Consider the following 72089-nt stretch of genomic DNA (forward strand, 5'->3'; position numbering starts at 1 on the left):
TCAAATTTAACTTAAGACAACATAGGAGAATGTATAGGTACTAGTGTATGATTTCAGGAGAACACTCATGATACAGATAAGCCAGAGTTTCAACAATTCCTATAGCAATATTGAGCCTTGCTATCCAATATAAGGATTGAAAATAAAATCCTTAGAATTATTTGTACCATTTTTCTTGAGCATAATCGATTCAAGATTTCCATTAGGCATATACTTGTACACAAGAAACTTCTCATATTTCATTTCCAAGTGTTTCCCTAGCAGAGGAACAAATCCTGTATGTGATGCCTTGTTGAAGACTTCAAGCTCCTAAACATAGAGATCCCTCTTCACTCTACTAAATTCAATTCTATTCACCACCACTTGTGCCACACCACTCTTCATGAGCACCCCATTGTAAAATTATCCCAAGGGACCAAGCATGATCAGAGAAGCAGGGTCCAATTTGTTGGTTGCTTCAAGCAATTGGGCATATGAATTTTTTTCTCCAAGCCTGCTCATGTTGGGAAATAATCCTCCAATATGTAATGTATTTTCTCTTGAGTCATTTGTCTTTGAATTTCTTGTTTCATATCTTTGAATTCAGATGACTGTTATTCCCAGTAAAATAAAAAGGAGTAACCCTCCCACCGAACCACCAATAATGGTTGAAAAATTCTTTACCCCTTTCTTCTCATCAATTTTTCTTACTATATTATTATTATGATGAGAGGGACTCCATAGAATATTAGTCTCTCTGTAGAATATTACATATGATCTTTCCATGTGTTGTTCTTGAAAAAAGCGAAAACAATTCCTTGAGATTTCCACTTTGGGCATCAACATTCTCAAAACATAACCATTCAAGAAATTTCTTGTAACATCGAAGAGTAGCCAAGACTTCATATTATTATTTATTTTAATTAATATATAATTATTTTCTTTTGTCTCTATAGTGACATAATTCTTTATTATTCTCTTTGGTCTCTTTAGCGAAATAATACTTTTCTTTTTTCGTAACACTAAAATGCAATTTGTCACCAGGGCATTTCCATTTCCCATTCCATGTTTTTTTTTTTCTTAGAGATAAAATGCAATCCAGTTTAGCACCAGGTAATTTCAATTTCCCATTCCACAGGTTCCTCATATGCCCTCAATGCGTGTGCAACCAAGGAATTTCCATAGCTTCCTCGAGTGCCATCAATGGATGCACAGTTGGGGGATTTTCCATTCCATATTTCCCTCGAGTGCCATAAATGGGTGTATGTCTAAGGTATTTCCCATCCATAGTTTCTATGTTCCCATGAAACATGTGTGGTGTAAGGTTTTATCATTCAAAGGTTTTTTTCTATGAGCCAAATATTGATGGTGCCCTATAATGCCCTAGGCAGATCTATTTCTATGTTCGTGCTCTGCTCCCATAGTCTGAAACCGAGGCAACAACTAATGGCTTGCATGAGCATTGAGAGGAGAACAAATTTTTTGCACACACCTTGTAATATATATGCTAGACATTGGGAAACTAGATCATAGTCAATGTTTCAAAGAGAAAACATTGGCACTTCCATTACCACACAATTAGAAATTAAGGTTGGCAAGGATCAAATACACATGTTGAAACAATGACCATTGCAAAGTTTGAATTCATGGATGAAATCCTTTCTTAATTTATGAGCCGATCTTGGGAAATAACTTTGTATTTCCTCTTAGAGGTATTTCTACACTCTGATTGCCCATGATGGCAATGATGAGGGCTTGATGCAACGACTCGAAGAAAAATAATTTACCAATGAACTATAATAGAAATAAAAGTTGGTTACTCTACTTGTAGTATGTTTGAAGTAAATCAAATCAAGCATTTAAGTCGTTTTCTTTTATCTCTTAACTAGGAATAACATGCCTTTGTATGAAAATTATTGCTGCAACTTTTATTCTGGCAGTAGAAATAAGTAAAAGAACCTAGGTGGAAGGGTGCCTCGGATTGAGTGTACCATTCCTAGAGATATGTAACTTTAACCTCATATGTAGGTTTTAGGGTGCAACATGAAAATTCTCAAGGATTGATGAAGGGATGAATATGCTACCATCTAAAGTTGATTTTATGATAATTGATGTACAGTAACTACTGAGTGCACCATTTCTAAAGATATGGAACTTTAGCCTCATACGTAGGTTTTAGGGTGTGGTAACTACTAACGATTGGCATATCATGCGAGATATTTTATGTCTCTCTTACCGAGGCAAATACATCTATGGTTGAATTACTTGATGTTATATATATCTCTTGTTTTCTATTTTGGAAACAAATATGACTTTGATTTGAAAATACTACAACAAAAACCTTATAGCTTTATGGTACTTCTCTCAATTTTAAAGGTGGCTTTCTCCTTGTTTAACTAATTACTTTAACATAGAAAAATATGGAAAATATAAAGAAAAACTGATATTTTGAGGAGAAATCTCATGGGAAAGATATCCCCAGTCATTGGCAATCCGAAAAGTCTAGAATCAATGTATGTGAATCCATAGGTCTAATGTATATTTGTTTTTAATATTCTTGGGTTGTCAATTAAGTTGATTATTACAATACCATTTATATGGAGCAAGAATTTATAATCTTATAGTGTTCTTAGTTGATTTATTATGTTGTTTCTGTAGTGACCTCAAAAGAAATGGTCTTTATGGCCAAATTCTTGATGAGATTGGCTATTGCTCTGCTTTTAAAATCTTGGATATTTTATTTCCCATCTTGCGACAACATGTTGGGTTTGTCTGATTTCTTAATGCAGTGGATCGACTCTTCTAGAAAGGCCCCATTTCAAATGTTTATACGTCCAAACAAAAATAATAGTCAACTGTTAGTTGGTTTAAGTAGGTTCGATCATATCCCAACACTCAAGATCTGGTTGAAGGTTACTATATTGTTGTTTTTATAGATAAATGGGTAAAAATCAAGTATTATACTAAAAACAAGAATGTATTTTGATTAGATATAATATGACCAACCAATCTACTATGTTCCTCTGAACATCTCTTTAGTGAAATCAAATAGTTATTAATCTAATGGTTTCATAGAATGCCTTGAGTTGATTTCATCTTAAATGTCATTGAAGAGATGTCTTTTATAATGATTTATATGAAGACATTCCTTTTCGATATTGAAGTTGAAACAACTTGAACAACTGTAAGTATTGTAGCATCCTGTGGTTGTTAGCTCCTATAGAGGGTTTTGTTCAGTTTGTGATCATTTATGTATTTTGACCAGTATTAGAAAAGAATGGAAGTTTCCTTAACACATAGACCAAATTTACAGGATTGTGAAGAATAATAAGTTAATGGTACCTATTGCTTTGACGTTGTCTCATTTTCTAAACTTGAAGACTATGTAAGTTGGGAGGGCTAGTTTGGGTTCTACTACCTTTTGAGTTCTGTACTTGTTGAAAAAGTTTATAGGATGTGGAAAGTCTAGAGTGCCAATTATTAAATTATATGCTTTTACCTTTTTCTAGGGACTTGGAACATAATCAATTAAGAAGGGAGATTCCCAGGCTTATCTATTGGAATGACTATTTGCAATATTTGTAAGGTTATGGATCCTTTATGATTGTATGTCTATGTTTCCTTGTTATGAAAAAGGTGTCATTATTTTCCTGTTAAAGTTTCAAAGGAAAATTTCAAGTTAACCAATATTGTTCTTGCCTATTTTTGCAAACCAAAATTTGGAACTTCTATATGAAATTATCATATTTTTATAATTTCCTGGGGGTTGCACAACATCTTCTTAGTTGGAACACTCTCCCCTGACATGTGTCACTTGACAGGGTTGTGGTACTTGTAAATAACTGCACTTGTATCTTCTAGAGGATATGTATATTTTCTAGAGCATTGATATTTAAATTGATGCATCTTAACATAACAATTGCAGTACATTAAGGGATTTTACACACAAGATTATTGGCGAGAACTCAAACATTTTTTACCTTTAAACATTTTTATCTATATCACGCAGTGATGTGCAAAGAAAAAACTTGGCGGGAACTATTCCTGATAATATTGGAAACTGTATAAGCTTGAGATTTTGTATGTTTTTCTTATTTTCCCAACTGAGTTATAAATGGCCAAATGGGTTGACAACTATATTTTGATGCATGGATTTTGTGATGCACATTTAAGACTTATTGTACTGGTTTTGTTATAAGGGAATTGTCATACCATCAACTCATAGTAGGGATCCCCTTCAACATTAGATTTCTACAAGTGGCTACTCTGTAAGTATAAAATTTCCTAGAGCTAAGTTGCATTCTTTTATAACAACATTGATCCATCTTCTATTCATCGTATATTATGTTAGTGAAAGAGAGTATCATAAAATTTGTGTTAAATAAAGAGGGATATGACATAATGCAGGTTGGATAAGTATTTAGTTAGTTGCATGGTATGTACCATCCAAGGAATGAAATTAAATTTCTTGCTTTTGTTTTCATAGCCTAATTTTGAAGTAGTTTCCACAAGTCACTACAAGGAAAAAAATGGAAAGAGGGATTCCAGAAGTGGTTGGTCTCATGCAGGCTTTGGTTGTTATGTACATAAAGTGTTTGTTGGATCTCAACTTCTACACAATTTTCTTCCAATTTTATTAAAAGTGTAACCTCTTCCCATAAAATCCATGCAATCTTAGCTCAATTAAAACCCATATTGTATTGCGACTTTGTCAGTACATTTCTTATGTAGAATCAATTAATATTCCTTATTTCATTGATCAATTTTTTGTAATCCTTATTAAATATTTGAATATACAATTTTGGTTTATACTTTAGTGCACTAATGCATTAGTATCTTTGTTATAGGGATTTAAGTGATAATCATCCTACTGGAACAATTCCTCCTATCCTAGGCAATTTGAATTATATTTGGAAGTTGTAAGTTTCATGCATACTTAAATTCTTTAATTATATCCTCTGGTTCCCTGCATTTTGACTATTACTTTCATTCATTTTGAATTTACTTTGTTACTCTTTCCTTTGTAATTCTCAAATATTTGCACAGTAATAATCTCATAGGATCTATTTCACCAGAATTGGGGAACATGACAAAGATGAGCTACTGGTAAGAGCTTTAAATCACATCTATCAACATGTATACGATGAAAAAAATATAAATTGGATTTGAATGATAAGAAAATCCCCATTGGTAGTGACCAGTACATGGATATGCAAGCAGGTAAATGAAAATCATCTTACAAGGCAGATTCCACTTGAGTTGGGGAAGTCGGAAAAATTGTTCAAATGATAATTTTATGTTTGCATGGTAGAAGTAAATTCAAATCTAATTAGACAATACACATTAATCATTGAATTTTGTGGATTTTTTCTATAAATGTTTAACACTACTAGGTTGTATTTTGTAGTGATGGGAACCCTGTTAAAAATCATCTTGAAGGTGTTATTTTAGCGAAACTTAGTTCATGCATTGCTCTTAATTATTTGTAAGTTATATAATCTTCAAGTTTACTAGAGAAATTATGGGATATAATCTTGCTATTTGTCTAACAATATTGTGTCTATGTCTTTTCTTGACTTTTGTTGTGTAGCAATGTACATGGAAATCATTTGAATGGAACTGTTCCTTTGGAATTTCGTAAACTTGACAACCTCACATATTTGTAAGTGTTTGCAAGCCATAGCCAATGTGATCAATTTATATAACATAATTAAGCATTGAATTTAATAAAAGTACATTAAAAGTGATTAATAATATTTTTGTGGGCCTTACAAAGAAATGTCCTCCAACAACATCAAGGGAGAAATTTCATGGAGCTAGGACATATTATAAATCTAGATAGACTGTGCATTTTTTTTATTTGAGTCTCTTGATTAAGCTTCCTAGTCTCCCCAATAAAATTTCATCTAAAAACATAGTTGATGTAAAGGAAAAAGGGTAAAATATCCTTTTTGATTGATCTCTAATATGATGTGAATGTTTAGGGACCCCTCCTAAAATGATATTTCTTGAACTATTCTGGGATCTTTTGGGGATTTGCAACATATTTTAAAATTTTAAGCTTCACATGTATTTTTTTTTTCTTTTTATAAAAAAAACCAATTTTCTATGGGTAGATGTTATATTAATCCTTGTGATATCTATTAGATTGTGAATTCAAGGAATTTGATTAGAAATAAATTGAGTGCTTTTCTCCCAGCATAATCTGGAACCCTGAGAGGCATCAGGGATATTGAAGTCCTTTGTTTTTAATTTGTGTAGCTTGCAAACGTGTTATATAGTTGTGTTTCATCCACATCGCTAAGTATTGTACCCATTACCACTTTAATTACACAGTAACATGGTGTGATATGTATTCAATGTAGGTACCTTTCTACTAAGTGATTATCAGAGCTCATTACTTAAGAACTTGAGTAACTACAGAATTTGGTCTCACTATAAGTTCATTGGAATGTATTATATAATACAATTTATTTAATAGGTTCACAGTTATTTAGAAAAGAACTTTGGAGTTAGATAATATACATGATATTGAATAACAACAATTTATCAAGGGAGAACAGAAATACAAATGGCGCGCGCTCGTGAAGGGTTGGGCTAGGGTTTCTTCGGATCCTGCGGCTCTGTCACAGTCCCTGATCAGGCTTCTGTTCATTCCTTCACCGTAAGAGTCTACACTTGTCGCTCTCGGATATCGATCTGGTGACAGGATGGCTGAGAATGTGGAGCTGGAGATGGTTGACTACTCGGAAGAGCCTTACCCGGATTGAATCATATTCGATAACCCTCGCTTCTCATCTAGCCCTCCGTCGTTCACACCTCCCCGGGCTGCCGGACTAGATTCATCTTTGCGGCCTCCTATGGGTTCATTTCCTCGGCACAATATAGTTCCGCCTAATTCTGGGACGAACCCTATAGATCCCCCAATTTTTGAAGCCCCTCCTCTCTCTCCGGTCGCTCATCACTTTCCCCCGACTCACTCTCCCCCTGTGGCCATTCCACCGACCTCGGTTACATCGAATACTTCATCCGCTGGTCCCCGATCTTCTGGAGGTTTCGAGACTTCTGCCGACAATGTAAAACCCTCCCCGTTGGAAGGCGTTACCAATCCCCTGGTGGACAATCCAACGGCCCCTTGCACCAGCAAGAAGAAATCAAGGTGCATCAAGGCTACCTCAAAGGATATTTCGATTAGGCTTGGAGAAGCGTCGACGATTAGCGATCTTGCTATCATGGCATCCACAGTGCTGGTAGGGCACGTCAGAGGCAGGGCATATTCGGCAAAAAAGTTATCTCATTGGGTGAAAGAGATATGGGGGGATTTACTTCTTGATCTTCCAGATGTCCATGTCCTGCCCAGAGGATGGTTCTCCTTACATTTCTCAAAGGAAAGCTATACGAACCTAGTTTTGGCCAGATACTGGCACATTGAAATGGCTCCAGTTCTCCTTAAAAGGTGGAGCCCCCTATTCGACCCTGAACACGAACAAATCGGAGCCGGACCGATATGGGTGCGTTTGCCGGGACTTCCATTGCAGTTCTGGGGTGAAGAAGTTTTCATAAGAATAGGTAATGCACTAGGCACCTATTTGGATCATGACCGCACTTTCGTGGAATCTAGGAGCAGGACCCTCGCGCGCATATTGGTTCACTTAGACACCCGTGAAGGGCTCGAGGAAAAGATTACTCTACAGTGGGGGCGATACATCAGAGAACAGCTCCTAGATTATGAAGGGGTACCGTTCCGCTGCAGACGGTGCCACAAGGTCGGTCACCTCTACAAGGAATGTCCTCTCATCAGAAAATCTGAAGACTCCCCGAAGATCTCGCCGCCATCTCCCAGGGCTGCCTCTCCGGCTTCCCCCCGACCCAATGCTGCGGGCCAGCCTCCTGCGGCTTCCTCACCTGCGGGCGATCCGGGAGTAAGGCTTTCACCGACGATGACCAGGGCTCCCACAGCAGCAGAAGTCGGATCTGTCTCGGTTTCTCCTCTACACCCTTCTATCTCTAATATTGATCATGTCATTACTGTATCTGGTCCCATGTATCAGACTTCCATGGCTCATTGTGTTATGACATCTCCTCCCCTCTTGTGCTCCACTGGCCCTTCCTTACGTCCGCCCTCCTCTCCCTCTGCGTCTCCCCGGTCTCCCTCTGAGTCCTCCCCTCCTCATCCATACTTTTTACGCTCCAGGTCTCATGCTAAAGAATTATCTGTTCCCCAGGCAGGCCTGGGTATTTCTATGCCAGAGGCCGGTACCCTGCCTACCAGAGGCAGGAAATCTCATCTTTCTAAGGCTATTAAGAAAGCAGGGGCGGAGGTTGTCTCTGGCCGCCAATCCACCATTGATGGGGTCCTTAGAGCAGGACATGCCCCGCGAGGTGTTCCTCCATGAAGTGTTTATCCTATAACTGCAGAGGATTGGCTAGTTCCTCCAAGAAACTAGCCATGAAGCGTCTCATCGAGACCGATCCTATTGACATCATTATGCTCCAAGAAACTCTCTGCTCGGCTGATCATATCATCTGCTCTATGCATTCTATTACCCCTGGATGGACCTATATTGCCCTCGACGCTGTTGGGCGCTCTGGTGGTCTGGCCATTGGAGTTAACCCACGCACCATTAAGGTGGAGGCCTCTTGGGGGGGGCTGGCTACCTGGGGATGGATATTTTCACCGCCGATCTGGGAATGAACTTAAGGATTGTGAATGTTTACGCCCCTTGTAATCAGAGAGAGAAATTCTGGCAGAGGCTCCTCCATCTCAACCTTTTGGATGATGAGAAGACTATAATTGGTGGGGATCTCAATTTTTCTTTGGGATTTAGGGAGTCATGGGGATCGGCGGCTCAAATAGATTCAATCTCTGATTATATGACAAGCCTATTAGAACAGACAAATTTTGTGGATGTCCCCATGCAAAAACTTCTTCCTACCTGGAGAAATAGGAGAGTGGGTGATGCTGCACTAGCCCGCAGACTTGACAGATTTATTATGAAGGATACACTTCTTCAGAGGCTGCATCATTATAAGCAATGGGTGGGCACGGGAGGCATTTCGGATCACTCACCTATCTATCTGGAAATTAGGGGGCCCTTCAAGAAGCCAAAAGCCCCATTCAAATTCAATCATACTTGGCTGAAGGACCCAGCATATGTCAAGATGATATCTGAATATTGGGTTAATCATCCCATTAATGGAACAGAATCATTTGCAAAAGGGTTCTGCAGGAATCTCGCCGAGATTAAGCACCTCTCGATTAATTGGGCAAAGGATAAGCAAGCTCGAGACACCTCTCATCTTATCAACATTGAATCAGAGCTGAGCGCTTTAACGGATGAACGGGGACTGGGATTTATCTCTGCAGCGGACAAGAGTCGTTTGATAGAATTGGAAAACCAAAAGGCCAACATTCTTAAAGAGCGCGAAGAATCTATGCGATTGAGAAGTAGGGCTATTTGGATACAAGCAGGAGATGACAATTCAAAGTTCTTCCACAGCTATGCCAAAGGCAGAAAGGTATCCAATACCATTTGGAAGCTCCCTACTCCAGAAGGAGATATGGCGGACTCCTTCAACAAGCTTGCTCACCTGGGCATCTCCCACTTCCGTGAGCTCTACAGATGCCCACCTGAAGCCAATCTACCAGATATCATCAATGTGGCGAGTCATTTTCCGAGATTTGTTGAGGAGGAGGATGTGGAGCTTCTTAATGCTCCGGTTACTACCGGGGAGCTGGAAGGTATACTAAAATGGTTCAAAAAAGATAAGAGCCCTGGTCCGGACGGATGGACCATAGAATTTTATTTATCCTTGTATGATATTCTGGGGCAGGATCTTCTGAATGCCATGGAAGAGAGCAAAACTTCTGGATCTATCTACCACGCTATCAACTCGACCTTTATAGCCCTCATTCCGAAATCTGACTCCCCGTCTTCCTTTGATGATTACAGGCCTATCTCATTGTGCAACTGCCTTTACAAGATCATTTCCAAGACCATTGCCAGCCGACTCAAACCAATCCTTTCCAGACATATCGCCCCCCAACAATTTGCCTTCCTCGATTCCAGACAGATTCATGAAGCCATTCACTCCATCTGGTCTAAGCATCTCAAGAGTATCCTGCTCAAGATTGACCTTTCCAAAGCTTTTGATCGCACCAATTGGTTGTACATCAAAATGATTCTCATCCATCTGGGATTTCCCCACTCTTACATCTCTTGGATTATGGCCTGCATTACTTCCCCAACATTCAGCATTCTTATAAATGGCTCGGCCTCCCCCTTTTTTCACTCTGAAAGGGGACTACGACAAGGATGCCCTCTGTCCCCCCTACTCTTTCTGCTTATCATGGAAGGTCTCAGTCGTCTCATTGACTCTGCAAAAAGGACAGGTGACATCTGGGGCCTCAGGATCTCAGAAATTTGCTCACTCACTCACCTGCTCTTCGTGGACGATGTACTCATTCTGATGGATGGCAGCATTCGCGATTCCAGATCCTTTTCAAAGATCCTTCTGCCACAGGTATGCTCGCAAATCAATCCAAATCCACTATCACTTGCTCGCATACCTCTGTTCAAGAATCTTTTTTTTCCCAGCAGGCTTTTCCCTACAACATTCACCCCTTGGATAGGGGCCTCAAATATTTGGGCTATTGGCTAAAACCTACTTGTCAAAGAATCGTCGATTGGGTTTGGCTGGTATCAAAGTTGGAGAAGAGACTAAATGTATGGAGTTTCAGATATCTATCAAGGGCCGGCAGGCTAGTGCTCATAAAATCGGTCTTAGAAGCCACTCCAGTCTTCTGGATGGCTCTTGCTTGGATACCGCAGAATATTCTAGGGCGATTAAAACAGCTCTGTAACAGATACCTCTGGAATGGTAACCAGGACAAAAGGTTATTCGCCTGGATCAGCTGGCAGAAGATTACCCTACCAAAGAAATGAGGAGGTTGGGGGCTCAAGGACCTTCCCGCCTTCGCTCAAGCACTTTCTGCTAAAATGGGTTGGACCCTTATGACAAGTCAGAATCTATGGGCTCATGTATCATACCATAAATATATATGGCCCCAGAGGTTATTGGATTGGATCAGATTACCATCCTAGCAATCGAAGGGATGCTCGTCGATTTGGAAGGCACTTATACATTCTCTCCCACTCATCCGTGACAACTTGGTCTGGAGAATAAATGATGGAATGTTAGGCAGGATAGGGCTTGACCTGTGGATTGGCAGTGGAGGGAGACACATTCTCAGCAGAGAACTTATCAGACTCCTAAATGTCCGAGAAATCAAGGTATTTGCTGACATTGCTGATCAACAACGCTCAGATATATTTTCACAGGCTTGGAAGTCGGCCCTACAACTCGATCTTCCTCCACAATGGCATATGGAATGGGATAATTTCATCTCAGCATTAACTGAATCTCATATAAGGATTAAACAGGGGACAGACGAATTAGTATGGTGTATGGATGATAATGGTATCTACGCACCAAAGCAGGGTTACAGCACTCTCATAATGCACAAAAAACTTGATTCGCTCTGCATCTGGTGGAAAGATATATGGCAGTTAAAAGCTCCCCCTCACACAAAGCTCTCCTTTGGTGCGTTCTTAAAGACATCGTTCCCACAGGTGAACATCTCTCCCATCGAGCGATATACGAGCCTTCTTGGTGTATCCTGTGCAAGGCGGCAGAAGAAACAACTGCGCACCTCTTCCTTCATTGCCCGGTTTCACAAGCTCTTTGGCAAAACATCTCAGCTCCTATCGGCTTCACTGGAACTTGGAACGGGGTTGATATTCAAAGCTCTTGGGTCGACTGGAAACAAAGGCATCCAGGCTCAAAATTATTGAACCTCCCCTTAATTGTTGCTTGGCATTTATGGAAAGTTCGAAACCGATATATATTTGAGAACCTGTTGGTGTGCTGGCCGCGTACTAAAGCCAGCATTATCTCCTCCTTAGCGGAACTTCCTGATCCCACTCCCACCAGGGTGAGGAGTATCCTGCCTCCTCCTACTATTGATTTAACTACCCCCTGGGCCTTCTTCGACGGGGCAGCAAACCAAAATGGATGTGGGGGAGGTTTCGTGCTTCATATAAACGAAGATCATAGATTCAAAGTACAGATGGGGCTTGGTGTGGGCTCAAACAACTTTGCGGAAATAATGGCTCTTCCCAATTTATTACACTTTTCCCTGGAACAACAGTGTCAAAATCTGAATATATATGGGGATTTGAAGACTATTGTAAATTGGTTCAACCTTACTACAATTTGTCACATACATACTCTCAGCAATATAATGTATGAAATACAAACTTTCAAGGCAGCATTTAATCACATCTCTTGCCTTCACATATAGAGGGAACATAACAACTGCGCTGATCAATTATCCAAGGAGGCTTTGGAACTTCCCAGAGGAGAATGGATAATATTGGAACAGCAAGGGTCTGAGGAGTACTGTTTCTTCCACAGGCCATATATAGACCAAAGAATCCAATAGGGACAACAGTCCCGAATATCAGAGAAATAAATGCATAAAATCTGGAATTTTTTGACTATCTACGAAAAATATATACATAGAGAAATTTGACCCTGCGTGGTCTTGTACAGGCGATCAAGCCAGACAGTAAAATAGGCTATCATCATTATATTTGGTATACAATGACAGATAACCCTGCGTGGTGGATCTTGGTATGAAGAGATTTAGCATATGCTACCGCATTTACAATATGTAATTTTCTCCTCTTAATGAAAATTACGGATTTTTCCAGTGGAAAAAAAAAAACAATTTATCAAGGGAGGTGTCGTACTAGTTGACCATTTTTTCAGTTGTAGTACACTATAATAATTCATCTAAATCCCATCACTTATTCTAAGTTCGTTGTGGTGTTAATTCACAAAGGAACTAATATTCATATTTCTAGTACGTGTACTAATTTATACTGCAAATGATTTCAATAGTTTCACATAAATCTCTCCTACAACAATTTGTCTAGTAATATTCCTGTCATAAAGAACTTTACAAGATTTACCTCAGAAATATGTAGATATAATGTAAACATTTTTTTCTAGATTAAATTTGGTATTATTTCTGGTTATTAGTGGATTTGCGCATTTCATCTGATGGGATTGATTATTGCAATATGTTTTTAGGAAATGCAGGTCTCTGTGGAAATTAGGTTGGATTTCTTTGTGGGATATACTCCAGATAATCAAAAGGTGAAACATTAACTAAATTTTAGATTCCATAGATTAGTTTTGTTTAGTGATAAAATTTTCTGTGAAATTATATTTTTAAGAGTATTAAGTTTATTTTGAAACTGACAGCTTGAGTCTCAACACCATCTACAATTTTCATATTGTTGGGTTCCACTTTATTAGGATGTCTAATCATTATAGCTCTCTACCATTCAAAACAGCCTAAACGATTTACCAAAGGGTCAACAAATAAAATGGGTCAAGGTATTATTTCTCTGGATTATATCATGGACTTAAGAATTATATCAACATCAATATGTGTCCCTTATTTAAAAAATGCTTTGATGTCCTGACCAAGTTCTCTAAGGTTAGTAATATTGCACATGGACATGGCCCTCCACATGTATGATGACATAATGCAAATCACAAAAAAATTGAATGAGAAATATATAATTGGTTATTGTGCTACAAGCACAGTTTATAAATGTGTTCTCAAGAATTGGAAGCCAATTTCTATTAAAACACTATACACGCACTATCCAGAAAGTTTGCACCAATTTGAAACTAAGTTTGAGACTGTTCGAAGCATCAAGCATCAAAACCTTGTGAGTTTGCATGATTATTCTCTTTCTCCACATGGAAATTTGTTGTTCTATGACTACATGGTGAATGGAAGTCTATGGAACATATTACATGGTGAGTGAAATGGATGGCAAAACCTATCTAGAAATTTACATGTATAATAGTCATATAGGCTTTAACAGAAGATTCTAACTAGCCTTTCATATATAGTGAATGTTTTCTAATGACCTACTTGGAAAATCCATGTAATGCATCTTATATGTAGGATATTCAAAGAATATTAAGATAGACTGGAACAAAAGTCTAATGATTGATTTGGGAGATGCACAATGTCTAGCATATCTCCATCATGGCTGTAACCCATGTATTATCTACAAAGATGTAAAAACTTCCAATTTGAACCTCATTTTTCAATATTTGGTGTTGCTAAGTGTATCCGTTCTACAAAAACCCACACCTCTAACTATGATATGGGTACTATTAGTTATATTGACCCTAAATATGCAAGGGCGTCTAGGCTTAATGAGAAATATGATGTGTAAACCTACGGCATTGTTTATTTAGAGCTACTCATAAAGATGAAAGTTGTGGATAAGGAATCTAATTTCCTTCAGTTGGTAAGATGATAATGACTAAATTTGCTTCAGTTGGGATTGCCTTTTTGTCAATTGTGAAGCTTGTTTGTCTTGAGATGTTGCATGGATGAAGAAAATAAATAAATAACATTGGTTTCTTTGACATGGAATTTGAATGCAGATTCTATCAAAAGCAAAAAACAATACAATAATAGTTAATTGTAGATGAATAAGTAGCAACAACCTGCATAAATCTTGGGGTTGTAAGAATGATCTTCCATCTTGCACTGCTTTGCACAATGAGACAACATTTTTAACCATCCTAACATGCATGAGGTTACCATAGTTTTGTAGTCATTAGTACGAACTTCTAAACAAGCGCCAAGTATCTGAGTAAACCAACCATCCCCCATCAATAACTACAAGCGATATTTGGATGAGTATGTGGAAGGAAATCACAAAGATGTTATAAGAAGCATGATAAACTTTTTTGATGGAAATTTGTTTATGATATTTGGAAAGGTTATTTCACATAACACTATTTTACTATTATGAATGCTTGGAAAAGCCTCAAATGGAGCTCACAATAAAAAATGCATCCAATTGTCCATTTTTCCATTTTGCTGCCAGTGGAAAATAAGTTAGCTTCTTACATCCAAAGATCATATTTTGCAATTTGTTTTATGGAATAGAGTCTTCTAGAAAAGTCAGAGATTGGTAGCTAGAGAAAACAAGAGTGTCCAGTGTTATGAGCAAATTATTTGTGCATGGTTTTGCAAAGAGGCCAATTATAATCCGTGTAACAATTTTGTTGCTCAAGTGGTTTGCTAATTGAAGTTGAGAAACTTATATATGAGATCCAATAGGATATTGCGTAGTACCCAAACATGAACCTAAATATTGTTTCTTTAAGTTGGGAAAGAAGATACAAATCATGTTACAAGACAATATTGAGCAATTTTTTTCATCCCTCTTCCCTCATATACACATGCCTGATATGGTTTAGAATGAAGTCCTCTTTCCTTCGTAGCATGAGAACAATATATACGCTTAAAACTGTTAATGGTGGATATTTGTGTACGTGAAGAATATTTTATGTTTCTTTATTAAATATTAGTCCTTGAATGTTGCTTTTCTTGCAAGAAGTTAGTATTGTTTTCGTCTTTCTTGTTTGATGATATTTCCTCTACCAAGCTTGGTGTCAAAATAATCTACATAGGCAAAACCATGTTCTCAATTTGGGTCTCTATGGTCATTAGAAAGCTATGCTCTTTAGGTGGATTTGCACATACTGTTTAGGAGAGAGTGTATGCATATTCAACATTGTTAGCTTAAATCACCAACAAAATAGAATGGAAAATCCTCTGGTATTTTTTTTTCTAAATTTTGAGGTGAATCATCTACTTGGTGAAATTTAAATATGAAAATAATGTGTATCATGTGCATGCTTATTACGTACTTTTCTTCAACTATATTCATGTGAGGAAAGGGTGGATTGGATTCACACCGACAACAGATAGCAGGTTGTCACATGTTATTTCTTCAACCAAATAAGTGTTTTCCTATGAAAAATGAATATGTTATCAACCTAATATGCTGCAAATTCTCTTTTATATTTGTTTTGAAACAACAGGTTGTTGACTTGCTGAGGAAAATGACACTTGTTTACAAAAATCACTTAATTATATGATTGAACAATACTTGGGTTTTGCAGACATTACAAATAATAATACCAGGCAAGGGATTTTTTTTAACATTCATGGCATACAGTACAATAATGATGCCAAAATTATTCTGGAATGATCAGAGATACTTGTGGTCTTAGTGTTGGGTGAAAAACTCATTACTCATTCAAGGTTGTTGTGTTCATTGTAGTAGTTAGTATGTACTCTTGTGCAATTAGTTGAAGCGAACATGTTGGTCATGGAATAATTGCACTACTTCCTTCTTGTGCTAAGAAACTTCCATGGGGTTAATGTGAGGTGCAAACTAGGTGTAAGAAGTGTTCACATAATTCTTTAAAGGTTACTAGCTCAAAGGAAGAGCACCTGCCTTGTAAGCATAAGGTTGGTGGTTTGATTCCACTGTTCCTTAATACAATTTAATTAATGATATTATAGTTTATTTTTAATTAAATACTTTTTATATTGATTTATTTCAATGGTGAAATATTTTTCTGGATTCATTGTTTTATATTCTCTAAAGAGACAAAAGTGATGTTGTATTGTCCTTAAATATATTTTTAATTGTCTCTAGGGAGACAACAACTAAAATTAAAGACATATTGTCTCTATAAAGACAATAACTCTTTAATCCCAACTATTGTCTTTGAAGAGACAAAAATGAAATTATTTGATAAGAGACAATAATGCTTATGTTATATTGTGTCTTTATAGAGACAATGTTTTAAGACAATAATTTGAGACACTCACTTAAATAAAATATTTAAGACAATACACAAGTTTTTTTTGTCTCAACTTAAGACAATTTACCCAAAACTATCTCAAATATTGTCTTAAAACCCCCTATGTGTAGCAGTGAAAAGAAAAGAACTAAGTCTTCAAAAACCCTATCGCATTTCATATATTATAGTAACAACAATGAAATCCAAGAACTAATGTTCTAATCAACTTCTTAGTAGCTTTTTGGTAAAAGGAAGCATGACATGCAAATAGAACCATTTTTTTTTCAAGCATATACGAGTCTATGTTAAATAATTGTTCAAAATGTAACAAATTAAAGCATGCAACAGTGAAAATATTGTATATGTATACATTTGAATAAATATCTGGTAAGTATATAGTGGAAATTCTAATAATTATTAGTCTAGATACAAGCTTCCAATAAATTCCAGACATGAATATAACCCTCCCACAAAGGAAATAAAATCCTTATGTAAATCCTATTTAATATCAAAATATATAAAATATATACTTTTCATAAGTGTTTTTCCCTAGAAATAGTCTTAGAAACACAAATTATGTCCATGACTAGCCCACAACCAAGAAATTTAAGAAACCCCAATGGGATTTTAAGCAAAGGTAAGCTACAAGGTCGACCTAGAAAGGTAACTTGGCAGTGAGAGGAAAATATAGAATAGATATGAGAACTTATAGCTACAAAGTTGAATGAGCGCCCAAAAATAAGCTTAGATAATAATTTTATTCCAACTACAATGTTAGTGAGCCTCCATGACTTAAATCCATACCTGTGGGAGAAAAGTAAAGTGAATATGATAACTAATATACTCTTGCAAAGTACTCTCATAAATAAAATGCAGTAGAACTCAATATATTGCTAGGCTTATAACCTTCTAATTACTTGAAAAAGGGATAGTAGATTCACCATGTTCTCTACATAGGAAATTAAGAAAACCTTTCAGATGGTGATAATGCAAATGAAAAGGGAAAGAACATATACAAAGAAGAAAAAACAATTCCATTACACAAGGCTTTTCAAAATCTAGGGTTGAAAATATTATACCTTAAAGAAATGGTTGGCTAAACCCTGGAAGGGATATGAAATCTATTGCAAGATTTCATGAAATTATAGTGTTGAAATGAGGTACAAAACGATAAGAAGAATAAAATAACCTGAAAGAGAGTTAAATATTCATTAATACTTACTTATTTAGCCTAAGGAAACCAAAGAGAAATATCTAATTATAGGGCGTTGTGGGATAAATGAAAAAAAAATAAAAATAACAGAAGCTATGAGAGACTAGCTGTAGAAAAATGTATAAAACTCATGGTAGGAATGTAACAATTATGGAGCACTAGAAGATTCACTGGAATAGATCCACCCAAACGTGACAACATGTTCAGAAAAAGGTTAAGGGTAAAACTCTATTGACATTAGGGTTACATAGAGTTGTAGAGCTCCTCCTCATTGAGAACTATTGACAAAATGAAACCTCCATTACGAGAGTGGGTCGGCTAGTTACCCTAAATTCCACCCAGCACATCTCTATCATTCAATTTTAAGACTTGATCTAAGGCATAGTTGATGGTGTTGGACCCTCCAACATTCAGGGGATCTACCTGATATGAAGTCCCAACTAGACCTCACACTATTTGGAGTAGGAGTCCCAACAATGGGTGGTAATGTTATGCCTTGACTGTGAAAACGTGCAGAGCGAAGTATGGTAACTTTGGTGAGAGAAATTGTGTGACTCTGCAGAGAGTCAAGTGCAATGCATGAAGGTTCCAACACATGAAGGGAAAACGAAGCGTGCCCCTTGGAAGCATGTAATAGTATGTAGCTTAAAGGAACACAAGAGCATAATGACATCACGAGCTAACATGCATAATAGTCCACTGTTATGAAACCAACTCAAGAAAAGATAGAAAAGATAGATCAATGCCTTAGAATTCAGCCTCTTCGAGGGGGCAACCTCCTTTACATTACATAAATGAACAATTCTTGGATGATTCAAATGACAAAACCTCCTTTCTATATATAGGAGTCTAAGGAATCACAATATAACCCAGCCAACCTAACAATAATAATATAAACCCACAAAAATAAAATAGAGGGATTCTATGGGGCACAACAATATTAATAAGGGATACAACTACAATAATAATGGGGTAATCACTAGTATTATAGGGACCTAACATGCCCCTCTCCTTCAAAAAAGTGTTTTCCTCAATGCTTGAATAGTTCTGGATGCTTCTGTATAAAATTCTCATCCTCCCATGTGGAATCTTTAGTGGATAACTTCTTCCAGTTGATGAGATACTCCGAAATTGATCGATTTCATAGCTGTCGAGTTCTTGTTTCTGTGACTGCTTCCGATTCCAATTTAATTTTTCCTTCCTCGTCAAGTTCTGGCAATGTTGTTTGAATTGGGAGCTTGTCACCTATATCCTTCTTTAAACATGAAACATGGAAAACTGGGTGCACTCGAGATGCTGCAGGAAGCTCCAATTTGTATGCCATAGTACCAATCTTTTCCAACACCTTGTATGGACCATAATACTTTGGTGATAATTTATTATCCTTCTTAGCTTGCTTGAGGGACATTTGTGTATATGGTTGTAGTCGCAGGAATACCCAATCACCTACATCAAAACTTCTTTCGCTGCGATGTTGATCTGCCTATTGTTTCATTCTATTCTATGCCAACACGAGGTTATCCTTTAAGAGTTGGAGGACTTGTTGTTGATGTTCGATGTGTTGTTCCACTACTTGAACCTTAGAATTTTCTCTTAAATATGATGTGATGGATGGTGGCTGATATCCATAAAGTGCCATAAAAGGGGTCATTTTTGTTGTTGTATGGAAGGAAGTGTTATACCACCATTCAGCCAGAGGCAACCATTTGACCCATTGTGTCTATTTATCAGATACAAAGCAATGAAGATATCCTTCCAAACATTTGTTTACTATCTCAGTTTTCCCATCAGATTGTGGATGATAAGATGAGCTATGAGCTAACTGAGTACCAAGACAACAAAATAATTCTGTCCAAAAATTTCCAGTGAAAATGGGATCTCTGTCACTTACAATAATCTTTGGGTTTCCATGTAGCTTTTGAATTGTTTCCATAAATGCAGTAGAAACTGTACTGGCTTTAAATGGATGTGATAATTCACAAAAGTGTGCATACTTGGTAAGTTTGTTAACTACCACCATGATGACACTCTTTCCCTCAGACTTGGGTAAACCTGTGATAAAATCCATTGAAACCTCCTCCCAACATTGGCTTGGAATGGATAAAGGTTGTAATAAACCCGAGGTCTTAATTGTTTCAACTTTATTTTGTTGGCAAACCAAACATTCCGCCACAAACTTTTGAATATCCAATTTAAGGCCATCCCAAAAAAATTCCTTCTTAACCCTGTGGTAAGTTGTTAGAAATCCTGAGTGCCCTCCTAAGGGAGAAGTGTGCAATTCCATAAGAATCTTTTGTTTGAGTTGCGAATTATTACAGAGGTATAAGCAATCTTTGTACCATAACGAATCATCTTGCCAGCTAAATGTATCAGATGTACTATAATCTTGTTGTAAATTTCGAATAAGTTCCCACACTTCTTCATCATTCTTCCATTCCTCCCTTGCTTCGTTTATCCAATTTGGTTGGATAATAGAAATGGTGCACAACAATGCTTCCACATCCTCATCCTTTCTTGAGAGTGCGTCTGCCACCACATTTTGCTTCCTTTTTTTGTAGATGATTTCAAAGTCATAACCCAACATCTTTGTGACCCACTTTTGCTGCTCTTCAAAGGATAATCTTTGTTCTAAAAAGTATTTAAGGCTATCATGATCCGTTTTTACCTTGAAGTGTCTTCCCATTAGGTAGGGTCGCCATTTCTTAAGTGCATGTAGTATTGCCAACATTTCCTTCTCATAAATAGCTTTGTGTAAAAATTTTCCCTTGATTGGACGACTTTCAAAAGCAATGGGTCCTTCAGCTTGCATTAAAACGGCACCAATTCCATTTCCTGAAGCATCACATTCCAGAATAAAGGTTTTTGTGAAGTCTGGTGTAGCTAAGACCGGTGCTTGGCACATTGCCTCTTTAAGATGTTTGAAGGCCTTTGTTGCTTCTGGAGTCCATGAAAATGCATCTTTCTTTAATAATGTTGTTAGAGGTTCTGCTATTCTCCCATAATTCTTAACAAACTTGCGATAATACCATGTCAATCCAAGAAATCCTCGCAGATGCTTTATGGATGTGGGGATTTTCCATTCCTTAATGGCTTTAATTTTGCTAGGGTCTACCTTAACTCCTTCATGAGATAAAATATGACCCAGATATTCCACCTCTTGTACTCCAAAGAAACATTTGGATCTTTTTGCATATAATTGTTTCTCCTCCAATAGTTGTAGCACCTTGTCAACATGTTCAACATGATCCTTCCAAGACTTGCTGTAGATTAGTATATCATCAAAAAATACTAACACAAAGTTTCTAAGGGTGGGTTTGAAAATGGAATTCATCAAACCTTGAAATGTAGAAGGTGCATTGGTAAGGCCAAAAGGCATGACCAAAAATTCATAATGACCCTCATGAGTTCTAAATGTTGTTTTTGGAATGTCTTCAGTCTTCATTCTGATTTGATGATATCCTGAACGAAGATCCAACTTGGTGAAGTAAACTAATCCATGCAATTCATCCAATAATTCATCAATGACAGGAATGGGAAACTTATCTTTAATAGTGAGCTTGTTAAGCTCCCTATAATCCAGACACATGCGCCATGATCCATCCTTCTTGTGCACCAATACTACTGGAGCAGATAAAGAACTTTGGCTAGGTTGAATTATACCAGCCTCTAGCATTTCTGCAACCATACGTTCAATTTCACTCTTTTGGGCATAGGGATATCTGTACGGCCTAATGTTTGGAGGAACACTTCCTGGAATCAGATGAATAGCATGATCATGATCACGAATAGGTGGGAGACCTTTGGGAGTCTCAAATACCTTGGAATGATTGTCCAGGACTATTTGGATATCTGGAGAAATAGATGATTCCGATGTGGAAACATCTAGCGAACATAATTGTGCAATTACACCTCTTTGTTCCTTTTTTAGAAGCTTTGTCATACCGTTAGAGCTGATTATATTTCATCATTTCCCTGCAACACCCCTTAATTCAAATTCCTTTCCTTCCATAGAAAATTTCATGAAAATTTCTTGAAATTAAAAGCTATTGTACCCAAGGATTGTAGCCATTGGACACCTAGTACGCTATTCAATACATATTCTCCCATGGATAGCTTGATATTATGGCACTTTCCGGAGCAATTTATCGTTCCTACATTTGCAGTCATCACTTGACACTCTGGTGCTGGATATAGGAAGCAATTCAATTCTTTTGCTACCTTACAATGAATAAAATTGTGGGTGCTTCCTGAATCAATCAACATTATTACCTTTTTCTTCTTGATTTGTCCTTCTATCTTGATGGTTTGAGGAGTGGTAATTCCATCCAATGCATTACAAGATATGGTCAGATTCATTTCTTCTTTATCTAGGCTTTGTTCCTGGAGTATATCCTCTTCATTTGACCTTTCTTGCTCCTTTTCTTCTTCCTCTTCACAACATATGTAGAAAAATTTCTTTTCAGCACACTTATGACCTTTAGTGTATTTTCTATCACAACTGTAACAAAGCCCTTTTGCTCTTTTTTCTTCCAATTGTTGTGGTGTCAACCTTATAGGTTGTGGAGGGCTGGGGGTAACAACACTTCCATCTTTATAGTTGTGATTGGTATGCTTCCTGGTTGCCATAATTTTTCTTTCCATTTTTCTTGCTAACATGAATGCCTTCTCTAATGAATCAGGTTCCCAAAGGCGAACATCATGTTGGATATTATCCTTTAAAGTCCCTATGAACAAATCAATCCTATGCTCCTCTGGAATATTTTTTACCCTTATGTTCAATTTTTGGAACTCCTCAATGTGCTCCATTATTGAACCCTTTTGTTTGAGACTTATCAATTGGCTAAAAAAAGTGTTGCTTTTTGTATCCTCATAATGTGCTGTCAATTCTTTCGTAAAAATTGCCCAAGTGATACTTTGTTTACGAGAGAAAAGTCATTGATACCATATAAACTAATTTGGTTCCAAATATAAATTTTCAATATGTACCTTTTGTGTGTTTTTCACATTATTGAGATCGAAAAATTGCTCCATCTGTAATATCCATGTTGCGGGATCCTTGCCATCAAACTTCCTCATATCGATTTTTGGAATATGGTGGGTCTTTGATCCCACATTAGAGTCTATGGAATCACGATTAACATTTCTTTTGTTCTCATCGTGAGTTTCCTTTAGTACCCTTTCAACATTAGTGACCATTTCTTGTAGCAACTTATTCATATTTGTCTTCAATTCTTCCATCTTATCATCCATGCCATCAATTTTAGCGTCCATTCCATTCATATTAGCTGCCATGCCATCCATCTTAGCTTCTATGCCTTTCTTTAAACAATCCATATTAGCTTCTACACCTTTCTTTAAACCATCCATCTTAGCTTCTACATCTTTCGTTAAACCATCCATCTTAGATTCCGTTGCTTTTTGTGCAAGTGACACTTGTTGCACTTGTTCTTGTAATTTTGATATATCATGTAGCATTTCTTCCTCTTCTTCATGAGTCATGCTAGAGCTTTCAGGTTGCTTACTAGGTGTTTGCATTTTCTTTCCTCAGGGCATCAGTTATCGATAATAATGCTCTACTAGCCCTTTGAATTCATTCAAAATAAATTTTCAAACCAATCTTAAGCAAAAATTTAAAAGAATCTACACACCTTTTTTCACTTTGTAGGAGATCGATATTGCCTCTGATGTATCTCTATACTTTCAGATCATCCAATTCTAAAATTGCGACCTGTAGTATCCCTCTGTGTCCTATTTCCAATACCACTAGTCTGATCCAAAATGGATTCTCCAAGGAAGAGTTATGCGAAATCTCCCACAGTGACCTTATTATAGACTAGTTTAATAGAACGAACTTGTACGACGTGCCACGAGTCACTGTTTCGACCTTTGTCTCTTAAAAATATATAAAAGAAACTACAGTCCGTCCTATTTCTGTACCTTCTTACGAAATTTCAATCTGATGCTCAGAGAGAAAGTTATGACGATTTTCCCCAGGTCACCTGTTTGGAATGTAATTCAGGAGTCTACAAAAAGACCAAATTCCTTAGATCATATCTCCGCAAATATAGCGCGAAAAGCTCTGAAATTCGGACCCGAGGTTCAACGTAATTTCTTCTCAAATGGGTTCTTTTTTTAGCTTCTGAAATGTCGTAGAAAAAAGTTATAGCGAAAATGCCACGATGACCTATTTGGAGTAGCGAAACCCTAGAATCCAAAGCTCTGATACCAAATGTTATGAAACCAGCGCAAGAAAAGATAGAAAATATAGATCAATGCCTTAGAATTCAGCCTCTTCGAGGGGGCAACCTCCTTTAAATTACATAAATGAATAATTCTTGGATGATTCAAATGACAAAACCTCCTTTCTATATATAGGAGTCTAAGGAGTCACAATATAACCCAGCCGACCTAACAATAATAATATAAAGCCACAAAAATAACAATAGAGGGATTCTATGGGGCACAATAATAAAAATATGGGGACAATAGGGGCACAACAATATTAATAAGGATACAACTACAATAATAATGGGGTAATAACTAGTATTATAGGGACCTAACATCCACAAGTTAACATGACAAATTAATACAATGAGATGCATTCAACATGGTTCATACAAATGCAAATGAAATAGTTCATAAGCATAAGAGTAAGTTAAATAAAAAACATTGCAAATACAACAAGAATAGTTCTACTATTCATAATATATGCTTGAAAGTGTGTCGGCTCTGAGTTTTATTATAAGTGAAAGTTCCATTCATACATACACCAATGACAGACCACTAGTAGCCCCAATAGTCGAAGAAGAAAGTCAAGAACACGTATACTCGCTCTATGCTACAGAGAAGCCAAGCCTCTTCACAATACTCCCAACCTCCTTCTACGTCTAAGAGTAGCCAAAATCTTGGCTCCCAAAAGCCCTTTACATGAGTTATGAGGCTCTATTTATAACAAGAGGGGGTGACTCTTCAAATCCCCTTTGTGACCTTTGGACTACCCTCTTGACTCTTCAAATTCTTTATAGAATGACTCATTACATTACATCATGATTCTTCATATTCCAATATTAACATTTGGAATTTCAATTAAAACATAATTACAAATAATATTATAATTTACACCTATACCCATATAAGACAAAATCGGGTAGAGACAACTTGACATCCTAACAAGAAAAAACACTATGATGCTTGAGTATGGGAGAAATCAAACTCAACAACTTCTACTTGAAGCTTTGTGGTAAGATATTAGTGCCAAGCCTTGTACTGTGTGATGACATCCCCAAAATGCATGATGGTGTTTGGCTGGAAGCAGACTCTAGTGTCCATAAATTCTAGGTACAATGACTTGGAACTGGTTTCAACTTCCCTCTGAAGCATGAGAAACATTGTTCTAATTTGGACAGGACCACCGATGTAGTTCTACATGTTTTGTCTCTTCAGCTCCAAATCTTCCTTGTGGCAATTTGTCTTAGCTGCTCCAAGTACTCTTCGATCTCCTGTCAGACCTGTTTCCTCGATTTGGATTTGGTGAGTGAATCAATTGATGGAATCTTATGTTTGTTCACCAAGACATCCAAACTATTGAACAACCATACATATGAGTCCTGCATGCTACCAATTAATGAGGCGAGTTGTTTGTTGTTCTGAATCAACATGCAAACTCTCACTCTCTCCAGCTCTTCATGCGGCTTCATTTTCTTCACTAAGTCAAGCGGTGCCCCTTTGTATCGCATTTTCATTTCTTTCGCATAGGTAATGGAAGATTGTATGTTTTTTAGAGTTTTAACAAAATCTTTTCTATGCTGTTATAGGTCATGAAAATGGAAAACTTCTTTATGTACGGTCACAAACTCCTCATAGAGGTTCCACATGGTTTCTCCAAGTGTTTATACTTCAGCAACTATCACTTCTATCATATAATCCATGTAGACCTATGTAGAAACTGCCTTCTGTGATGTTGTGAAGAGTTGTTCTTCCTCTTTCCTGACAACCTACAAGTTTTATGCCAATTTCTCATTCTTGGTTGTCAAATAATAAATGTTTGATCTCGTTGCACCTGCAAAGTCTAAGTTGGCTTTGGAAATTACATTTTAATTCTTCTTGGTGTTTTCCACTATCACCCTTTATCTAACGAATGTAGGTGATGTGTGATCATTGTAACACTCTCCTCCCACATCTACCCAAGCAACCATCCAATAGGGGTAAATATGTGACGAGAGGGTACTATGGTGGGTTTTAACCTCCTAAGTGACCTTAAGGAAATGGAATAGATGGAAACACACCATATAGACCTTCCACATCAACAATAGGACTCCCAAGAACCATCCCAACCTCTCAGGTAACCAGCCCTTGGGTCCCACTGAGTTTTTAGCCCAATTAACCTCTGGACACTCCCATGATATGGGCATGCATGTGTCCAGACAGCCATGGACGCTGCCACAAAATGCTATACCAACATCCAGGGACTTTTCTACTCTGTGTTGTGTCAATGTCCCCAGGATTTGAGCCACTTTTTCAGTCCCAAAGCCCAGGTCACTGCTTAGAACTAAATGACACATTTAGAATAGAAGGATAACAAGGGAATGATGATACCAATGAAATTAATTGAATAAGGGATTGACTTGACCCCTACTAACAATGACAGGAATTTCGTCAAACGTATCACAAACATGTAATGTACAGGTGTAAAAAACATATCTAAGCATAGGGGTCTCATACTTATATGAGAATCACTAAGAAGCATTGCTCCCTTATATCATTAACTACATTATCATCTATTAGGTCATAGATACATTGTTAACTCATTTACAAATTAAAAACATGAGGATATCCATAAATCATCACTGTCATAAAAATGCTTATAACCAACAAAAATATCAAGGATACATCAGCCATAGAATCCACATATAAACCAATACATTTATACATAAGATATCAGGGAAAGAACCTCTTATTAATGAATGCATAATCCAGCTTGGGATGGGACTACCATGTTCCAATCGATCATAGAATGGCTGAGCCAAATATCTCTTTAGCCATTCACCCCATGCCATATTCCAAGCACGAGTGTGGGACTCAAACCAAAAGAACCAGCAAGGGAATCCCGAGGCTAAATCACCTCACCCTCATAAACAGAAATTAGGCTTTATCGTAATCCATCCCAGATCACTAGGCCAAAAAAATAAATTTGTAATAACAGGCTTTACCATGATCTCCACCAAATCACTAGGCCAAAATAAGCATGGATGCCACTAGATTTCTCCACCTACACCATGAGGAATTATCCTGTCTCCTAGTCTCTTAGGGTATACTGCAATCCATAGTCCTATCTAGGGATCACTAGGCCCTAAACTAAGACACCACCCTCTAGGCTTTACCATATATCCTATCATTCGCCCATAAGGATTCCTAGGTCTAATCAAGGGAAACCACCTGTAAGATTTACCATATATGCCACCATTCATCGGTCGAGGATTCCTAGGCCCACCGAGGAAACATAAAATCTGGTGTTATTGCAACCCACAGTCTGGTTCAGGGGTTACTAGGCCATGTGTTCTATCATTAGGAGATCCACCTCACTCAGATTCGAATCCATCCAACAATCTGGCTCAACCAAAACATAAGAACATCGTCACACCATGGCTATCTAGAAATGGCAAGGCTAGGCTGAAAAAATAGTCACACTTGACAAAACCCATGCCATAACAATAAAATAACCACATGAAACACCATGCATGCCAAATCTAGCAAGGAAAGTGCACATGTAAATCGGTACCTGCAAAGAATCTTGTTATAGTTTCTTGATCCTTCTCTTCCTTGCTTGGTCCTTCCTTCCTCTTGCCCTCTTTACCTTTTTTTTAGTTTGCAGATTACTGTGGTGTGATTTTTGAATGGAGTTCGGATTTTCCACAGTGTTCATGTTTTTTAGTCGACGTTTCGAGTCTGAAACTAGACTCATCATCAGGACAATGCCAATGCCAAAGTGCTCCAAGAAAACTCTAATTTTCCAAGCATGAGAGAGAGAGAGAGAGAGAATAATGAGAGAGCTCCAAAAATGAACTAACAAAAGGTACCAACTAATCCTCATAAGCATTTTTATCAATTAGGCCTCTATTTTCTTCATTTTCCATTATTTTCCGTCATTTTCCTCCTCACATGCAACCTGTGACCTTTCACCTTCCTTTTCTCATAATTTCCATTATTTTCATAAATAAATGTGTCAAAATGACGTTTTTCCTTTCCAAAACCTTAGCCATTTCCTTTTCCAATTTCCTTAGCAATACTAAACCAAATGAACACCCACGCTAGGATGTGTTTCCAAACATTCAACTTGGAATAAGTGTCCCATAAACAATGGTTATTATTTTTTTCTTTATTAACTTTTATTACATGGAATTTTCACCAAGGTTCTTACAGAACCCTCCCCCTTGGGGGACACCATCCTCGGTGTTCAACCACACCTATACCTCAACAAAACCATTGAAAAGAAAACATACTTCCCATGGATCTTTATAACATAGCTCAATGCAGTATTTATAATGATCACCCTGTTGAGAAGCAAGCCAACATAACAACATGACAACTATAATGACATGACACCCATACTGCTTATTAGTTATTTATAACATATCTCATGGTGGTATTTACATGCATATGCATTTGTACATATATCAAAACTTCACACCAAAACATATACCAAACATCATACCAAAACTCCTTTGCCTCAACCAACAAACAATAAAGGATACGTAGCCCACATCTGATCCTCCATCTCCATGTAGCTTCATCGAGCCCAAAGTGCTTCCATTGCACTTTAACCTACTCGATTTCTCGATTTCGGAGCATGATCACCTTTTTATGAAATATACAATGAGGCTCTAGCTGGAATTCTCCATCTAGCTCCACCTACAATATAAACCAGTCAATCACATGATCAACATCTTTAACATATTTCTTAAGCAAGGACAAATGGAAAAAATACAGACTTTCACTGTCAGAGGCAGTGAAATTCAATAGGCTACTAGCCCAATCCTCTCAATGATCCTTAAAGGTCCATAAAACTGGGGTGTAGCTTGGCACATGACCTAATACGCAAGGATCTCTTCTTTGGTTTGATGCACAAGTACACGTGTTCCCCACCCTAGAACTCCTTGAACAACTTGTTTCAATTTGCATATCTCTTCTTCCTATCCTGTGTTGCTTTCAAATTCTTCTTTATTACCTACATTTCTTGTTCCATTTATGCCAACATGTCTGATCCAATCAACCCCCTGTTAACCAGGTCACTCCAACTAATGGGAGTATTGCAAGTCTGCCCATACAATGCCTCAAATGTACTGATCTTCAACGATTCATGATACCCATTGTTGTAGGTGAACTCTATCACTAGAATATACTCCTCCCAACTTGTATGTTGGTCCATAACATACATACTGAGCATATCCTCCAAGATCCAGTTGGCCCTCTTTGTCTATCCATTTATCTGCAGATGATAAGTTGTACTGGAGGTCAACTCTATGCCCAAACCTGCAAACAAATTCTTCGAATACTTGGAAGTGAACTTTGCATCCCTGTCTCACAAAATCTTCTTTAGAACTCCATGTAATTTGACCATTTCTCTAATGAACACCTATTCTACGTCGCTAGCTGAGAATGTAAATGTCACTGGAATGAAGTGCGCAACCTTTGTCAAATTTTCCACAAAAACCATGATGGAATTATGTTTTTTCACTCTCCCTGACAATCCTATGATAAATTCCATTTAAATGACCTCCTATTTCCATTTTAGAATCACAATCGACTGTAGCAGTCCACTTGGATGCCTGCACTCTGCCTTTACCCACTGAAAATAAAAACCCCCAACCCTAAACTCTGCTACATCCTTCTTTATATTTAGCCAATAATAAAAATTCTTCACTGCAGTCAATGTATTCTAACAGCCCGGGTGACCTAAATATGGTTTCACATGAAACTCCCTCAAGATCACCTTCTTGAGCTCATTGTTTCCTAGCACATATATCGTGTCTCTAAACCTGACTAATCCATCTACTGTAAGAGAATAGTCCACTTCATGTGCACGTGTACCTATACCACTACCTGCACCTATACATGTACTACTACCTGTACCTATACCTATACTCTGCAGAAGCCTATGCACAATCTCCATATACCTGATACCCTACTAAATTTTATGCAAGATCCTATCCTATAGATTTGTCCCATAGGAACTCATAGCTGCTATATTATTTACCTGTATCTGCTTGCTAAGAGAATTTGAGCCCCTATTCTCCTTTCCTTTGATGTATCTAATCTCAAAATCAAACTCACTGGTCCTGGCCAATCATTTAGCCTGCTTGGAATTCATATTCAGTTGGTCAAACAAGTAACTCAACCCACTGTGATCACTCATAAATAAAAAACTCCTACCAAGAAGATATTTCCTCCACATCTTCAATGCATGTATGATCACTGCTAGCTCAAGATCATGTGTTGGACAGTTCTGCTCATGCTTATTTAGTTTCCATGACTCATAGCACACTACCTATCCTTCTTGCATACGGACTCCACCAAGTCCTCTCTTGCATGCATCTGTTTATACTACAAACTCCTTGTCTGAATAAACAAACTTTAACATTGGTGCATGTGTCAACAACTACTTAAGCTGATCAAAACTAGCCTCACACTCCTCAATCCATTCAAAATTATTACCTTTCCTTTGCAATTATGTAATAGGATAAGCGATTTGAGAGAATTTCCTGATGAGCCTCCTATAATAACCTGCCAATCCCATGAAGGATCTCACCTCATTTACATTCACAGCAGTTTCCCACTGCATGATAGCTCTTGTCTTCTTTGGATCCACCGCTATGCCATCCTTGGAAACCACATGTCCCAAGTAGTGTACCTCAGTCTCAAAGAAATTTCACTTGCTGAGCTTAGCATACAACTGATGTTCTCTCAATAACCTCAACACTAGTGCTAAATTCTGAACATGTTCTTCCTTATTTTTAGAATATACCAATATGTCATCAATGAACATAATAAAAAACTTGTCCAAATAGGGATGCAACAAACTATTCATCAAGCACATAAATGTAGTTGGAGCATTCGCCAAACCGAATGGAACTACAACAAACTCATAATTCCCATACCTAGTCTCGAAAGCTATCTTGTAGATATCCTCCTCTTTAATGCATACTTGATGGTATCTAAATCTCAGATCAATCTTCAAGAACATTGTTTCTCCCTTCAGATGATCAAATAATTCATCAATCCTTAGCAATGGATACCTTTTCTTGATGGTCACTTTATTCAACTACATGTAGTCAATGCATAACCTGAGAGTATCATCCTTCCTCTTCACAAAAAATATCAGTGTCCCCCAAGGTGATACACTTGGCCTAATTTATTCCTTGTCCCACATTTCCTTCAATTGCAACTTAGCCTCTACCAACTGAGGTGTGTTAATCATGTAAGGTGCTTTTGATGCCAGAGCTACCCCTTGCACCAACTCAATAGAAAATTCTACTTCCCTGTGAGGTGGTGTTGATGCCTCGAAAATCGCTCCAACAACATTGGGGAAACCACCCGGTCCGGACCTTAGTACAGCTCCTTTTCCGTTTGGAATAGTGGCTCCGACTGGGGATGATGGGACCAGTTTCCCAGAAATACAGATAAATGGGATGGATGAGTGACTTATAGACTAATCTAGCGATAAGTGATGGACTAAAACTATCAGCGGGAATATAACAACTATAATCTATCCCGGGGAGTTATCGATTTCTAAAGTGTAGCGTTTGATAATCTGTGCTTTAAGGCAGGCATATAGATGACTCGAACGTTAAAGCATAGATGTTTAAACCATTTCAGATTGCTCTGCATAATTAGTTATGCAGAGCGATAATAGCGAATTACTACACTTTGTCATTCATATCATTGCTACATGCATGATTAAAAGAAAGGGCATATCACAAAACATCCAATAGTGGAACGAAATGGAAATTTGCTGTTACAGCGCATACATGTATTCAACAATAGCAAAAATAATAACACAGCAATTCATATAAGAGGAAAGAACGCAGATGCAGATAAAAGTACCATGTAAGCTGCTTAACAATCCAGTATATTAATCGCTATGTCGCAGTCCTTCCTTCAAACCAGAAAGCATTCCAAACAAGAGACAATAGTGCGCAATTGTATAAAACAGCCTTCTCGTTAAATTAAGAACTATCGGTCGAGTTTCACAAAAGAATAAAGACTGAAGCACAGTAGTGCAAACTTCAGCTTTTAAGTCTATTACAAAATTTTACGACCCTAATTTCCAAAACAATGAAAGGGTCTATAAATACTAATCTAATCTAAATATCTAAGAAACTGAAAAGCTACTAAATTGGCATCAATAAATATTTCTTCCATCTTTCTTGGCGATCTGGCAGTCGGCGGCAATGCTTCATGAGGTGGGCTCTTTGCCTTTAAGCCTTAGCTGACATATCGCCAGCATTGGCTCTACTTCTGGGGGAGTGTTAAGACGTGAAGTGAGCTGGGCATCATATGTGGCATCCTGAATGTCGGGGATCAGGCATCCGAGAGCATCTGTTAAGCATTTGAGGGCCGACCGTTGAGAGTGTGGCTTGACTAGAAAGAGCCAATATGCCTCGGAGGTTAAAGTATTTACTCCAGCGATTAACCTTCCCTTCTCCTCCAGGTCATGATAACTTGTTTGTTCAATCATGTTTGCTGTTGTTATGCTTCCAGGTGTGCACTGGGAGATCATGTTTGCCAAATAGAGTGTGTTGTTGACTAAATCAATCATATTGCTGGCAATCATTTTACACCTTGAAGCCGCCCTTTCCGCTTTCATCATCTGAGTGTTCCATTCCGTGAAGAGTATGTCCTTGTATGTTTCATAGATTCTGGGCAAATTTGCCGCTTTCCCCACATCAGAATCTTGCCAATCAAGATATCCGACTATGGTTTCTTCGGCCTAATCTAGCTCATTTCTAGCTTTCTCTATCTGCTGACATACTGCTGTAGATATTTCGCATAATGGCCCAGCCTCCGTAAGTTGTTGGCATAGGAGTCTGATCTGAGATATTAATGCACTATTTATTTGAGTTGCCTCTGCTCTAAACTCCTCCACTTTCTGGGTGCCCTTGATGTCCTCGAGCTGTGCTAATAGTTGAGCTATTTGCTCATCTTTTGATTTCATCATCAGCTCATTTGCCGTTCTCAACTGCGACAATGCCTCCGACAATTCTTTCTGCCTCTGGATTGCGCTCTGGTCTATCCTCTGCTTTTCGGCCTGCAGTTGCTGGGTTAATACATTGTTTTCTTGCTGTTGCGCCAGCAACTGTTCTTCTGCCTGTGTTGCCCTTTGCCTTGTTTCAACTAATTCTGCCTGTAGCGCAGAGATTTCTTGATTCTTATCTTTCAATAGAAGGCTCACCTCCGATGCTTTGTCAATTGTCGCCGCCGAATAAGCGCCTGCATATTGTGATAACTTTGTTAAGTCATCGGAGGGATCCAATTCCTCTTTCCACACTACATTACCCGTGACTGTTGGTTCGGGGAAGAGAGAAGGTTGATCAATCCTTCGCCTCTTCCTCGACCGCTTTACAACTGCCTTGTGTTTTGGGCTATAGAAAACATCCAATGGCGGAATATCTTCTATCTGTAGAATAATCTGGTCGGAGGGGTCTTTTGGAATAACTTCAACTTCTCTAGAACTTGGTGGGCCGCTGGTTCCACTTAGAACCGGAGGAGAGGTAACATCCTACGTATCGTTTGTCTTAGAATTATCCCCATCTTTTGAAAATTCCAATCCAATGATGATGGAATGAAATTGTTGCCATTCTTGTAATAAATTGGGGCCTATAGTAGTGTCCACATTGACATCGGTGGTTTGCTTCTGCTGCTCTTTCTCCTGCTCTAACCTCTGCTGCTCCTCTAACTCTTTTCTTTGTTTCTCTTCTTGCTCCCTTTTCTGCCTATCTGCCAGTTCTTTCTTTTGTTTGTCCTCTTCTTCTTTCTTTGTCTGTTCCTCTATCTCTTTCTGCTTTCTCTGTTCTTGATCCTTCTGTGCCTTCTGCTGTTTTTCTATCTGCTCCTTCTTCTGCCTCTCAGCTTGCTCTTTTCTTTGCTTTTCTGCCTGCAGCTTCTTTTGCCTTTCCTCCTGTTGTTTCTTTTGTTCTTTAGTTATAACAGGAGGTTGGCTCGTCTGTTGCCGACCAGGCTCGCTTGAGGAAGATGCTGGGGTTGTTGCCAATAAATCTAGAGGCAGAGTTTGCAACCTCTGCTCTCTAAGTTTATTGAACTCAGTTAACGTTTCATCATTGTATTTTATTTTAGCAAGCTCTTTGGCATAGCCTATCGTATCGGCGGAGACGAACAGGTCATCAAACATATCCTCTTGATGGTCAACTTTTGTTAATTTGGCCTGTTCTAGGGCAGTGTAGGCATTTTTGTTTGGATCATAGAGTCTGCTTGGGATAGTGGCTAGGGATAAAGCTTGCATCTTTGTTGCCTCCTTTTCTGCATGCTTCAGATCATGCAGCGTAAAAACACCAATTCTCAAGGGAAAAGGGGGCCAGCCTCTCTTCTTTTCTTTCTTGAGAGTTTGTGTGACACTTTCGGCCATAATCTGGTAGGAGATTTCTCGGGCCAACAATTTGTCTGGAACATATAAAGGAAGGACATGCGGCTTGGCTTGGCTCCCGAAAACCCTAATATAGGTAAAATGCTCTTCTCCAAACCAACTTGCTACAGCTGGTAAGTCGAAGGAAGCTTCATAGGAAATCTTTGGAATGGGTTTATCAAAAATGGAATAGTAAATGGGCACCATAAAACCATTACAGATTTGATACAGATGGTCTTTATAAGAAGACTTCCACAATTTTTGATGATATATATGAATGGGTGAAGGGTCCTGTGCAGTCCACCTCCACCCTAGAACAGGAAATTCGGAATTGAAACAAAGAGTGTCCATGATATATGCACTATAGTAGAACGGGGGCATTTTCCTCTCTGAAACAACAGTCTGAAATCTAAAATCTCGAACAGCTACTGCTAATTTATCTGAAAGAATAGTAGCCCAATCCATAATCCAACCGTTTACTGCTGCCTCCATTAGAGGAACCATTTCAATGGTAAAATTGGCAGAATCATGCAAACCCCACAGCCTACACATCATAATCCCCGCATAACAATAAGGAGAGGCCAAAGAATCTACCGAGTACTTACCGGAGGATTCGTGCTTGTGTTTGTTGGGATTTTGCCTCCAATCCTTGATAGGTTCAGATTCGATCTCGTTCTCGCTTGCAAACTTCTCCAAAAAGGCCTTATTATATACTTTCTCTAGCTCGGGCAAATGATACATTTGCCTTAGGTCTTCTGACTTGAATGACCCGAATATCCTCCCATCTCTGGTACTAAAAATTATGCCTGTGATGGGAATTTCTTCAATTGCCCATCGCACAATGTCGGTATAAGGAAGAATTTGTTCTCTAGCTGTTATCCTATGCAGGAAAGAGTTGGATAAATCCTTGAGAGTTTAATCAGACTTATTGGTTGAGTCCACAGTAGCTTCTACCACCGTCTTTTCTGGTTTCTCGGCTTCAATTAAGTTATAAGTTCCCTGCCAAGAAACTCTGGTGAGCCCCGTGCAAGTGGTATCGGATATTAGCCCCTTCTTCTTATTTGCGCCCGCTTGTCCTGCAGTTGGTGTTGCGGAAGCACTTGCAGTCTTCTTGGACTTCTTTCCCATCTTCTCAGATCTAGCTTCTGTGAATGAATTCTGCACAAGGAGGCAATTGGGCGTAATACACAGAGATGGCGATAAAAACTCTTAAGTGATACAGCATGTATGAATAGATGCATAACTGAAAGATTTAGCTTTTAAAATGGGCGCGGATACAATCCGTAAAAAGATTTTAGGACATGATCTTATTAATTAGCCGTTTTCAATCCGCCATTCCTTAAATGCGCATTATATCGTTATTTGGGTGAGCGATCCTCTTAAGCATGCAGATGGACGTTTTGGCGGTTGAGCATAGATGAAGGCTTGCGTGAGAGATAAAGCTTTTATTACAATTGAATTGCGCCATCCCATCACTTAACGGCTCCTCGTTGAAAACCGCGCTTTATCGGATCGCAATCGGGGGTGTGATTAGCGTGCTTTAATGGCGTGTTTTGAATATCACCGATCGCTGAATGCGATATCACATCGGCGAAAAGCTTTGGGCGCAATAAGATTTGGGTGCGATTACCGCCGATGTCCGATTCCCGATTTCGCATCGCATCGGGACAAGTCCTTGGGGATATTACAACTGTTGTAGCGCTTTACCGATCGCCGAATGCGATAAATGTATATCGCGTCGGGACTTTTGGCATGGGCATGATAACACATATATGGGGAATTGTCGATCGCCGAATGTGCCGAATTCACATCGGCGGAAAACTTTGGGGTGCTTAATTATAATTCATATGTCATTGCGATATGCGATCTTGCGATCGCTTTATCGCAATGAAAAATTATTACATAATTTCTTTTTAAGGGTTTATCCCGAAAGTTTTATAAAGTGCCTTTATTCATTTATTGGATTTTTTTGGATCATAAAAGCATTGATACCAATTCAAATTCTAAGGGGACCCATTTCATATGTTAATGTTTGGAATAAAAATGATATAAAATGGGGGGGTGTTGTAGAGCACAACAATTGGCGATTCGCTGGAAGGACCAGTTATCTCTAGAACTGATAAAAAGTTAAGCTTTTTCCAAATAGAATCTCAATCAGGAAGGGAAAATTTCTAATATAACTAGATATCTATGCATTCTGAATAAAGTAGAATTCCTTTGCCAACTTCCTCCCTTTCTAAAGAAAATAAATGCATTCTAAGTTTTAAAATAGATCTTTGATGGTTTATAATGATAAAACAGAAAACTTTTCCCAAATCAGCTTTTAAAATAAACCCCTCTGTCATAGGTAGAGCCTCTGCTGCCAGCAAACGTTTATAGTCTCGGCAGGGTTACCTTTTAACCATGCTACTGTCCATTGTTCCATTCACTTAAGAGTGTGATTAAACAGAATGAATTCAAAACATGTTTTCATATTTTGTACTTCATTTCATTTTCCTTCTTTGTTTAAGATAAAAAGCCATTGTCCTGGTTTGGTAGCCAGCTGTTGACAATGCCATTCACTGGTAGTAATCTAACTGAACAAGCTGGCTCGTGATGAGACCCCTTGTCTTGCAATTTCAAGCCATTACCTGTTTTGATAGGCAATATTGGTAATGTCAATCAAACTATTTTCCTATGAACATGGTAAGCAGGCTTGTAATAAGACCTCTTATCTTTAATCTTTTATATTTTAGAATTACACTCTGAATAACCATAAACTTTAGCGAATGGGGTGAACAAACTTTCTCCTTAAGAGCAAATGGATGACAGGATAAGAGTTAAAGATGCTGAAGATGGATTAGCTTCTATCTTAATATAGATAACCTTTGGAGACCAATTTTGAAAACCCAAAATGACTCATAGAATTTTATGTTTTGAGAGGAGTTTACAAAAGGTAGACTGCGATTTCGAAATACAAGGATATCTAATTTCCTAGAAATCATTCCTCTTGGTTTAGGATTCTATTATTTAAAAGCAAATATTGATAGTACTCCAGTGAGACAACTTTTCAATTATAGCAAAAGGTCAATGGCAGATATCTTACAACCTTATTTTCTACAAATCCTACAAACTATAAAAATCTATCAATCTAAAAGGAGAAGGGGTTACCCTCTTAATTAAAGAATTTCTTTAAGATCAGGCCATTAACAGGGAGAGAATCTCTCAACCCTGATAAATCTTGCAATACAAAGGTTGAATGGCCTATCTTTTCACAGATCTGAAATGGTCCAAGCCACAGTTTCTGGAACTTGGAGTGTTTACCTTTGTCTTCATGGGCTTTGTCCCATTTCAGAACTAAATCACCGACTTGGAATTGTTTTGAACCGGATGAGACTAAATCAAATGCCGCTTTGATGACTTGCTGGTGCTTGGCATGAATAACCTTAGCTTTTTCTCTTTCTTCTTCTAATTTGAGAATTTGATCATGTCTAAGCTGGATAGAAGAAGAAGGAGTCTCCTCAATAAACTGCACTAGGGCTAGAGAAGGAAGAACAAGATTGGTTGGTAGTATTGCTTCTTTTCCATATACAAGATTGAACGGAGAGGTTCCTATGGAAGCTTTCTGTGTTATCCTATCAGCCCACAATGCAAATACTAAGGATTTGTGCCAGTTCCTATGATTCTCTTCGATTGTTCGCTTAATAATTTTGATCAGATTCTTATTAGTTGATTCTGCTAGACCATTACCCTGAGGATAGTAATTAGCAGAATACTTTAATTTAAACCCTCTTTTAATAGCGAAATCAAATATTGCATTGCCTGAGAAATAAGAAGCATTGTAAAAAACAAGAGCGTTTGGGACACCAAACCTGGTAATGATGAATTGATCTATGAATTCAATGATGGCTTCAGAGTTTGCTGTTTTCAAAGGGACTGCCTCAACCCACTTAGTAAAATAATCGGTAGCAGTAAGAATGTACTTATGCTGCCTGGAAGAAGGTGGATTAATCTCCCCAATGATGTCCAATCCCCATTGCTCAAAAGGTTGTTCAATGTTGACTGGTTGCAAAGGGAAAGCCGCTTTTCGTTGCCTTCCACTAGAAGTTTGGCAATTGAGACATTTCCTTACATACTCGTGGGCATCTCTAAACAGAGTGGGCCAATAATATCCAGCATGAATGATTTTGTGAGCTGTTGTGTCAGCTCCAAAATGTCCTCCTGCTGGTCCATCATGTAATTCCTGCAAAACCTTTTGGGCTTCAGGTTTCTCAAGGCATCTTAATAGAACAGAATCATAATTCTTCTTAAAAAGCACATCATCAATAATTGTGAAATTCTTTGATTTTAACCTAATGGCCCTTTTATTTTTGTAAGATAAATTTGGAGGAGCATAACCGTTCTTCAAATAAAATATTAAATCTGTGTATTGAGATTCAGAATCAGTGACACTTATCTGATTGATTGATTCAGTCTGATCCATATCACTTGATTCAGGAATGTTTGATGCTCCTGCCAATATCCTGCAAAAACCTTGACCTCTAACAATCTTCGCTGGCTTTATTTCTAAATCATACTCTTGAAGCACTGTGACCCAATTTGCCCTTTTTTCACCCAACTCTTTTTGAATTAATAGTTGCCTAACTGCCGGGAAAGGGACTATTACTTTTGTGTGGGTTTTCAGAAGGAAGGGTCTATAATGCTTGACTGATTTGAATACAGCAAAGGCTTTTTTTTCAACGTCGGAGTAATTCAATTCGGCACCCTGAAGATTTGAACTGAAGAATGATATGGGTGCCTCTAAATTGTGTGCATTTGGCTGCGTAAGAACTGCAGCATAAGACACATCGGACGCAATGGTATATAATGTAAAATGATTAGAAAAATTTGGTGTATTCAAGGCTGGGGCGTTGATTATTGATTGTTTGATAACATCAAAAGCATGTTTTTCTTCTAATCCCCACCTGAAAATTGAATTCTTCTTAATCATTGTTTGTAGTGGTAATACAATTTGAGAAAAATCCGGAACAAATCGTTTAACAAAATTAATCTGGCCTAAAAATGACTGCATCGACTTTTTGTTGTGTGGGAAAGGGATTTCAGAAATTTCCTTGATCCGATCAGGATCAATATAAATGCCATCTTTAGATACAATAAAGCCTAAGAGTTTTCCTTGGTCAAGAGCAAAGAAAGACATCTTTGGGTTTAGAGAGATACCATACCTTTTGCATCGCTGAAAGATTTGATTCAAGTCATGCAAATGATCATATCTCTTTTTAGAATATACAGTAATATCGTCAAGATAGACGACTACTGTCCGATTAATCAACCCTCTAAAGGCTATATCCATAGCTCTCTGGAATGTCGCTCCTGCATTTATGAGTCCAAAAGGCATTTTTTGATATGCATATGTTCCCCATTTTGTTCTGAATGTGGTTTTAAGTTGGTCATCAGGATGAACCAGAACTTGATTATATCCTGAGAATCCATCAAGAAAGGACATCAATTCAGAACCTGCTACTGATTGGAGGATTTGCTCCATAGTAGGTAATGGGAAGTTGTCTTTTAAGCTCACTTTGTTCAGATTCCTGAAATCAATACAAATTCGAATGGCGCCATTTTTCTTTCTGACTGGCACCATATTAGAGACCCAGTTTGAATGTCGGACTGGAAAGATAATCTTGGCTTTCAAGAGTTTGTTAAGTTCCGACTTAATCTGGCTTTCTAAGTTTGGGTGTATCTTTCTTAACTTCTGCTGAATTGGTTTCTGCTCTGGAAGCATGGGAATGGTATGCTGGATAATAGACGTATCATAAGTCTTCAGATCATCATATTTCCAAGCAAAAACTTGCTTATTTTTCTTTAACAGTTTGATAAATGCTTCCTTTTCTTCCACGGAAAGTCCTAATCCTAAATTGATATTTTGAGGAGCTTGCTCAGTACCTAGATTTATCAATTCAAACCTAAGGGTAGAACTTTGAAGCTTTGCATTAATTACAGGTTTAAACCTGTCTTTGATATCATAAAGGTCTTCGAGCTTTACCACTGGCTTGGGAATCGCATTCTCTTGAGGTGTTTCTTTCATTTGGGAGTCATGCTCGTCTTCTTCAATGATTTGATTATCATAGGACTTTTCAGAGGTTAAGAATTGCAAAATATCTTCATCATGGTTGAAAACCCTCCAGTTAGTGACATTATCAGGAACTGAAGGTCTAAAAATCAATTCTACAGAAAATCTATCAAGGCTGTAGTCTTCAGAAGGCAGAAGTTTGGAAGCTACGTTGGCTAGTAGGTCGGCTGCCGAATTCTGTGACCTAGGAATTGAGGAAATGTTGAATGCTGAAAAATGTGAGGTAAGATCTTGCACTAGCGATTGATAATGCTTAAGGTGGTTTGAAAGGCAATGAATTGCATTCCTTACCTGCTTAACAATGATTTCAGAATCGCCGAACACTTTAAGATATTGGACTTTAAGGCCGATCGCCTTATATAATCCTTGGACCAAAGCTTCGTATTCGGCTGTATTATTAGTGCATTCGAACTCTAGCCTACAGGACAGCATTGTCTTTTCTCCTTGTGGACTAACCAAAATGCAACCTGCTCCTGAGCCCTCGCTGGACTTAGAGCCATCAAAATATAAAGACCAAAATAAAGGAGTATTAACAGACATATTTACAGCTTTTTCATCATCATTGAAACATCTAGTCCTATCTGTTTGTGAAAAATTCTCAATCTGAGATGTAAAATGATTGACTGAAAAAGGAGAAGGTTGGGCAGCAAAGTTACCAAAGAATGACCCTGATGAATAATTCCCCAAAATGTTATTGTTAAATGCTACAGGTTGGTTCTCTTGCTCAAATTCAGTAACTGTGTGGGTCATATGTTTCTCACGATCAATCCTTATTTGATTTGGTTTTCCCTTGTAGGGAAGCCACATATGTGACCAATCTGTGGAAATATACCCATGCAGTTTTTCGGACCAATCTCTGCTCAAAATTAAACCGTAGAATTCAGGTATGTCGGCAATTAAGATATCTATCCTCTGTACAATCCTGGGATCGACAGACAACCTGATAGTTACAGAATTAATTTCTCCCACAACCTGCACTTTGGTTCTGTCCAACTGTACAATGTGAATAGCAGACTTCTGGGGTTCGATGTTCAGTTTAGAGCAAACTGAAGCTGGCATAATGTTAGATGATGCCCCTGAATCAATTAAACAGTTGTGCAGATTTTGGTTGTAAATCTCATAGGTCAGTAGGAAGGGTGGGGTATGAGAATTGGACCTATCTCCATTCAGAACTGAGTCAGTAGCTTCAACGATACCTGGAGGAGGTTGGCCTGAATCATTGGCAGCTTTTGAGCTGGGAAGAGGTGTCATAGGGACAACATTTAATTCTTTTAGAAGTAATTTCTGTTGATGCTTTAACTTACTAAGTTCAAACAAAGTGATGTTTGCTTTAGTCTTCTTCATATCATCAACAATATTATACTCCATTGAATCGGCTAGCACTAGTGTTTTAGATGTTGAAGGAGAATTGGAAGTTGAAGGCTGGTTTTGGGGAACGGTTACAGGCGATTTCTTTGGAGGAACTTTTTCCTTTGTTGTGGTGGCACCTGCACTCCTCTTCTTTGAAGTTGCTTGGACAGGTTCAGAAGCATTTCTACTTCTAGTGGTTACCGGGAAAGCTTCTTCTTCATTATCGGTATCGGAATTAGGGAGTATGAAATCCCACATTCCGTGGCATTCAGCTACTTCTTCCTCATCATCAGTTTGGGAGGTTGTTTCCTCTTCCTCTTCTTCCTGCTCTGAATCTGCGTTAGATATGACATTCGGTGGTTTGGATTCAGTTTTCTTATAAGTCCTAAATGGTCTTTTGTTTGAGGTCTCGGCCACCTGCTTTTTAATTTCAACCATTTCGTTAGACAACGTTTTAAGGACCTTTTGTAAACCTTCCATGTCATACGGGTCCTTTGGGGTTTTCTTCTTAGAATCCTCTTTAAATGAGACTTTTTTAGCTTTTCTATCTTCCAAGGCAGCTTTCTTTTCTAGAGCATTGATGCGCTTTTCAACAGCAAGTGCTTCTTTCATGTTTTCGGCTAAGGTAGGTTTCCCAGCCCTGTCTACAAAAATCGCAATATTGGCGGGTAGGGCAGTGATATACCATTCGCTTCGTATTTGTTCACTTGGCTTGGAAGCGGTCGGGATCTTATTCAGGAGTTTATTGAATCGAGCATTAAATTCCTTGATGGGTTCCCGATGCTCTATTCTAAGGTTGGAGAGATCATTTATTAAGGTAGCTAAAGACCTATCATCTCCATATTTGGTAAGAAACTGCTCTTGGCAAGTGTTCCAACTGGTAATAGAACCAGAAGGCAAAGAGAAGTACCAGGATCCTGCTGATCCTTGCAAGGTATAAGGGAAGAGCCTAACTACAACATCTTCTTCTGCTACTCCTTTCAAGTTAACAGCTAACATGAAATTATTGATATGTTCCTCAGCCTGGGTTCCATCATCTGGATTAAATTTGGGCAGCCATTTTTCAGGGGCATCTGGTAATGGATGTAATGGTGCAGGCATATTGACGGCGCCTGGTCTTGCCCATGGATCTGCCATTATGATAGCAGTAGTAGATGATACTACCGCTGGAATTCCAGATGACTGGGAAGGAACTAATGTTGAGGAGTGAGCAGATTGGGATGTTACAATACCTATTCCCTGATGAAAAACAATATGTAGTGGAGGAGTGGATGATTGACTTTGCAGTAGGGAGGATGAAATGGAAGATGTAGATGAAAGCTCTTCACTTTCAGATCCTTCAGTATTTTTCTTAGCCCTTTTCTTTTTCGGTAAAGGGAACTCGGTGGGTTCAATACCAAGCTTTTCGCTCTGAAGTCTGGTGAGAGGGTGAGGCAAATTGAACTGCGAAGTCGCACTGCTTTGTGATACCTCAGTTTTCTGTGGTGAAATCGAGAAGCTCTGAAGTTTGTGGATAAGAGAGTGGACTTCAGGCGATTCAAGACTTAATTGTTCTAGAGTATGATGGGTTTGAGCAGTGGTAGTGGATTCCTCTTCTTCTTGTTTGGGTACTGGAGAACCAGTATGCAAATAGGAAGATTGAGGAGTTTCGGAGGGGGAATTACTCTTAGAATGGCTTATAGTTTTTGGCTTATGTGCCATTCACAGCGGATGGCCCTCCTTCTAGCGCCAAAAATGTTGATGCCTCGAAAATCGCTGCAACAACATTGGGGAAACTACCCGGTCCGGACCTTAGTACAACTCCTTTTCCGTTTGGAATAGTGGCTCCGACTAGGGATGATGGGACCAGTTTCCCAGAAATACAGAAAAATGGGATGGATGAGTGACCTATAGACTACTCTAGCGATAAGCGATGGACTAAAACTATCAGCAAGAATATAACAACTATAATCTATCCCGGGGAGTTATCGATTTCTAAAGTGTAGCGTTTGATAATCTGTGCTTTAAGGCATGCATATAGATGACTCGAACGTTAAAGCATAGATGTTTAAACCATTTAAGATTGCTCTGCATAATTAGTTATGCAGAGCGATAATAACAAATTACTACACTTTGTCATTCATATCATTGCTACATGCATGATTAAAAGAAAGGGCATATCACAAAACATCCAATAGTGGAACGAAATGGAGATTTGCTGTTACAGCGCATACATGTATTCAACAATAGCAAAAATAATAACACAGAAATTCATATAAGAGGAAAGAACGCAGATGCAGATAAAAGTACCATGTAAGCTACTTAACAATCCAGTATATTAATCACTATGTCGCAGTCCTTCCTTCAAACCAGAAAGCATTCCAAACAAGAGACAATAGTGCGCAATTGTATAAAACAGCCTTCTCGTTAAATTAAGAACTATCGGTCGAGTTTCACAAAAGAATAAAGACTGAAGCACAGTAGTGCAAACTTCAGCTTTTAAGTCTATTACAAAATTTTACGACCCTTTCCAAAACAATGAAAGGGTCTATAAATACTAATCTAATCTAAATATCTAAGAAACTGAAAAGCTACTAAATTGGCATCAATAAATATTTCTTCCATCTTTCTTGGCGATCTGGCAGTCGGCGGCAATGCTTCATGAGGTGGGCTCTTTGCCTTTAAGCCTTAGCTGACATATCGCCAGCATTGGCTCTACTTCCGGGGGAGTGTTAAGACGCGAAGTGAGCTGGGCATCATATGTGGCATCCTGAATGTCGAGGATCAGGCATCCGAGAGCATCTGTTAAGCATTTGAGGGCCGACCGTTGAGAGTGTGGCTTGACTAGAAAGAGCCAATATGCCTCGGAGGTTAAAGTATTTACTCCAGCGATTAACCTTCCCTTCTCCTCCAAGTCATGATAACTTGTTTGTTCAATCATGTTTGCTGTTGTTATGCTTCCAGGTGTGCACTGGGAGATCATGTTTGCCAAATAGAGTGTGTTGTTGACTAAATCAATCATATTGCTGGCAATCATTTTACACCTTGAAGCCGCCCTTTCCGCTTTCATCACCTGAGTGTTCCATTCCGTGAAGAGTATGTCCTTGTATGTTTCATAGATTCTGGGCAAATTTGCCGCTTTCCCCACATCAGAATCTTGCCAATCAAGATATCCGACTATGGTTTCTTCGGCCTGATCTAGCTCATTTCTGGCTTTCTCTATCTGCTGACATACTGCTGTAGATATTTCTCATAATGGCCCAGCCTCCGTAAGTTGTTGGCATAGGAGTCTGATCTGAGATATTAATGCACTATTTATTTGAGCTGCCTCTGCTCTAAACTCCTCCACTTTCTGGGTGCCCTTGATGTCCTCGAGTTGTGCTAATAGTTGAGCTATTTGCTCATCTTTTGATTTCATCATCAGCTCATTTGCCGTTCTCAACTGCGACAATGCCTCCGACAATGCCTCCGACTGGGATAGTGGCTAGGGATAAAGCTTGCATCTTTGTTGCTTCTTTTTCTGCATGCTTCAGATCATGCAGCGTAAAAACACCAATCCTCAAGGGAAAAGAGGGCCAGCCCCTCTTCTTTTCTTTCTTGAGAGTTTGTGTGACACTCTCGGCCATAATCTGGTAGGAGATTTCTCGGGCCAACAATTTTTCTGGAACATATAAAGGAAGAACATGCGGCTTGGCTTGGCTCCCGAAAACCCTAATATAGGTAAATGCTCTTCTCCAAACCAACTTGCTACAGCTGGTAAGTCGAAGGAAGCTTCATAGGAAATCTTTGGAATGGGTTTATCAAAAATGGAATAGTAAATGGGCACCATAAAACCATTACAGATTTGATACAGATGGTCTTTATAAGAAGACTTCCACAATTTTTGATGATATATATGAATGGGTGAAGGGTCCTGTGCAGTCCACCTCCACCCTAGAACAGGAAATTCGGAATTGAAACAAAGAGTGTCCATGATATATGCACTATAGTAGAACGGGGGCATTTTCCTCTCTGAAACAACAGTCTGAAATCTAAAATCTCGAACAGCTACTGCTAATTTATTTGAAAGAATAGTAGCCCAATCCATAATCCAAATGTTTACTGCTGCATCCATTAGAGGAACCATTTCAATGGTAAAATTGGCAGAATCATGCAAACCCCACAACCTACACATCATAATCCCCGCATAACAATAAGGAGAGGCCAAAGAATCTACCGAGTACTTACCGGAGGATTCGTGCTTGTGTTTGTTGGGATTTTGCCTCCAATCCTTGATAGGTTCAGATTCGATCTCGTTCTCGCTTGCAAACTTCTCCAAAAAGGCCTTATTATATACTTTCTCTGGCTCGGGCAAATGATACATTTGCCTTAGGTCTTCTGACTTGAATGACCCGAAGATCCTCCCATCTCTGGTACTAAAAGTTCTGTCTGTGATGGGAATTTCTTCAATTGCCCATCGCACAATGTCGGTATAAGGAAGAATTTGTTCTCTGGCCGCTATCCTATGCAGGAAAGAGTCGGCTAAATCCTTGAGAGTTAAATCAGACTTCTTGGTTGGGTCCACAGTAGCTTCTACCACCGTCTTTTCTGGTTTCTCGGCTTCAATTAAGTTATAAGTTCCCTGCCAAGAAACTCTGGTGAGCCCCGTGCAAGTGGTATCGGATATTAGCCCCTTCTTCTTATTTGCGCCCGCTTGTCCTGCAGTTGGTGTTGCGGAAGCACTTGCAGTCTTCTTGGACTTCTTTCCCATCTTCTCAGATCTAGCTTCTGTGAATGAATTCTGCACAAGGAGGCAATTGGGCGTAATACACAGAGATGGCGATAAAAACTCTTAAGTGATACAACATGTATGAATAGATGCATAACTGAAAGATTTAGCTTTTAAAATGGGCGAGGATACAATCCGTAAAAAGATTTTAGGACATGATCTTATTAATTAGCCGTTTTCAATCCGCCATTCCTTAAATGCGCATTATATCGTTATTTGGGTGAGCAATCCTCTTAAGCATGCAGATGGACGTTTTGGCGGTTGAGCATAGATGAAGGCTTGCGTGAGAGATAAAGCTTTTATTACAATTGAATTGCGCCATCCCATCACTTAACGGCTCCTCGTTGAAAACCGCGCTTTATCGGATCGCAATCGGGGGTGTGATTAGCGTGCTTTAATGGCGTGTTTTGAATATCACCGATCGCCGAATGCGATATCGCATCGGCGAAAAGCTTTGGGCGCAATAAGATTTGGGTGTGATTACCGCCGATGTCCGATTCCCGATTTCGCATCGCATCGGGACAAGTCCTTGGGGATATTACAACTGTTGTAGCGCTTTACCGATCGCCGAATGCGATAAATGCATATCGCGTCGGGACTTTTGGCATGGGCATGATAACACATATATGGGGAATTGCCGATCGCCGAATGTGCCGAATTCGCATCGGCGGAAAACTTTGGGGTGCTTAATTATAATTCATATGTCATTGCGATATGCGATCTTGCGATCGCTTTATCGCAATGACAAATTATTACATAATTTCTTTTTAAGGGTTTATCCCGAAAGTTTTATAAAGTGCCTTTATTCATTTATTGGATTTTTTTGGATCATAAAAGCATTGATACCATTTCAAATTCTAAAGGGACCCATTTCATATGTTAATGTTTGGAATAAAAATGATATAAAATGGTGGGGTGTTGTAGAGCACAACAGGTGGCAACTCTGAAATCTCTATGGGAAACACATCCTGAAACTATTGTAGAAATGGGTACCTTCTCAAAACAGTTGTTTCCTCAACTTCCTTACCTTTGTCAATAGAGATGTGCATTGTAAATAACACACACCTTTGTTGTGACTACGCTTTAACTGCATAGATGTCACCATCCTAAGTGATGTGGCTTTCTTCTTTCCCTGTAAGATTCTTGGTTCTCCATTGTCATCCATGCACTCAATGGATTTGTCATAACAATCCGTTTTGTTCCTATGAAGGTATAACCAATCCATGCCCAACAACATATTGTATGATCCCAATAATGATACATTCAAATGTGTTGTGGTATGCATACCATTCAAATCAAATGCACAAGCTCTTACTCAATGATGCACTCTTTTCTTTTTCCTTGTAGCAAATTGTACTAACCAAGATTCTACATGCACTTATTTATTTAAACCACACTTATCCACTAAGTTAGGACTAACATAACTATAGTTAGATTCAGGGTCAATCAAAATAGAAACAAATTAATCATAAATTTTACCGTCCATCTCAATGATAGATGCCTGATGGTCTGCCTATCTATTATCCAATGCTGCATAGATATGAGGCCTACCACCCTAATTCTGTGGGAAATCTCTCTTAAGGTGTTTCTTACCGAATGTCCAACACTCCAACCATCCAGTACCATCACCTATATGTTGTTATTGTGATCCATGCCCTGTCTAGCTGCATTGAACTTATTTTGTGGTGCCAAATTTTATTTCTCTTTTGCATTTTGAGGCCTTGTTATTTTCAGTTTCCATTTACCTTTACCTTTTTCTTTCCCTTTCCATCCTTGTTGAGATTCATTATTATGCTTTGACGATTCATAGCAATGCTTCAATTTCCCAATAACTTCCTCAAGTGAAGAAGGCTCATCATACTCAATACGATCTCTAAATTCTAATGGAAAACTAGTGACAATTCATTGAAATTTAGCCTTCTCAACTTTAAGATATGGTACATACCACAATATTTCCCTGAACTTGGTCATATATCTTAATTTTTTATTGATACCATCTTTAGCTCATAGAATTATTTGGCCTTACTGTCGTAGTACCTTTTTGACAAATAATTCTTCCTTAAAAGTATCTTGAATTCATGCCAACTCAAGTCCTCCATCTTGGTGCCTCTGACCCATTTCACATCTTCCCACCATATGTTTTCTTTACCTTTCAGGCTTAAGATAGCAATTTTGGCCTTCATATTTTCTGTGCACTCATGCAACTCAAAGAACTTGTTCATCCCAAGTATCCAAGCCTTTGCATGTTCTAGTTTCTTCATGTCTCCATCAAAAGTAGGTGGCTTTTCTTTCTTAAACTCATCTAGAAAGTATCCCTTATCACTCCTCATGTAATGAAGATAACGATGACAATCATAATGCTTATCAAAACTGGAACTAGACTAATAGTTGTGTCCATCACCTCTCCTATCGAGAGTATCCAACAATATTCCATCTCTAACTGTGTCATCTCTATCTGACCTGTGACCACCATGAGACCTACTTCCATATGCCTCATTAGTTCTTTCCTTCTATCCATGCCTAATTTGAAGTGGCCCCTGTTGCTGCAATTCTAACAAACTCTAAGGGAGTATTACATTAGCCTTTTCTTATTTCTCTTGTGCCTCCATGATTTTTTCAGTGTTCACCTTACAACTCCTTATTTCTTCATTTAGGCTTCTCAATGTGTCTACTATATCAGAAGAGTTCTCAACACCACACTGCTCATCTAATTCATAGGGAGAATCTTTGTACTCTACCATCTTGCTAGTCACTTTTATCTCTTTCCTACAAGGTGTACTATGTCAGCTAAACCAAATCACAATAAACCAACGTAACTTAGCATAATTTAGGGAGGATATCTCATCTGCAAGATCAACCAATCAATGCAATACATGTATAACATAACCATGACAACATATATACATATAACAAATAGGTGCATCAACACATAAACATCATTCTAGATAGGGTCCAATCATCAATGCATGACTGTATCAACTACACGTGCCATGACCTCATGTATGACAACAACAACCAAGCCAATGTACACTAACGATACAAAATCATCAACAACATGTAACCAATCATATGCTCATGACGACACACTTCAAACCAACAACATCCTCCTTCACATGGTGACATCACTACCACCATGACTGACCCCATGCATGTAAAAAGAACATAGACCACAAGGATGATTAACACATGTGCATCTAAAATGAATGCATGACCAACACACACCGCCCATCATGTCTAAGAGGTGAACCATGCTCTGCTACCACTCTGTAACACCCTCCTCCCACATCTACCTAAGTAACTGGTCAGCCAAGGTAAATATGTGGAGAGAGGCTACTATGATGGGATTCAATCTTCTAGGTGGCCTTAAGGAAGTGGAATCAATGGAAATACACCATACAAACCTTCCATATCAACAACAAGACTCCCAGGAACCAACCCAACCTCTTAGGTAATCAAACCTTGGGTCCCATTAAGTTTTAAAACAAATTAACCCCTGAATGCTCCCATGATATGGGAATGCATGTGTCCAGAAGGCTCTGGATGCTCCCACAACATGGTATTCCAACATCCAAGGACTTTTCTGCTTAATGTTATCCCAAAATCCCTAGGATTTGAGCCACTTTTTCAGGCCCAAAGCCCATGTCACTGCCCAGAACTAAATGACACTTTAAGAATAGAAATATAACAAGGGAATGATGATACCAATGCAATTACTTGAACAAGGGATTGATTGGACCCCTACTAGCCATGATAGGCATTTTGTCAAACTTAGCACAAACATGTAATCTATAGGTGTAAATAACATATCTAAGCATAGGGGTCTCATACTTATCTGAGAATCACTAAAAAGAATTGTTCCCTTATATCATTAGCTGCATTATAATCTATTAGGTCATAGATACATTTTTCATTCATTTATAAATAAAAACATGAGGAGACCCATACATCATCATTGTCCTAAAACATGCTTATAATTGACATAATAACAACGCAAATATCAAGGATACATCAACCATAGAATCTAGATATAAACCAGTACGTTTATACATAAGATATAATGGAAATAAAATCGTATTAATGAATGCAAAATCCAACCCAGGATGGGACTACCACGTTCCACCTTATAATAGAATGGCTGAGCCAAATCTCTCTTCAACCATTCACCCCCATGTCATATTCCAAGCATGAATGTGGGACTCAAACCAAAAGAAACAACAAGAGCATCTTGAGGCTAAACCACTGATCTGGATTTAAACAGGAACACAACAAATTACAGAGATAACCATAAACACAGAGATGCAGTGGAAATAATACTTCATTTCATTACTGTAAAATACTAAAATATGCTTACAAACAGAAATGGAAGTAAACCAACTAGGGCGATGGTAGCTTATCTCTGAGAAGAGATGTGGCGGCTACATGCCTCTGAATTGCCTTACAATGAGGCTCAAGGGCCTTTTTTATTATTGAACAATAAGAGCAAACCCTAAACAACCAAAACCCTAACTCAAGGAGATGTAACACCAAGAGTTTATGGGACCCGTTGGGGTGAGTTGGACAACCAACTTCTTGGGGTCGCGACTTGGTCATATTATCTTCATTTGAAATGCATGATAGCTCATTGGAAATATCTTTCCAAGGACTACGATAGAAAATATGATTTTAAACAACAAATCGCTGGCGATAGATTTCCAAAAAAACGTCGTTTAGGGCCTCAAAATGGCTACAGAAGTTTAGGACCCGAAAAACTACTAAAAATAGTAAACTATGCTACAATTAAGGAAATTGAAAAACTGAAAGAAGAAATGGTGGGGGTCCAAGTGGAATTGGCGGGTGGCCACTAATATCCACCTGGATTATTCCCCCCCCTCGGAAGCAATGGTCTCCATTATGTTGAGTTCCTCCATGAGATGAGGGAACTTCTGCTGAACTTGGTCCCTGGTGAGCCACTTGCCCTGGTGAAGGAGTTGGCATGCTTTGACAACTCGATACAGTTGGATATTCTGCTGGCGAGTGTGCTTAATCTATGTGTCCATGATCCAATTAGTTGCAGCTTGTTCCATGCAATCTGAATTTAACTTTGTGGGTGTGAGTTGTTCTGCAATGTTGGATGTGTCTAGTAATGGTGGAAAGTATGGCCAAAGGTGGTCCACATTGAACACTGGGTGCAAGCCAAGGGATGGGGGAATGCTGAGCTCAAATGCATTGTCTTCCATAGCCTTAGTAATGGTGTAAGGACCATATCGGAGTGGTATGAGTTTCCGGTAGGCTCCGGTAAGGCATTCCTTTTGCAAATGCAACCAGACTTTGTCACCACCTGAAACTTGTGTGGCACCTGATGTTGATCATTTCGTCACTTGTACTTGGCATTTGATTTCTCCATAATTTCATGGATCTGCTGGCGAATATGTTGGATGTGCTCAATGTAGTTGTTTTCCTTATTTATTTCAGACTAGACATGAGCCAAATCTGTGTGAGTAGATGCAAATGGCATGGCCACTTCAATGGGACATAGTGGCTGAAATCCCAAGCCCACCTTAAAAGGGTGGTGGCCAGTCGAGCTGTGGAGAGCTTGGTTGTGCATGGATGCTTTGAGTTGTACATGCGCAGAATGTGTATGATCATCTTGTTGACAACCTCTGTCTGGCCATCAATTTGAGGATGGAAGGCTGTGGACTTAGTGAGTTTGGTGTCCAACATCGACCAGAGACAGGACCAAAATGTACTGAGGAACCTACTGTCCTGATCTGAGGTGATAGACTGTGGGATCCCAAAGTGTACCCACACTCGTCCAAAGAAGAGTTTAGCAGTGGCTTCTGCTATGATATTCTTCTTGTAGGCCGCCATAATGGCCATCTTTGAGAACTTATCGCTGACCATAAAAACACAGTCATTTCCATGCTTAGTGGAAGTAAGGCCTAACATATAATCCATGGAGATGGATTCCCAAGGTCGACTAGGGGTAGGCAGCGAGGTATAGAGGCCTTGCTTCTTGATGGTCGGTTTGGCAATGGTGCAGGCAGTGCATGATCTGCTGTACTTCCCAACATCATGTCGAAGATTTGGCCAATAGAAATACTTCTGCAGTACTGCCACCATTTTCTCGACCCCAAAATGCCTAGCAGCCTGATTGTAGTGTGCTTCCCAATTCATCTTGGAATGCTCGCTTGAAGGAACACAAAGGTGACCTAGGTGGCATAATAGGGCATCCTGGAGGTGAAAATCTGGAACATGCTGACCCTCCAAGAGTGTTTGGTATGTGTGGCCAAATTCTGGGTTGCTTTTGTAGAAAAGCAACCAATCAAAAGTCTCGTGCCCACAAAAGTTGAGCACGGTCGTTAACACCATGATTGGTGGTCGACTGAGGAAATCTACAACCTTATTAGTGTTTCCCTTCTTATACTTGATATTCAAATGGAACTATTGCAGGTATGTGGACCACTTCTGATGGTGATCATTCTGCAATTTCCCTTGGGTTTGTAGAACTATAGGGGTTGGTGGTCTGTGTGGATGACCATTTCCTTCCCCAAAATGTAATGCTTCCATTGTCGGTAGGCCTGCACAATGGAATACATCTCTTTGTCATAAGTGGGATACTTCCGGACTGTGTCTGAAAGTGTCTCATTGTAATATGCCACTGGACGCCTGTGTTGAGTAAGGATTGCCCCAATAGCATAGTCAGAGGCATTTGTCACGACCTCAAATGGTTGTTGTAAGTCTGGTAATGTAAGCACTGTTGCTAAGCAGAGGTGATCTTTCAACTCTGTGAATGCCTTTTGTTGAGATTCACAGCAAAAGAATGTTGCTTTCACTCCTTCCTTGGTGACTTGACTCAAGGGTCAAGTGACATGAGAAAATTGCAACACGAACCTGTGGTAGAAGTTGGCAAGACCCAGAAATCTGCGAAGCTCTTTTAGAGTGGTTGGAGATGGCCGATCCTGAATGACTTAGATCTTGGATGGATCCACATCCACCCCCTATTCATCAATAATGTATCCCAGATACTAAACCTGGGTCATGCCAAAAGTGTATTTCTCCAAATTGGCACATAACTTGTGTTGCCGCAGTATTTGGAGAACTTGTCAAATGTGGTGGAGGTGCTCTTCCCAACTATAGCTGAAGATCAGGATGTCATACAAGTATACCACTACAAATGAGTTGATGAATGGCTAGAAGATGTCATCCATTAGCCTCATGAAGGTTGCAGGAGCATTCGTCAATCCGAAAGGCATAACCAACCATTCGAAAAGGCCCTCCTTGGCTTTGAAGGTAGTCTTCCACACATCGGAGGGTTCGATTGGTACTTGGTGATATCATGTCTTCAAATTGATCTTGCTGAAATATCCCCCCCCCAGTTGGTGCAGGAGGTCATCAATCCATGGGATTGGGTGCCTATTACAGACAGTGATCTTTTCCAGCGCCTGATAGTCAATACAAAGTCTCCAAGTCCCATCCTTCTTCTGTACCAATACAATTGGGCTCCCACAAGGTGATGAACTCGGACGAATGTGACCTTTCTGCAATAGCTCCTGAATCTGCCTCTTGATTTCATCATTCTCCAGAACAGAGCATCGATAGATTGGTCCATTGGGTAGCGGCACACCTGGGGTCAGATCGATGGAGTGCTTGACCTGACAATGCAGAGGAACCCCTGCAAGGAAGGTGAAGATGTCCTCGTACTCCTCCACGACCTTATCCATCTGTAGTTTTCGCGCAGAGGGGCCCTCTCTAGAGGTCGTGGCCACCGTCTTCTTCTTTCCTTGAGGGCATATCATCAGGAAAACAAATTTCCTTGTTTTGGAAAGGAGCTTACTGCATTGTTTTGCAGTAACCAAAGAGATGGCGGTAAGCAGTTCTACCTCTGGTATTCTGTAAAAATTATTTCCCAAAGTAATAATAACAGCACGGGGCCTTGATTCATACACAGCATGTTGCTTCCACAAGTATGTTTGTCCTAATAATACATCACAAACTTCATGGGGAGCAATGTCACACAATACCTCATCCGTGAAGGGCTTGATGTTGTATGGAAGGCAACATTGCTGGCTGACGCGAAGAACCCGTCCTTGGTGAAGCCACCCGATGGTGTACGATTGTGGATGTGTTATGGTCAGTAAACCCAACCGCTTCACGACCTCTACCAAAATGAGGTTCTTTTGGCTCCTGTTGTTGACAATGAACTGTAGCGAGCAGCCCTTTACCCACATCTGGGAGTGGAAGAGATGCTCCTCCTCCTCTGGATCTTTGGGTTCCTCCTTCTGGATCTTCGTGGTGGCAACGATGGTGTTGGGCTTCGCATTGATAATCTTCTTCCCTTTGTCATTCCCCTTGTCGGGTTCTGACTCAGAGTTGGAACATGCATCTGATTCTAAAACCTTTAGCTCGGCCACCAGTGACTGCCTGGCCCGACACTCACTTGTGTTGTCAGTGGAGCTCTTATGGAACTCACACCACTTTCCTGTGTCCTTTTTCGGCTTCGCGGCATTGTTCTTTTCTTGCAGCTTTGGCAGGTTGTCTTGGGCTACCCGCCTTGGATTTGTCCTTTGTTCTGCGGTTTGGGGGCACCTTTCCCTTGCTTCGGATTCGCAGATCCAAAGTCTCTCTTCTTCTGTTTAAACTCTTTTCTCGACCTTGACAGCATATCGGTATGCCATGTCGAGCGAGGAGATGTTCAGGAATTCTATTTCTTCCTTGATGTACTTGTGCAGACAGTTGCAATATTTGAGTACCAAATGCTACTCTGTATCCTTGATACCCAACTTTGTGCGAAGGGTATGGAAAATATTGGTGAACTCTAGCACGTCTTGTTCCCTTCCTTGCCATAGCATGGTCCACTTTATGTATTGATCCTCATAGCTTCCGGTAGGGTAGTATTGCTCCTTAATGGCATCCCGGAATGAATTCCAAGTGGTTGCAGCTAAAAATAGTGAGCCTGTACCTTCATCCTTCTGCTCGCAATAGGTTTCCCACTAGTCCTTGTCGTGGGGGGCTACTTTGAGAAGAGAGAAAATAATCTTTTCCCAACTGGAAAAATCATGAACAGAAAAATAACACTCTAGTAGATTTAACCATTTATCAACGAGATCTGTGTCTATCTGACCCTTGAATATGGGGATTTCAAAATTAACTTGTACCTTAAATGGTGTGGCATTTCCAGAGTAGCTATTAGAAGCCGATGCGTCAACCCTGGGTAGCCGCTGAAGGATCTGGCCAAAGTTGTCCATCATCGCATTCCTTTGTTGCTCGAGGGCTTCTTTGAGCAAGATTTTGATAGGATCTCCTGCCCCATCGTCTTTCTTTTCATCCGCCATGGGAGGTCATCGGGATTTTCGAGGCTGGTCTTGCAAAGGTTCGACCAATTCAAGCCCTAACTCCTTATATCCCAACCTCGTTGGGGACATGCAAAGAAAAACAGAGAAAAAAGGCAGACCACTCTAATACCATTGATCTGGATTTAAACATGAACACAACAAATTACAGAGATAACCATAAACACAGAGATGCAGTGGAAATAATACTTCATTTCATTAATGTAAAATACTGAAATATACTTACAGACAGAAATGGAAGTAAACCAGCTAGGGCGATGGTAGCTTATCTCTGAGAAGAGATGTGGTGGATACATGCCTTTGAACTACTTTACAATGAGGCTCAAGGGCCTTTTTTATTATTGAACAATAAGAGCAAACCCTGAACAACCAAAACCCTAACCCGAGGAGATGTAACACCAAGAGTTTATGGGCGCCATTGGGGTGAGTTGGATAGCCAACTTCTCGGGGTCACGACTTGGTCATATTATCTCCACTTGACATGCATGATAGCCCGTTCAAAAGATCTTTCCGAGGACTACGATGGAAAAGATAATCTTGGACAACAAATCACTAGGCAGTAGATTTCAAAAAAAATGTCGTTTAGGGCCTCAAAACGGCTCCAGAAGTTTAGAACCCGAAAAATTGGTAAAAATAGTAAACTATGCTACAATTAAGGAAACTGAAAAACTAAAAGAAGCAATGGTGGGGGTCCAAGTGGAATTGGTGGGTGGACACCAATATCCATCTGGATCAACCACCTCACCCTCATCAATAGAAATCAGGCTTTACCGTAATCCATCTTGGATCACTAGGCCAACACAATTAACATGTAATAATAGGCTTTACCATGATCTCCACCAGATCACTAGGCCAAAACAATAATTGATGCCACTGTATTTCTCCACCTACACCGTAAGGAATTTTTGTGTCTCCTAGTCTTTGAGGATTTACCACAATCCAAGACACCACCCTTTAGGCTTTACCGTATATCCTGCCATTCACCGAAAATGATTCCTAGGCCTAATCAATGGAAATGACCTCTAGGATTTACTGTCTATCCCACCATTCACTAGTCGGGGATTCCTAGGCCCACCGAAGCAACACAAAATCTGGCTTTACCACAACCCATAGTCTAGTTCAGGGGTTACTGGGCCATGTGTTCTATGATTCATAGATCCACCTCACTCAACTTCAAATCCATTTGGAAATCCATCTCAGCCAAAACATGAGAACCCCATCACACCATGGTTATCGAGACATGGCAAGGCTAGGATGGAAACACTTTCACACCTGGAAAAGCCCATGCCATAACAACAAAAGAACCACATGAAATAACATGCATGCCAAATATAGCAAGGAAAACACACATGAAAATTGATACCTGCAAATAATCCTATTGTAGCTGCTTGATCCTTCACTTCCTTGCTTGCTCCTTCCTTCCTCTTTCCCTCTTTTCCTTTCTTGATCCAATGCTAAAGTGCTCCAAGAAAAATCTAAGTGTCCAAGAGAGAGAGAGAGAGAGGATAATGAGAGAGCTCCAAAACTGAACTGACAAAAGGTACCAACTGATCCTCAAAAGACTTTTTATCAATTAGGCCTCTATTTTCTTCATTTTAGATTATTTTCCTTCATTTTCCTCCTCACATGCAACATGTGACCTTTCATCTTCCTTTTTGCCTAATTGCCATTATTTTCATAAATAAATGTGCCAAAATGCCATTTTTCCTTTCCAAAGCCTTAGCCATTGTGTTTTCCAATTTCTTAAACATACTAAACCAAATGAGCACCTACATTAGAATTTCTTGCCCAGCATTTAGCTTGGAATAATTGTCCCATCAACCGTGGTTATTATTTTTTCCTTTATTAACTTTTATTACATGGTATTTTCACCAGGGTTATTACAATCATCTGGAAAATTATTTCCCTGTGCTTGTACAATATTCTTTTGGAACTCATCAAATGATAGACTATACACATCCTTTAATGGATCATCATCAAGGGGAACAACATCCCCTTCCTCGCTGAGGGTTGGCTCTCTTGCTAGAGGTGGTAGAGACTGAATGGTGATCTATGGTGCACTCGGTATCATATCAACATCTTCATTCTATAGACCCTAATCCATCTCCATGTCTTTAACATCAATCAAGTGCTCAATCTATATAGAAAGCTCCCAATCATGCATATGTTCACCTTTCTCCTCAAATGTTGGCTGGTTTTATTCCTGCTCTTCAACTTATATCGACATTGTTTCTTTTGCCATTGCACCTTTCCTTTCTTCTTCTTCCTACTTCTACTTTTCTTTTCTTTTTCTCTCCTCCTCAACTCTCGTTCTTCCTTCAGATTCTGTTATGTTTCCTACAACTTCAGTTTTTCTTCCCACAACCTCTACTTTTCTCTCTTCCTCTACCCTTCTCTTTGAATCATTTGCTTCCTCTTCGCGTCTTCTGCTAAATATGATTTCATAACAATAGGATTTTCTTTCATCTTGAAGTTGTTTTCTCCCCCTGGACTATAGGAAATATTTCTCTTTCCATTTTTCTACATGGGATTTCTCCCTTGTGTTGTTGTTTCTTCCGGAGTCACTATCCTCTGCGAAGTAGCCTGTGAAGTCCTAGCTAAAATGGGTGGCTCACGAAGTTTGGAGGTATTGTAGCAATTCCTCCAAGGGTCCTTCTTTGGCCAATGAAATGCCTGGCTGATCCACTGAAAGTGAATTCTCACAAAGTGGTCTTTGCAGATAACACAGGGATCATATGGATTAAAATCTCGAGTACTGAATGCAAATCTTACTATCCCCTTTCCCTCGGTTTCCATGACTTTCAAGTTCTTTATATCGTATAATCAATTTTGCATAGGAAGAGTGGGCCATGGTGATTTCTTCTTCTTGTGTTAAGTTATTGACAACCTTGTGGTGAGATGATATGACACTTCTTGCATGACAAGCTTTTTGGTGGCATACCTTGGTAAAGCATGTGCAAGATTCTCTCCGCTGAACATTCTAAGGAAGGTGCCACCTAGTGAGGCATACAGTTCTGCGATCTCTGCTATTACCTCCATTTCTCCTCATGACATGCAAGGTGGATATTCTTCAAAGATGAGCTTGTAAAGTAGGATGATGGAATGGTCAGTTAGTTGTTCCATTACTCCTCAATGACTGCAATCTAAAAGCAAATTGCAGTAAATATGCATGGAAATTTCTCGTGGTATCCAGGTCCAATTCATGCAAGAAATTAATGTTCTGCACAGTTTGCGTCCAGTAAATATGCAAATATATAGAAAATTGCTTGTTCACCCTTGGGAGGACTCTGAGCCTATCCTACATGGGTTCTCAATTTCCAAGCCAAAAAATATGACCAATTGAATGACTTCGCTTCGTTCAAAACCTAGTTCAATAAGATTGTCCACCCTTAAGGAAAGCTCTTCATGCTCTTCTGACCATGGATCCTACAAGATAAGATAACCTAGAGATGGTAGTCCTTCCTGAGAGACTTTGTCCTGTAGGAATGGGTGGGTGTCTGTCAAAACTTTGATGGCTCTTTGACACAACCTTTGAAAATATCTCTTGTATTCACATAGCTATTGGTGGCATAGAAAAATGAGTTCATGAGCTTCACTAGCTCGGGAAAGTGATACATGCATTGATAATCTTCTACTCGAAAGGTAGAAAGATTTTTCTTGCTGGCAGTGGTCAATGTCATGGTCTTCTCATCAATGTATGAAAAAGTCCAACTTATGACATCTGCACATGGGAAGGTTGGATATATGCATGCAACCTTGCGTAGTCCTAAGTGTCAGATACTGAGATAAACCTGTTGGTCCTATAGATCTACATCAAGGCCCTTTGCTAAAAGAGCTTCATCAACTTGATGCCATGTTAGTGTTGACCCCGTTTCTATAAACAGTTGACTGTATGCATACAATGGAAAATCTACTGGTGTTTTCTCAACTACTTCCCCAATATTTCTTTTAGAGGTCTCTTTTGAAGCAGGTCCCTTTGGTGGCATGGTAACAAATACTGCTAGAGAGAAGTGCTTGATAACTGTGGTACCTATGGGAAAAAAGGGACACTCATGGATATAAAACATTAGCTCTTGCAAATCTACCTTCAAAGCATGATCAAACAACAAACCAAGCAACTGATTAGAGGGATTGTTGAATTTTCATCAACAAGCAAGAGAGATTTCCTATGAAAACTATGCAATACATAGTTCCAGCAACCAAGGGTGCAGCCTAAGTCTTGAGACTGCACAATGCACAGTTTAGCCTGGGCAGATACTGCACATTGCGTAGTCTCATTAGCCAAGGTGATAGGAGGATCCCTGGAACTACACAATGTGAAATTGGGTAACCCTGTACTGTGCACTATCCAGTTCCATAGGCCAAGATTTCCATTTGAGCCTTAGGATTCCGTAGTGCCCAAATGGGTAAGGCAAAATATGGCTAAGGAAAATGAAGATCTGCCCAGTGGAAGTGTGAGAAACGATAAGAAGTGAGTAATGATGTGATATTGGGTGCAGATATGACTAAGTATGAATGAATCAATGTAGATCAAGTGCAAAAACTGAACAAACAAAAGGAAAATCATGTGAGGACAATCGCCGCAATGGTGACCATCGATGTAAAAACAAGAAAACCGATGCAACACTTGTGAAAGGTAAATGAAAACTTATAATAACACATCTATAAGCTAAAATAATTTTAAACACCAGAAACTATGAAGAGAAATGAGAAAAACAACAATCACACAAGTGAAACGACAAGAAGCAACAAAAAAGATGGCAAAAGATGAAAAAAGTGAAACTCACTCGGAAAATCGAGGACGATCGCACCCAAGGTTCCTCAATCTCCTCAGGAATTCTAGAGCTCGAAGATCAAATTTGAAAACCATCTTTAGAGGCTTCAATTAAATAGATTTGATTGAACTAGGGTTTAATGACGCGCATGCCTAAAATCAAGGAAAAATTGACACTTGGCAGAATATTCTAAAAATAGCGTGTGCCTCCTTTAGGATACTAATAATGGATCCCTATTATTTAGGGATAATATTTTATTTTTAGCTTTTTTATTTTTCAGGGAAACTTTCCCATGCACACTGCTGGGAGAGACTGCACAATTCTGGAGGAACTAGGAAACTTTTCGGCTCAGTGCACTGTGCATTTTCTGAGCTCAGTCAAGCATTGCATAGTTTTTGGCTCACTGTTGGGTTTCCTTCCATGACTGTGCATTTTCTAAGCTCAAGGATGATTTCTAGTCTGAACTACACAATTCCTCTCATCAAGGCTGCTTGCCCTCAAGGATTGCACAGTTTCTTGAGGCAAACCCAGAACTATTGTGTGACCACGTCAAGAGGTTAGCTTGTGAGTTAGAAAGGGCAGGTAAGTGTGGAAACAAGTGCACACAAGGAAAAATGAAAAAGATAAGTCTCAATCGAAGCATGAATACCTAAATTAATGCAGGATAAGCTCTCATGGATAGGAAGGAAGGCTCCAAAATCGAAGCATAGGAAAAAGTTTAGAGGGTGGTTGTAGCAGTTACAACACTCGGAACACACTGTTAGAACTCCAGGTCTCTGTATGGATCTTGTCTCATCCAAATTAGTTCTAACTCTTATGGGAGTCTTGTTCAATTCATTGATTGTCGTAGCTTCTTTGCTTAGTTGGAGTTAAAGATATAGTCTCTACCATTTTCTTCATCCGCAACACACATACCAAGCCAAGTCACACTGAGTTGTTTCAATTGGGGATGAGGAGTATATAAATGCACAAGTAAAAGAGATTTCCAGAGTCTTAGTTTTCATCTCTAGTGTTGCTTCGTTGGTAGTAGGCCTGGACAGTACCCCGATGGAGTCACTTCAGGACAACAAATAATGCTCTGTTACCAACGAGCCTAGACAATACCCTGGTGGAGTTGTTCGCTTCACCTCTTTGTGCAGGAAGCCTTTCTCTTGTTTCTCCCTTTGTTTCATTTTTTTTTTCATTTTTATTTATTTAAAGAATTGTGCATAGACACTTATTTATTTCATGGGGGGCGAAAGAGGGATCCCAACTTATTGAGAGCATAAGAGGTTGCCCCTTCAGAGAAGGATGTTTATATACACCCATGACATACTTATTAAGGTTATCCTCCCCTCCTTACTCTACTCGACTTAGTAGGAAATACTACTTAAAGTGCAAGCATCATGATTTCACTGTGATTTTCTCTGAAAGGAACATATTTTCCATCAGAGTATCATCGACTAAAAGAAACACAAGATTCAAATAAAGAGAGGGAATAAATAGATAACCAAGCATTAATAGCAGTACAACTTCATCTTGGACTTCACCCTGCTTGTCTGAGAAGCCAAACACGGTCTCATGGGGAAGCTATCCTATTACTACAAAGAAAACAAAAAACATAAAAGTGCAAAGCGAAAAGTAAAAGAAAGCAAATCAAAGAAAACAAACAAGAAAGAAAACAACTACTCCTACTCCTAACCTAACAGTGAATACGCTAGACTCATGAGAAATGATACTTAAAATGTAGCCACTAATGCATTAGATGGCCTATGTACGTGAGGGAATAAATTTCAAGAAAGATATACAAGAATAACAAAATATATATAAGGCATTACAAACCAAAATGTTCGAAGTTTAAACAAATGCGCAGAAAAGAAAGAAAGAAACACACATGTGAGACATTCTTTAGAGCCATGGTGGTGTTTAGACACACTACAGCTCGAAGACACACAAGAACAAACTTTTGAACTACAGAAATGGGTGAATGCAAAGAAAGAAGAAATTTTTCATTTTGCAACCATTCTCGCCATGTATGACTCCTCCAATGACTAATCAATAGGATCGTGTGATATAGATTGAGGATGCGAAAATTGTAAAAAATATTGATTTTGAATTTGCGCAACAGAGTGATGAGGACCCTGTAAAGATTCAACACATTTCTTATCGAAAGTGGAATTGAACTCAAGAGTACGAGAACCTGACATAACCATCAGCTAGAGCTAAAGTTCCTTGATAGCTTGGGGAAGTTCCAACACCTTAGAAGATGGATCATCAAAGATCGGTGGCTTGGAAATATCAAGAGAAGAAGAATTAGGATCGTGATCAAATGAGTCAATGAAAAGATCACAATAACCATGATAATTTTTTTATATATTACAAATAGAGGGATCCTCATGATTTAACAAATAGTAATGAGGGGATGATGGAGAATGAGAAATTTCACCCTCTATATTTTTAGAAAGATAAGATGAGAGATTGGAGAGATAAGGAAAAATAGATTTTTCCTCTCTGAATTTGGATGAAAAACTGACATTCCACTTGTTCTGAGAATGGTTGGAAACTGATTCTTCTCAATATTTGATAGGGATGAGGGGATCATGGAAGATGTTAGGATAATGAGGGAGAGGTGTAGAAGGAGAAGAATCATCCTTCATCACAGATTCTTTTTCATTTATGGGCTCCCACACATAATCATCATAAATGATATCACAATTTGTATGCTCAACACTAAATCCATCCAAAACTTGATCCTAATGAACATCAAAAGAATGATTCAAAACAGGTGAACACAACAACTCACAATCTGAGGATCAAAGGAATGAAAGGATGGAGGACGGGGAGATAAGACTTCATCGTAACCATCATATTCATAGTCCAACTTGTGCTAAAATTATGAGTATGTGGGGTGGGAGAAAATGGTGGTAGATCAACAGGCGAAATATCAAGTTCTCCCACCTCAAACTTGGAACTAGAGATATTTGTTGAGAAGGGGATGGACGGTTACTTAAAACAACAACTTCATCCATCATAGATTTAGAATCTCTAATGCTGAGGTATGTTATGATAGGTTCGAAAGATTCTAGCTCATGTGGATTTTCTAAGATGTGAAAAAGATATAGGAATCTGTCAACCAAGAAATACCAATCAACATCATCTTCTAGAAATTCAAATCTAATATGAATAAAATGATCGTGAAAATCCTGAATAGATTCACTAGGTTCTCTTTGCAAATTCAAAATTTTCTTGCACAAACTTTTATGAACATACATATCAAAAGCACATAATAGTTCTTTGACAAAGTGTTCAAAAGAGTGTATGGAGTCATTAGGATTTGTGTTACACCATTCTCCTATGCACCCTTCGAATGTAAGAAAGAACAACCTATAGCCAACATCCTCACAGTGGATATTTTTCTTTGTTCAGAAATCAAGAAAATGGGCGGTGTGCTCAAATAAGGTTGTTTCACCCTTACCATTGAATTTCAAATTTGACAAGTCATCAATAATTCTTGCTGACACTTTCAGATTTGTGTGTCTAGAAAAACATGTCGGGGTTATGATTTGGGAATAAGTCATTAAATGAGTGCATAATTTTAAAACAAACTTCAAGGGCTCATCTTGTCATCTTCCCCTCCCTCTAGCATCAGAAATGTTGATGGTGCTGGACCAATTGCCAACATTCAAGGGATCTCCCCAATATGAAGTATCGAGTAGACCTCATGTCATTTGATAGTAGTCCCAATAATGGGTGGTAATGGTATGCCTTGACTATGAAAACATGCAGAGTGAAGTATGGTAACTTTGGTGAGAGAGAATGTTTGACCCTACGAACAATCAAGTGCGATGCATGAAGGTTCCAACACACGAAGGGAAAAGGAAGTGTGCCCCTTGGAAGTCTATAATAGTACACAACCTGAAAAGAACACACGAGCATAATGACATCATGAGGTTACATGAGGAATATTCCACAATTTTAGGTGACGAATTGACACAAAAACACGCATTCAATATGATTCATACAAATGCAAATGAAATAGTTCATAATCATAAGCATAAGTTAAATAACATACATTTCAAATACAACAAGAATAGTATTACTATATTCACAACATATGCATGAAAGTGTGTTAGCTCTAAGTTTTATTATAAGTGAAAGTTCCATTCATACATACACCATAGGCGGACCACTAGCCCCAATAGTAGAACATTTAAGTCAAGAACACATGCTCCTCCAAATAAGTATACTCACTCTACGCTACATAGAAGCCAAGACTCTTCCTAATAATCCCAAGCTCCTTCTAAGCCTAAGCATAGCCAAAAGCTTGGCTCCCAAAATCCCTTTACATGACTTATGAGGTTCTATTTATAATAAGAGGGGTGACTCTTTAACTCCCCTTTGTGACCTTTGGACTACCCTCATGGCTCTTAAACTTATTTACATAATGACTCATTACATTACATGATGACTCTTCATATTCCAATCTTGACACATGGAATTTCACTTACAACATAATTACAAATAATATTACAATTTACACTTGTACCCATATAAGACAAAATAGGGTAGAGACAAATTGAAAGCCTAATAAGGCAAAACACTATGATGCTTGAGTTTGGGAGAACTCAAGCTTAGCAGCTTCTACTTGATGCTTCATGGTAACATATTTGTGCCAAGATTGGTATTGTGCAATGACATCCACAAATTGCATGGTGTTTGGCTGGAAGTGAACTCTAGCCTCTATAGCGTCCAAGTATAATGACTTAGAACCGGTTTCAACTTCCCTCTAAAGTGTGAGAAACATTTTTCTAATTTGGACATGACCACTGATGTAGTTTTGCATGTTTTGTCTGTTCAGCTCCAAATATTCCATGGTGGAAATCTATCTTGGCTGCTCCAGGTACTCTTCGATACCTTTCCAAACCTGGTTCTTGGGTTTGGATTTGGTGAGCAAACCACCTGATGGGATCTTGTGTATTTTCACCAAGACATCCAAAATACTAAACAACCATACATATGAGGCCTAAATTCTACCAATAAATGAGGTGAGATGCTTGTTGTTATGAATCAACATCCAAACTCTCGCTCTCTCCATCTTTTCCTGTGGCTTCATTTTCTTCACTAAGTCAAGCGGTGCCCCATTGTATCACAATGTCCATTCTTGCACATAGGTAATGGCAAATTTTATGTTCTTGAGAGTTTTAACAAATTATTTTCTCTACTTCTGTAGTCAATTCTAACAAACAACTTCTTTATTTACAATTACAAACTCCTCATAGAGGTTCCAGATGGTTTCTCCAAGTGTTGATACTTCAACAAGTATAACTACTCTCATCTCCTCCAAGTAAATCTGTGCAGAAACTGTGTTATGTGTTGCTATGTGGAGTTGTTCTACCTCTTGCTTGGTACCCTACAAGTTCTATGCCAATTACTCATTCTTGATTGTGAAATACTAAACGTTTGATGTTGTTGCACTTGCAAAGGAAAAGTTGGATTCAACAATGGCATTTGGATTCTTCTTGGTGTATGCCACTATCACCCTTTCTCTAATGAATATAGGTGACGCGTGATCATTTCGAAAATAATTTCTCAGTTCTTGTATAATATTCTTTTGGAATCATCAACTGACAAATTATACACATCCACTACTAGATCATCATCAAGAGGAACAACATCCCCTTCCTCACTCAGGGTTGGCTTTGCTGCTGGAGGTGGTGGAGACTGAATGGTGACCTGTGGTGCACTCAGTATTAGATCAACATATTCATTATGCGGCTCCCGATCCATATCCATGTTTGTAACTTCATTCAAGTGCTCAATCTATTGAGAAATCTCCTGATCTTTCATATGTTCAACTTCCTCCTCAGATGCTAGTTGGTTCTGTTCCTACTCTTCAACATGTATCAATGTTGTTTCTTCTGCCATTGCACCTTTCCTTTCTTCTTCTTCCTGCTTCTACTTTTATTCTTGTTCTCTCCTCCTCAACTCCCGTTCTTGCTTCAACTTTTTTTCTGTTTCTTGCAACTTCAATTCTACCTCCTGCAACTTTTGTTTTTCTCTCTTCCTTCACTATGCTATGTGTATCATCTACTTCCTCTTTTCTTCTACTACTAAATATGCTTTCATAACAATAAGATCTGCTTTCATCTTGCAGCTTTGTTATCCACCTGGACTGTCAGCAATCTTTCACTTTCATTTCTACTTTCTATTGTTGTTTCTCTAGAGTTGTTTCCCCCTGCGGAGTAGCCTGTGAAGTCCTTGCTAAACCAACTGGCTCATGGAGTTTGAAGGCTTCGTAGAAATTCCTCCAAGGGTCCTCCTCTAGCCAATGAAATGCCCTGCTGGTCCACTGAAAGTGAATTCTTGCACAATGGTCTTTGCAAATACCACGGGGATCATACAAATAAAATTCTCAAGTACCGAATGTAAATCTCACTATCTCCTTTTCCTCAATATCCGTGATTTTCAATTTCTTTATCTAGTGTAATCCAATTTGTAGAGGAAGAGTGGGCCATGGTGATTTATTCTTCCTGTGCAAAGCTGCTGACAACCTTGTGGTGAGATGATATGACACTTCTTGGATAACAAGCTTGTTGGTGGCGCACCTTGGAAAAACATAGGGAAGCTTCTCTTCGTTGAACACTCTAAGGAAGGTGCCACCTGGTGAGGAATAACAATCTGAGATCTCTATTATTGCATCCATTGCTCTTTGTGACATGCAAGGTAGATATTCTTCAAAGATGAGATTGTAAAGTGGGATGATGAAATTCTCAATTAGTTGTTTCATTACTCCTCGATGACTGCAATCTGAAAGAAGCCTACAGTAAATATGCACAACAGTTTCTTGTGGTGTCCATGTCTAGTTCATGCCATTAAACTGAAGTTGTGCATAGATTGCATCCAATAAATATGTAGACATATAAAACCTTGTTTTTTCACCGTTGTGAGGACTCTGGGCCTGTGCTACATAGGCTCTCAATTGTAAATCCAATAAATTTGACCAGTTGAACAACTTCCCTTCATTCACAACCTGGTTCAATAAAATTTCCCATCCTTTAGGAAAGGTCTCCATAGCTTGCTGACCATGGATCCTACAAGCTAATATGACAAAGAGTTGGTAAGCCTTCCTGAGAGACTTTGTCTTGTATGTCTGGGTGGGTGTCTATCGAAACTTTGATGGCTCTTTCACCCAATCTTTGACAATATCTCTTGTATTCACATAATTGTTGGTGGATAATATTTTGCCCGAAAGGTAGCAAGCTTCTATCCATTGGCACTGCTCAATGTCATGGTCTTCTCATCAATGTGTGAAATAATCCAATTGATGACATCTGCACATGGGAAGGTTGGATATAGCATGCAACCTTGTGTAGTCCTTCATTAGGGGAATTTTGAGGTCTAAAATGGGCCTCCTAAGTAAAATCTACAACCAAAATAAACTTTATAATAACCAATAGGATTGAAGATGATGATGTCAACGATGGCAGATAATTCACCATTTTTGAAGTAAAAAAGTAAAAAGATTAAAAAATAATAAAATAATAAAACTACTTTTTGAACTCGTATTTTCAACTTATCTCCCTAAGGTTTTACTCAAATTTCGAGCGAGAGTACTCATTGGATGAAAAATTGAATTCCTCATCCAAGTATTACCCATGTTGCATACTTTTAATGACCCTACTCCACGAAAAATGAGAAATACATGAAAAAACATGATTGTAATCACATTTTTCATATATTTCTTATTTTTTGTGTAGCAGGGTCCATCAAAAGTATGCAACATGGGTACTCCCTGGACGAGGAATCAAATTCTGCATCCAACGAGTGTTTCTGCTTAGAGTTTGAGTAAACACATAGCGAGAAAATATGAAAATACAAGTTGAAAGAATAATTTTTTCTTAATTTCCTCTAAAATTTGATGATGCAATCTAATATTATTTATTATTTCCACTATTATAGTATAATTTCCTTAGGAGGCCCATTTTAGACCTCAAAATTCCCCTAATGAATGTCGAATACCTAGATAAAACTGTTGGTCCTCTAGATCTACCTCAAGGTTCTTTGCTGAAAGAGCTTCATTAACTTCCTTCCATGTTAGTTTTGACCCCTTTTTATAAACAATCGAGTGTCCACATACACTTGAAAGTCTATTGGTGTTTTCTCAACTTCTTCCCTAGTACTAGTTTCATTGGTCTCCTTTGAAGCAACTCTCTTTGGTTCCATGGTAACAAAGACTGCTGAAGAGAAGTGCTTCACAAGTGCGGTACCTATGGGACAAAAAGGACACCCATGGCAAGCAAATATTAGCTCTTGCAAATACACCTTCAAAGCATGATGAAGTAGAAAATCAAGAAACTGATGAGAGGGATTGCGTAATTTTCATCAATAAGAAACAAAGACTGGATCCGGGAACTGCACAGTACGCAGTCCCAACAACCAAGGGTGCAACCTAAGGCTTGAGAATGCTCAATGCGCAGTTCAACCTGGACATAAACTGGGAGAGACTGCGCATTACACAGTATCAGTGGCCAAGGTGATATAATAAGCCTTGGAAATGCACAATTCACAATTGGGCTAGCTTATACTATGCACTACTTAGTTCCAAAGGTCATGCTCTCAGCTTGAGCCTCAAGATTGCGCAGTGCCCAACTGGGCAAGGAAAAATCTAGCTAAGGAAAATGCATATATGCCCAATGGAAATGTGAGAAATGAGAAGAAGTGAGTACTAATGTGAGCTTGGGTGAAAACCTGACTAATTATGAATGAATCAATGTAGATCAAGTGCAAAACTGCACAAACAAAAGGAAAATCAATTATGTGAGGAGAGTCACATCAACGACGACCATCAGTGCAAAAAACAGGAAAACAGATGCGATACTTTTGAAAGGAAAAAATAAAACTTAGAATAACAGTTCTACAGGTTAAAATAAGTTGAAATTCCAACAACTATGAAGTGAAATAATAAAAACAATACCCACACAAGCTATGTGACAAAAAGTGACATAAAAATTGGCAAAAGACAACAAAAGCGAATCTCACCCAAAAAGCAAAAATGACCGTAACGAAGGTTCCTTGATCTCCTCAGGAATGCTAGAGATCCAAGATTGAATGTTAAAATGATCTCTAGAGGCATCGATTAAATATATTTGAGCGAATTAGGGTTTATGACATGCATGCCTAAAATCAAGGGAAAAGCAACACTTAGCGGAAGTTTGTAAAAATAGTGAGTGTGTCTCTTTCTAGATACTAATAATGGATCCCTATTTTTTATGGATGCTTTTTTGTTTTTAGTTTTTTCTTTTTCTTTTTATTTTTTGGGGAAACTTAAATTGTCATGCACACTATTGGGAAAGACTGCGCAATTCTGGGGAACTGGGAAAATTTCCGGCTGAGTGAGTGTGTCTCTTTCTAGATACTAATAATGGATCCCTATTTTTTATGGATGATTTTTTCTTTTTCTTTTTATTTTTTGGGGAAACTTAAATTGTCATGCACACTATTGGGAAAGACTACGCAATTCTGGGGAACTGGGAAAATTTCCGGCTGAGTGCACTACATATTTTCTGAGCTCAGTGATGGATTGTCCAATTTCTGCACTCCCTTCCATGACTATTTAGTTTCTGAGCTCAAGGCTAATTGAGTCTGAACTGCACAATTCCTCTCATCAAGGTTGTTTTTCCCTCAAGGATTAGGACGTTTCTGGAGGCAAGCCCAAAAATTTTGTGTGACCAAGTGTGGAAACAAGCAAACACAAGAACAAATGAAAAATATAAGTCTTAATCGAAGCATGAATACTTGAATTAGTGAAAGATAAGCTTTTGTGGATAGGAAGGAAGGCTCCAAAATCAAAGCATAGGAAAAATTTTGGAGGGTGGTTGTAGTCGCTACAATTGTCATATATAATGATAGCTTGTTAGGGTTCCATGGACATGGTCAAGACCCAAGCCACTAGCCAAGAGTTCATGTGAAATCAGTTGGGGTGCCACCATATTAGATGCTATCGCATTATAAAAGATTTCCAAACACTATCTATATGTCAACCCATTTTCACGTAGTTGTGAACTCACTACAAGTCATCATAGTTACCATATGTTACATAAAGGTGTATGTAGTAGCATAACTAAGGCTAAATATACTAAGCATAGGTGTTGCATCATTCTAATTGGATAAGGCTTGAAAGTCATAGGAATAGGGTGTAGAATTAACGAAATATATAACACAATCCTTTTCATAGGTCGCAATATATGTCAGTTGTAACATACGATATAAACATAGAAGCCAACATATATATATATATATATATATATATATATATATATATATATATATATATATATATATATATATATATATATATATATATATATATATATATATATATATATATATATATATATATATATATATATATATATATATATATATATATATAATGAGGTAGAAGTCGAGAAAAATATAAAAATAATTAAAAAGGTGATACTAAAGGGCTATGGTTCAAACAACAAGTAAACATTAGCGGAATTTTGAGTTCTAAAGTGGGCCTTCTAAGAAAAATGTACAACCAAAATAAAATTTATAAGAGCCAATAAGATTCAAGATGATGATGTCAACCATGGGGGATGATTCACCTTTTTTGGAGTAAAAAAGTAAAATGATCGAATAATAATAATAATAATACTTTTTCAACTAGTATTTTCAACTTATATGCCTAAGGTTTTACTGAAATTTTTAGAGGTAGTACTCGTTAGATGAAAAATTTAATTCCTCATCCAAAGAGTACCATGTTGCATACTTTCGATGGACCCTACTACATGAAAAATGAGAAATACATGAAAAACGCTATTGCAATCACGTTTTTCATGTATTTCTCTTTTTTCGTGTAGTAGAATCCATTGAAAGTATGAAACATGGGTACTCTTTGGAGGAGGAATCAAATTCTGCATCCGACAAGTGTTCCCGCTCTAAATTTGAGTAAACCCATAGGGAGATAAGTTGAAAAAATAGTTTTTTCCTTTTTCCCTCTAAAATTTGATGATGTAATATAATCTTATTTTCTTATTTCCACTATTATTTTATATTTTCCTTAGGAGGCCCATTTTAGACCTCAAAATTCCCCTAATATGAACTAAAGTGTCAAAACATTCAACACCATTTTAGTTAAACAATGATACAAAGTATAGTATAAGTTTAAAAATAAACTTGGTAAGA

At 38.6% G+C, this 72089-nt stretch overlaps 1 pseudogene; it reads left to right on the forward strand.

Annotated features, from left to right (window-relative positions):
- Positions 1 to 13436: 13436 nt before the first annotated feature.
- On the forward strand, positions 13437 to 43261 carry LOC149194133 (LRR receptor-like serine/threonine-protein kinase SIK1; annotated as a pseudogene).
- The last annotated feature ends 28828 nt before the right edge of the window (positions 43262 to 72089 follow it).

Source organism: Pinus tabuliformis, chromosome 2_2, assembly GCF_031772625.1.
Source record: "Pinus tabuliformis cultivar Carrire ecotype Pingquan chromosome 2_2, CPIR1, whole genome shotgun sequence".
In the NCBI taxonomy this organism is placed as follows: Eukaryota; Viridiplantae; Streptophyta; class Pinopsida; order Pinales; family Pinaceae; genus Pinus; species Pinus tabuliformis.